The sequence below is a fragment of the Corticium candelabrum genome, chromosome 2 (genome assembly GCF_963422355.1).
Source record: "Corticium candelabrum chromosome 2, ooCorCand1.1, whole genome shotgun sequence".
Lineage (NCBI taxonomy): Eukaryota > Metazoa > Porifera > Homoscleromorpha > Homosclerophorida > Plakinidae > Corticium > Corticium candelabrum.
In genome coordinates, this window is record NC_085086.1 from 6,160,436 (window position 1) to 6,230,640 (window position 70,205).

Consider the following 70,205-nt stretch of genomic DNA (forward strand, 5'->3'; position numbering starts at 1 on the left):
TGGAGGCGTTTAATGAAAAAGAACGACATGCAAATTAGGCATGTCCAGCATGTTATAGCTGCCTGCTGTGTCCTCCATAATGTGTGTGAAATACATGGGGATTCATTTGATGATGACTGGATGGAAGAGACTGATTTGCAACTTCAACATGCTGAAACGCACACTGTCAGAGATACTGTCAATGATCGTACAGCAGCAATTCGAGAGACTCTAGTTTCACACTTGGCAAATAGTTAATTAATTAATTAGTGAAGTAGGTGTGATGTGGTCTTCCAATCTATTTTCTCGAATTTAACTTCACTGAACACTGTAACTTGATTGAACTGTCTGTCTGTCTGTTTCTCTCGCTGTCCGTCTGTCTGTATTTGAGGTCAAGAATCTCAGTAATATCATTAATTAACAAAGAACAACTGAAAAGTCAGATCTATTCTTGTTGGGAAGGCCTGTAAGGACCACTGTCTTCCAGCAAATTGGAAAAGCCCCAGGGTTGAGTGAACTGGCCTGAGTGTTGGGTGAATTGACCTGATGGTTGGTTTCCAAACCCTACCATCATCTGCATCATTTGCAGCTGAAACTCCCTTTCTTCCCTTCTTCTTCTCTCTTCGTACTGTCTTTCCTCCCTTCTTTTTCTCTCGGCATACTCTCTTTCTTCTCTCAATCTTGCATCCTCAAGCTTCAGTCGTTTCTCTTCTAAATCGATTAGAAGTACTGAGTCTGCCTCTCTAATTTCTTTCATGCCAGCCATTATTGTCTGCATCATGTCTTTCATTCTATCTCTAGTCTTGCCTTGCCCCTCCCGTGCTCTCTTCGTTCCGTTTCTCTTTTGCTTTGCAGCTGTGGGTGTATTGGCAACAGGAGAAGACGGACAGGACATACTGAGCTTGTTGGGGTAGATCTACTTGTAGTCCCTGTTGAGGAACAATTACTGAGGGCAAGTTCTCCCACACAGCTTTCATCACCGTAGTCATCGAGCTCAATACCTTGACTGCCACTTGCATCGCTGTCTACAGCTGTAACGTCGGTATGCGCAGGATTATTCGTACTCTCAAGCACAATAGGCGGGCAAGTCGCTGGCTTATGACCTAAAATGGCGTCCATTGCCTCAAAAATCCTACTTGAGCGGCGTGCTCTCCCACTCTCATTGTTGTTGTCCTTTACTTTTCTATAGTCGGTCTTCAATTTTTTGATCTTCTCTCGACACTGCGTGCCTGACCGGTTGTATCCTTCTTCCTGCATACGCGCTGCAAGCTTTGCGTACACTGCTTTATTGCGCGCACAACCTTCAATTTGAACTTGTACACTCTCTTCCCCCCAAAGATCAATCAAAAGAAGGGTTTCTTGTTCTGTCCACGCCATAGTGATGTATAATAGCTAGATTGACACTTTACGCTCATCCTAAAAGAATGCAATTGATATGCATGCTTACCGTCTGCCGCCTGCTGTAGCGTCCAGCCCAGCCCCGTTACCGTTCACACTACATAAACAAGCGGAGCCGAGCGGAGCCGAGCGGAGCCGAGCCGAGCTGGCCCGGCAAGTTGGGGTGGGCCAGCTCAGCCCGGCTCGGCTCGGCACGGCACGGCTCGGCCCACGTTCACACTACACCTTTCAACCGAGCTGGCCCGGGTCAGCCCGGGCTGGCCCGCTTAAAAACGCTAGTGTGAACGGGCTATTAATGTTCTAGTGATTTATAGTTGCACTTGATTTTGGGTAGACGATTTACGGTCGGATTTAGCTACTTAATCAGTGGGTTAGGTTTAGTATTCAATATTCGGTTTAGGTTGTTGAGTTAGAAGTCGAGTATTGTTAGACTGTACAAGACCGCACGTCGATAACTTTGCTTGATGTCATCCGTCATCATGTTGTTATGGCCACAAAGGTGATGAACGTATACTTGTTTTTGAAGCACCTGGACTCGTTTACTGCTTTATTGCTGAATGGCAGGTATGCAAAGAGCACTAGAGGGCAAATCAAGTCCCAGTCTAACAGGTGATGGGTATCTTGCATGAGTTGCTAAAGGTGTGACAGAATGGTCTAACTTACAACAACCGTAATTTCTTAGTGTTTTCACTCATAAATTGAACTAAAATGTCAATGTCAATAATTACAAGGAAAGTATTGTTAAATCAAATAAGACTGAATGCTCAAACTTTAAAATGTCAGTCAACCTGTTGCCTGACCAACATTTTTGCCTTATATTTCACTCGTTGACTGATTTACTTACATGACAGAGTGTCAAGTATTTCTCAATTAATGTTTTGAGGTATGCATCTTTAGAGATGTTGGTATGGCTGTCTGCTGTTGAAGACCCGGTGTTTCTAAAAGGAGCACACAGAATTGGTGGTATATAGCCGAGCTTGGTATTAGTATCAAGTACCAATTCAATACACACCCTCAACCTCCAACTGCCCATCCACATGGATGATGGCGAAACGTAAAAAGCGTAAGTAAAAGGAAGTCACTATCTGGTAAATACGTCACAAATCTAAATACTTTGATGACATTTATGTCTTTTCTTGTCACTCTTTCCTATGAATAAATGACCGCATCTTTCGCACTTGATTCCGGCCTTTGCTCGTTCCCGGGAATCTAGGCGCTTTTGTCCTTTGTTGCAATCGTGTCTTTTTTTTCCGGTTTGTGACTTAAACAGTCCCTTGCAAGTAGTGCACAGCAGAGGCTGTTGGTCTTGACATCTGCTGGAATCAGCTCTGTCACGAGCCTTCTCATTGATTCAATTTTGACGACTGAGCGATTGACTTAACTTTGCTAGCACAGACGTTCTTCCACTTCTGCCTGTCCAGCGTAAGCTGGGACAAGGTGCCTGTTAGACCAACCATTTTGAGGTCTTTTACAGTCCTGTCTTTCCATCTTAGTCTGACCCCATGCGCTGCACGAGTTGATGGTAGCCAAGCATAAAGCAGCTGCTTGGGCAGACGATGATCTTCTATACGTTCTAGATGACCAAGCCATCTAAGACGCTGGCCATCAAAGAGTCTTCTGCAGTTTCAAGATTGCCAAACTCGTGCCTGATGTCATTTGATGTGATTCGTTCCAATTGTTGTTTGAACTTGTCTATACCGATCATGAAACGTTGACATTAATTTGTAAATGTGACAAGCCTTGTGACATCTCTTCTAGTCACGGCCCAAGACTTTCCCTGACTTTGCAATTCCTAATGAAAGTTCAGATTCAATAATGTTCAACACGTATTTGATATAGATTCTTACCTTAAAAATCAGTCCACCACCGTGCTCCAATCCTTTTTCAATTGCCCCACCATGCCTCTATCCTCTAATATTAATAGCATTATTCAATGTCATAAGCAGACATACGACGTGAACACAAATCGGGTAGTGCGAGCATGCGCAGTCCGCGAGTTTGTCGTTGCCATGCAGCCTTTCAACGCCATGTTTCGCGACCGTGTGTTCACCGCTACAATACCATTGATATGTACACTCAAACTCCCCTTATCCGGACGCCCCATATCCGGGCACGTCCGTCTACCGGGAACCCCAATATTGCACAATTGCATCACGTGTATTGCGCGTGGTCCACGTGCACGAGGTCGAGATAAAGGTCGTGTAATCAAAAGTCCAGTACTAGTCCAGTTACTTGTCGACAGATAGCCATACTTAGGTGCTAGTTTCTTATTTACAGCTTGTAAGACTTACCTGAAGATGTCTGAGACTAGACCAACGCAGACGCCTGCCCCGCAGAAGCGAAAGAGGTCTGTGATGACGCTCGAGACAAAGATGGAGATTGTGCGCGAGCTTCAGGGGGGAAAGTCGCAAAGGATCGTGGCTGAAAAGTTTGGAGTCGCTAAGTCCACTGTCGGAGATATTTGGAAGGACCGCCAGAAAATCGAGGACTGTGTTTTGTCTAGTGAGTCGCTGGTATTTGCGAAAAAACCCTGCATTGTTCGTGACCCAAAGTTTGAACTGGTGGATGCGGCTTGCTGGAAATGGTTTTGTCAGCAGCGCTCAAAAGGAGCGCCTGTGTCTGGTGTCTTGCTTCATGAAAAAGCACGAGTATTTTTTGCGAAGCTCTACCCTGATGCTGACCCAGAGAGTTTCAAGGGCAGCACAGGATTGCTCCGGAAGTTCAACCTGCGTCATGGCATAAAGAACACGGCATTGCGTGGTGAGATTTTGTCAGCGGATATGTCAGCTGTTGGTCCATTTCGTGAGGAACTTCAGAAGCTGGTGGAGAGCGAGGGATATTCCCGGGATCAAATCTTCAATGCGGATGAGACAGGATTATGGTGGCGACTAACTCCTTCTTCATCTTTGAACTCTACAGGCAAAACACGGGCTGCTAACTTCAAGAAGGCCAAAGACCGTGTCACTCTTCTTGCTTGTGCTAATGCCTCTGGAACACACCGTCTTCCATTATTGCTCATTAATAAAAGTCAGAAACCAAGGTGCTTCAAGCAAATGGATATGAACAACCTTCCTGTCCATTATTATGCTCAGAATAAGTCATGGATGGACTGCAGGCTGTTTACTGAGTGGTTCCATGAACAAAAGTCAGAAACCAAGGTGCTTCAAGCAAATGGATATGAACAACCTTCCTGTCCATTATTATGCTCAGAATAAGTCATGGATGGACTGCAGGCTGTTTACTGAGTGGTTCCATGAACGGTTTGTACCATCTGTCAGGAAGTTCTGCCGTGACAAAGGGATTGAGGAGAAGGCACTTCTGTTGGTGGACAATGCACCATCTCATCCATCTTCAGCAACACTTCATCTGAGGATGGCAGGGTGAAAACACTATTTTTGCCAACCAATACAACGTCTGTGATTCAACCAATGGATCAAGGTGTTCTAGAACCATGTAAGAAACGGTACAAACGTAAGTTGCTATCACACATCATCATGGAAAATGAGTCCCCTCATTTGTCTGTGCCTGAGATCCTCCAGAAAGTCACCTTAAAGGATGTTGTCTACTGGATCTCGGCTGCTTGGAATGAAGCATCAAATGACAGTTTGCGCAAGGCATGGAAGCATTTGCTGCCTGAGTCTGACACACCTGAAACATCTGAAGATTCTACTCCAAGCAATGAGGTATGCAGTGACATGGTGGTCATGGCTGCCCCTTTGGGACCTGATGTTCAAGAAGCTTTTGCCGAATGGTTTGATTCAGATTCGAGTGATGCAGGCCACCAGATCATGGAAGACGATGAGATTGTGGCAGATGCACTAGCACAGGGCAACAGTGACGATGAGAGTGAAGAGGAGGAGGCCATGGAAGACTGTCGTTCAGTCACACCTCATGAAGCTTTCAATGCCCTGGAGACCTCACTGCTGTGGCTTGAATCTCAAAACACTGATCCAGCTCATCTCCTTCTTGTGAAGAAATGGCGTGACACGGCGGCTCGGATGAGACAGGAATCACTGAGGCAAACATCCATTACTTCTTTTGTGTACAGAACTGAATGAGCATGTTCTCTTATTGTTTTCAATCAGTGTACAGTGTACATGTACATCTATTATGTACGTATGTGCATTCACTTACATGTAGGGATGCAAAATTGAATGTTAATCATACAGGTGTACATATGTGGGGGTGTTCCCAGATGTGGCCGTTTCTGAGTTATGGGCAGTGTCCGGTCCCAAGCTGCCCGGATAAGGGGAGTTTGAGTGTACTACCAACGCGCCGCATACGGGATTTTCTAACGGCATGGTTTTGAGCACAGAAGTCAACCTGCTGGATATTGAGGCGACGTAAAAATTTTTTTTGCTGTTTATTGACGTGATCGAATAGCTCAATGATGAAATATACTGCTGACGTTGTTTTCTCCGTTCTGGGGATAAATAATGCTGAGTAAGACGGTGGGGAAACGTGGAGTCAGCGTGTTACATAATACCGGATGTATGCAAAATTTCCCTCCCGCAATGACACCATGTATCAGGCTTTTGCACAGGTCAGCAAGTACAGCAGACGTCGACTATACAAGAAGAAGCCTTTGCAGGTACGTTGACTTTGTCGTTCTGTTGTTTTCGAGTGTTGCTTTACTTCCGGTCAATGGCATACCCTCGACGTTTCTTCGTGAGAGCCGGCGATGCAAATATGTTGCATTTGAATGAAGTGGAAAGCGACAGCGATCAAGAGGCTTTCGGAGGGTCTGACGATGAGCCGGAATACGATGGAGGGCAAACAATTATTGAAATTGCAGTGTTGGATGGCGTTTTTTCAGACGATCCTCCTCCTCGTGTAATGAGAGGTACAGTAATGTCAAAATACGCCAAATTTTAGTAGATTTATTCTATCAAGTAGCAAAGTGTTATTTATTGTAAATATGATAGAAAAAGAAGCCGTGGCAGAACTAATGGAGTCACGTGACGATGGTAAATATAAATTTCTTACTTTCCATGGTTTGAATGAACAGTACTGCTGCAATAAGTTCTCAAATGAATGGATTTTTACAGAAGAAGGAATACCATCCTTAGACGTCACCACCTTCACAGATGACACTTCGGATGGTAATTTCAAGTAACATTTGTTTTATGATCAGTTGAACTTGCATATGCTAATGTTATAGACAATGTAAGACAAGGCGAATTTACAACAGGTACATTGTTGCTGTTGTTTCATTCGTTAGTAGTAACGTAAATGTTTATATATAATTTAGACATTGATGGAACAAGACAAGGTGATGGGCAAAAATTTTATTGCACTGAAATAACAAAATCATTAGGAACTGCTGTATAGAAGGTCCCGTTTTACCAGACCTGCAAGACATGCCAGGCAGCAAGTTGTTACTCAACCACCAGCAGCAGCTCCAGCTCCAGCTCAAGCGCCAGCTCCCGCTCAATTGTCCACAACGGACCCTGTTGACAGTTACGAGCTGGAATGGGAAAAAGCTGACAGCTTGCTGCCTATTCCTGGGTATGGTGGTCCCCAACTTGGAACAACATTCCAAGAGCCCGACTGCACAGAGCTGTTCAATTTTAATAAGATCTTCGACAACGAAGTCTGCCAGATGATGGTAGACTACACAAACCTGTATGCAGATGTTTTCCGTACCGCTGAGCCAGACAAACATAAAGACAAATGGACACCACTGTCAGTTGGGGAGCTACAATGCTACTTTGGAATGGTCATCGCAATGGGGATCACTAAATGTCCGAGAATTGACTATTACTGGCAACAAAAGTACCCGACCACCTGCCAGATAGGAATGCAAGTAGTCATGTCCAGAAATCGATTTCAGGCCATATAGGTATCTTTAGCAATATTTATTTACCAAATTTTATTATCGCAAGTCACTATGTCATTCTACAGGTACTTACATATCTCGGACAGAACCCAGGAACCGGCACGTGGAACAGAAAAATATGACAAGCTCTACAAACTGAGAGAGTTCCACAAGCTACTTGCAACAAAACATCAGCCCCTATACAACATCGGCCCTCAAATTACCATCGACGAAGCCATGATTCCTGTAAAATAATTTACTTGAATTTTTGGGTACTTCTCAATTTATGAATAAATATTTGTGTTTAGTTCAAAGGGAGGATTGGCTTTCGTCAATATATGAAATACAACCTACACGAAACGCGTTGTTTTCTATGTGCTTTGACGCCTGCAGTCGTAGAACTATTGACACGTTGCAAATGTTTGCTAATTAATGTCGGTGTCTAGGGCGCTGTGTTTCGTGTTGTATTCGTCGACGCATGCAACCTTAATTAGTATAGTGGCATGTTGGCATTTAAATTGTTTGCTGATGTCTCTACATGCTCAGCGCTGGTTTTCGCTCGGTTTGGCAGTCATTTATTGAAGATGTTTAGACGCTAGGCTTTAGGCGCTGGTTTTCGTGTTGTCTTCCCCGACGCTTGCAACCATATGCTACTGGACGCTAAATTGTTTGTTGATGTCGCTAAAAGCTAGGCCCTGGTTAGTGTGGTCTTTGCCGACAGATGCAGTCATGCTATTGGCACGTTAAACTGTTATTGATGTCGCTACATGCTAGGCGCTTGTTTTCGTGTTGTCTTCCTCGACACTTGCAACCATATGCTAGTGGCAAGTTAAATTGTTGGTTAATGAGGCAAAACAGAAGGTGCTCGTTAAGTGTGGTCATTGCCGACGGATGCGGTCATGCAATTGGCACGTTAAACTGTTTGCTGACGGCCCTATTAAGCAAACTACCCTAGGAATAATGGATCAAATGACGCCATAACTATATAAGTCTGAAATGCACGTCTCTGATTATTTAGTGTGCGTGCACCTGTAGCAAGTATGTCTGATTTTGACAGAACGAAGAACCTACTGATCGGGGCCGTAGATGCCGTTTTATCGCTTGCCGATCAAGCGAAACAAGAGTCTTTGCGAGAGCCGTACAGTTCCTCGGCGATCACACGTCAAAGCATTGCTAACTTCGGATCGAGAAGAAGGGCTGAAACACCTACACGTAAAGAAGCAATTAGTCAAGGTGCAAGCGCTAGCATGGAAGAGCACCGACGCCTTTTGGGCTACCGTCCGGCAAAGGATAAAGGCAAGAGGAGCAAGAACATTCGTGGTGCCGGACGTAGAAGCAGCATCAGCACGTGGAAGAAGGATTGCATTTGCCTTTACGATAAAGAGCAGTGACTGAAACCTTCATCCGACGAGAAGATTGAGCTAGCAAAGATGGGATTGGGTTTGGGAGAAGTGCTATGGGATGGAGATGGTGATGCGGAGCACATCCACCGTGTCTTACTGGAAACGTTCCCAGTGCTTGATGCTTGTGGGGGTATACGCTTTTGCATCTTGCTGAAAACTCCCACCATATCGTTGAAATAGAAGGGCCTGATAGTGGGATGAAGGTGCATTTTTTAAGGACGTTGTGAACCAAGCAAAGTTGTATATACGGCCCCTGCAAAGGGACATTACAAAGGAGGATGTGAAAAAGTACTCTATACGGACAGTAAGACTATCTGCATGCATCAAGCATAAATAGGTATAGGTTCGGTTAATGATTGATCAAATTGTTAGAGTGTCAGTGAGTCGTCTGAAGTTTGCCAAAACTGTAAGTCACTCTCCTTCCTCAATTGAGAAAAACAAATAACAATTTGCAAGAGGAAAGGTTTTTCATCACTTTCAGTCCGTCCTTGATGGTCAAATGAAACGACTCACAGCAGAAGGCTATGATCGACCACCAAATCAAGCCGGAGGTCTAAACTTGGCTGACGAAGACAAGCTCTGGCAGATGAATCTATTTGGGAAGAGCTCAGCATCAGTCCTTCAAACAAACATCTACTATTATACCGGTAACTTTTTGGTTTTCGGTCAAGTGAGCAGCGCGAATTGAAATCCGGTATGTTTACTTTTTTGGCTGACCAAGTTGGTGAGTACGTGCAGTTCAATGGGCGTTCTGTTAAAAATTATCAAGGTGGGCTCAAGCAGACAAACGTTATTTCGAAAGAACAACGTCACTATGCTCGTCCCGGTGATCCTCGATGCTACGTACAACTATTAAAATACTACATTTAAGTACGATTCGGTATGGGAGGCAATTTGTTGGACGAAAGACCCTTGCTCAGATCGTGCCAAATGTTTGCAAAGCAGCAGGGTTACATAGTCACTACACTGGACACTCCCCGAAGGTCAGCCTAGCTACTCAGATGCATGCAGCTGGTTTTGATGAGCAGCTGATACAAGAACGTACAGGTCACCGTAGTCTCGCTGTAAGAAGATACAAGAGGACTTCAGCGGAACAGCAAAGGGTGTGTCGGAATTCCTACTGTCTAGTTCGAAAGTCCATCGACCTGGATCTACTACAACTTTGGACGCCATTCACGGTTCAAGTTTGTCATTGTCGTCACCAGAAGAGAGTTATCAAAATTCCACTCTTCCAGTGTCATCTGGTTTGACAGTCGTTTCCGTCAATGTCTGATACTGACTCGAGCTCACAGCCGTCTGATGATGAAAAAAGGTCCATGCCTCAAAGACTCGGCTCTGCCTCGTTACCAACTGTTCCATAACTTTCAGTTTTCACAAGTAGGTTGTTGTGATGTTGTGGTTACTGTAGATTTAGTGTAAGGTTTCAGTATCAAGGACAGTCCCATGGCAAGCATGCTATAATTGTATAATTGTGAGAGCTGGCAATAACTACGGTATGTGTGCAATAACTAAACAACGCAGGCACTTGGCCGAATACAGATATTATTGCACGGTCTACGAGAGCGCTCACTGGGTAGGGGCCACCAGCCGGTAACTAAGTTTAGCAACTACGTATGCAGCCGCCTACACCTCTTACTCATACTCGTGTGGTCATGGTCACTTCATTTTATCGATAATTTCTACACTAATTTCAGTCGAATCTTCTCCAACAACGTTTCAAGCCTGTGCATATCTTGCTCACTAAGACAAAAACTGGCTCTGAGAATAAAGAATATCAAAACAATTAAAAGAGACCAGAAAATAGTTTGCTTCCGAGAGACGTTGATCCAATACTACAAATCTCTGCTCTTCTGTACACATGAAAGCAAAAACTCGTTTCCTGAATGCACATTGGCCAAATTTGTAAGCAGAGCTCACACCTTACAGTAGGTAATTGTAAAAAGTTTATATGAGATGAACAAGTTCCTAAAAAATCCAATAATTCCTTTGAATATCTCTACAATGTAAAGGACCTCAAAGGGGGCACAGAAAAGAATAACCGTTTTGACAAACAAACAATTAAATTGAAGTATCTACATCAGCAAGATCCTAAGTATCTCCTCTCGTCCACTTCAACTCATCTGTATAATCCGGATTTGTTGAATTCTTCGCATAAATTGGTTGGATTACCTATAAGAAATGAAGCTCAAGACTCAAACAGGCAATGAGAATATAGAATACAGTAGAGCCTCGCTAATCCGAACCTCGTTAATCCGAACCCTCGCTAATCCGAATGTCCCTAACTGCTTGACCTCGAGTTTCCAGAGAGCATTTAGAATTCCGAGGCCTTGTGCAAACGTCCTTTGATATCCGGGAAATAACAAACATCTGATCATATCCGGGTACACGTTCTCATGTCGTCAGACAAAGATATAACAAAGAAGACAAAACGGGCTCACAAGACTCTAACAATAGAGCAGAAGGTAGCAATACTGGATGAACTGGGAAGTGCCTCCTATTCTGTGCTGTGTGAACGATATGGAATCGGTCGAAGCACCATTAGCGATATCAAGAGGAAAGAGTCTGAACTGAGGCAATACGAAAGGAAGCTAACCGAAATGGGAACGAGTCGACTTGCCAAAACAATGAAGCTTTCTACTTACGAGGAGCTGGAGAGGGCTGTTTTCATGTGGTTTCGGCAGACGCGCGAGAAAGGCATTCCTGTATCAGGCCCACTACTACAAGCAAAGGCCTTGCAGCTTCACGAGAAATTAAAGGAGTCTTCTCAAGAAGAGGATTTCGGCAACTTTGTTGCCTCGTCTGGTTGGCTTTGGAGATTTTGTAAGCGTCATTGCATTAGACAGCTGGCCTTACAAGGAGAAAAGCTGTCTGCCGATAAACCAGCTGCTGATCAGTTTGTGTTACGTTTCCAAGCTTTTGTCAAGGATAGTGATTACAGCACTGAACAAATATTCAACTGTGACGAGTCAGGTTTGTACCATAAGCTGCTGCCTCAGAAAACGCTTGCTGGTCACTTTGAGAGGTCTGCTGATGGGCGCAAGACTCAAAAGGACCGTGTTACCATCAGTGCCTGCTCAAACGCGTCTGGTAGCATAAAACTACCCTTGGTCTTGATAGGTAAATCCAAGAATCCTCGTTGTTTCAAAAACGTCAATCGTGATCACTTGCCAGTGAGTTACTACAACCAGTCTAATGCTTGGGTGAACACAGGAATATTTTCTGACTGGTTCCATCATAAGTTTGTTCCTGTAGTGCAGGAAACGTTAAGGGAAAAGGGTTTGGATGATAAAGCTGTCCTTCTGCTTGACAACTGTTCTGCTCATCCGAATGAAGAAGACCTGATATCAGCAGATGGCAAAGTGATCGCAAAGTTCCTTCCACCGAATGTCACTTCGTTAATTCAACCCATGGATCAAGGTGTGCTAGTATCCATTAAACGCCGATACAGGAAAAAGATGCTTCAAGATCTTATTCTTCAAAATGATAGAGGTGTGTCAATCATTGACTTTGTTTGTGGAATCAACATGATGAAAATTTCTGATAAAGTTTCCGCTAGTTGGGATGAAATTACACCTAGAACAATTCGATTGTCTTGGAGAAAGATTCTACCCATTTATCCTGACGAAGGCAGTCAGGAACCTGCTGGCATCACAGAATCAGGAGAGTCATTTGAAGAGCCTTCTTCTAATTTGACCCCTCTCTTCTCTGCTTTGGGTTATGAAATGACTTCAACAGAAATTGAGGAGTGGTTAATGGTAGACAATTTGGATCCTGGTTACACTCATTTGGATGATGATGAAATTGTCACTGAAGTCTTGGCTCACGGTCGTGATGAAGAGACTGCTGCAGATGAAGATGAAATGCAAAGTTCTGATCATGATTCAAGCACAAACCAGTCTGGCATCTCTCATGGCAGTGCATTTCAAATGCTCTCTGATTGTTTGACATGGTTTCGGGAACAGACAGAAGCAACTCAATACAGCTTGAGTGTTCTTCGGAGCCTACGTGACCTTGCAGCTAAAAAGAGACTAAGCACTCTTGAACAGGCGCGGGTGACGGACTACTTTGAGAAATGAGTTGCTTTTGCTTGTTGTTGGGTTACCTACTTAGTTAGTTGCGTTGCAAGAATTCTTGTCCCTGCGTAGGCATGTAATTGTTGACATATGTATGCGCAAACGGTCTGGATTGTCAAGGCTATGTCTGGGTCTCCAAGGCTTCGTATTTTGATAATCCGAACAAATTCAGTAATCCGAACAGGTAAGAACGGAGTCTGGTACAGAGCTATTCGGATTAGCGAGGCTCTACTGTATCTAAAAATTATGAAAACCATAAAAAATATCGAAAAAATTAGAAAAGTAGAATGGAAAATGTTTTGATTGTTTGACAGCAGAAGTGTCTCGGAGACTCTGATCCAAGTCTGCCGAGCAATGCAGAAATATTTTTCTCTTCCTTGAATGTCAACCTAAAAATTAGCAACAGATTTTCTGACTGCTAAATGTGAAAAATTCGTGTGCCTAGCGACAAGCCTAATGTACGTATTGAGTAAAAAATTGTGGCAATTTGAAATAATATGGATAAACATCAAACTACAGCTAGACTTTACAAAAATATTTGTGGTTAGAGAAAAAATTGTTTCAGATTAATTTTGTCTTTGTCGTTTGCAGATTATTCTTGATAAACCAAATGTATGGCAAGAAATTGGAGTAGCTGCTAAAACAAGTTAAATAAAATTAGGAGCGCTATATAATACAGCAAAAAAATTACAACCAAATGATAAGACGAATATTTATGTGCAAGTTCTCTTCTAGCTAATGAAAGATGCTAGTCAAATACTTTCTGCTCCTGGCGTACGTGTGTATGAAGAGATAATGCTGTGGTTTCGATGCTCTTTTTAGTGTAGCAGTAGAACCTTAATAGCGAGATTGTCCATGCACGTAGGAACTATGCCGGCGAAAAGTTTCAAGACCCATGCACATACAGTGCAGAGATGATAAAACATGTAAAAGCAATAGAACAAGTTCGTCGTCTGCTACCTTAAAATGTAGGAACCTAACACAAATGACTAGGTCATTGCAAAATTCAGTATTTCCAGGTGGTCCTGCAAAGCAAGTTGGATGGACACCCAAGGTGCTGGGAGGTGGTGGCACACACGCAGTACTTCCCAATTAAGACCTGGACGAACTGCGCAGTTCAGGTTGTTTGTCTTATTTTGCAATTCGCAGTTTTATCGTCGTCGCCCATAAAATTTTGGCGCACCATCAGAAAGAGACTCTAAAAAGCAAGTAACGTATGCGCAATTACGTCTACAAGCGAGGGTAAAAACCCTTTACTGACTGCACATTAGCCAAATTCTTAGGCAGAGCTTCCGCCCTAGAGTAGGTAATTGTAACAAGTTTGTATGAGATGAACCAGTCCCTCAACAAATCCAGTAATTCGTTGAATATCTCTACAATGCAAAGGACCTCAAAAGGGGCACAGAAAACAATAACCGCTTTGACAAAAAAAAACAATTAAATTGAAGTATCTACATCAGCAAGATCATAAGTATGTCCTCTCGTCCACTTCAACATATCTGCATAATCTGGATTAGTTGAATTATCTGCATAAATTGGTTGGATTTAAATAAGAAATGAGGCTCAAGACTCAAACAGTTACTGAGAATATAGAATATCTAAAAATCATAAAAGCAATAAAAACAAAAATATTCAAACAATTAGAAAAGTAGAACAAAGAAAGTTTTTGATTGTCTGACAGCAGAAGTGTCTCGGCGACTCTAATCCAAGTCTACAAGACAATGAAGAAATTTCTCTTTCTCAGAATGTCAACATAAAATTAGCAACCGATAGTCTGACTGCGCATGTGAAAAATTCGTGTCCCTAGCGACATGCCTAATGTACGCGTTGAGTAGGAAATTGTGGCAATTTGAAATAACCTGGATGAACAACAAACTACAGCTAGACTTTACGAAATAATTTGTGGCTGAAGAAATTGTTTCAGATTTGTAGTTGTCGTTTGCAGATTACTCTTGAGGAACGAAATGAATGGCAAGAGCATGGAGTAGCTGCTGAAACAAGTTAAATAAAATTACGAGCGCTATATAATACAGCAAAAAATCAACCACGAATATCTATGTGGAAGTTCTCTTCTAGCTAAAAAAAGATGCTAGTCAAATAATTTTCTGTTCCTGGCGTACGTCTGTATGAAGAGATAATGCTGTCGTTCCAGTGCTCCTTTTAGCGTAGCAGTAGAGCCTATACAGCAAGATTGTCCATGCGCGCACGAACTATGCCGGCGAAGAGCTTCAAGAGCCATCCACTTCTTCGAGGTTACAGTGGAGAAATGTTAGAACACAGGAAAGAAATAGAACAAGTGCGTCCTCTGGTAGTCTAGAATGTAGGAGCAAAATAAAAAATTACTAGGTCATTGCAAAATTCAGTATGTCCAGGTCATGTAAAGCAAGTTGAATGGACACACGAGGTGCTAGGAGGTGGTGACTCACATGCAGCACTTGCCAATCAAGATCTGGACGAACTGCGCACTTCAGGTTGTTTGTCTGATTTTGCCTTTTGCAGTTTTATCGCCGCCGCCCATACAATTTTGGCGAAGCAACAGGAAAAAGACTCTAAAAAGCAAGTAAAGTATGCGTAAATGACCCACTCTGGAGAAAATGAGGCACAAACAATTGCACAACTAGATGTCGGGTATATGACAGCTATGAAACAAACAGATCCAGTTTCACATTCTAACTCTTGTTTGCAACTACGTATATTTTTCAAATGTAGGTTAATTTTTTCACAGCTCCTATACCAAGAACAAGAAGAAAAGAAACAGTCGATGCAAGTATTGCACAGCAAATTGGTACGCTATGACTGTGAATATGTAACCGGAAGTTGACCAGTACAACTGTTGTTATAATAAATGTATACACAGAATCAAGTGTAGGCAAAACTAGAAGTAAAAGAATTCAAGAGCTGCTACAAAAAGTTTTGTCATTGCAGCGTCTCAGAAAGAAACCCAAGAGTAAACGGATATCTGTGCCACCACTGATTCAAAAAAAGAATCAGAGTCAACACATCAGCCCAAGAATATATCTGCAGAGAGCAATGTACGTATAATTAAGTTTAGCTTGCAGATTTAGTTTCAGAGCAACCGGGCTTTTGGCGAGAGCATCACGTAGCTGCTGAGATTCGTTACCATCAATTGCCCGGTGAAGTACCAAACTAAAAAGTCACTTCAGGCTCAAATAGATAACAAGTCATTGTCATTCTTGAGAGACATTCACAGCATTAGAGATCACGCTAGACTCAACACGATCTCATCAACCCTTGCTCGTGTTTGGATTAAAGCCATTCCTAACGAAAAGATTGACCTAGTACCGCTGAAACACGGCATTATTACTTCCGTAAGAATCTGGCTGAGAATTTCTATATTGCCATCTCAAACAAACGCTAAGAGATGTGTTACAGGACAAATACTGGATACAACTGGTGACCACGCCATGAGTTGCGGCAGTAGCTGTACACGTACGAAACGGCATGATAGTCTTAGAGAAATTTATGTCTTGCCCTACTGATAAACAACAGCGTCGTTAAAAAGGAACAAAAAAAACTAGCGGGCAAGATGGGTTTTCGTGCAGAAGCATGCCAATTACCAGCGCTATACAAAACAAACAGAAATTATTCAGACTCAAATAGATAACAAGTCATCGTCATTCTTAAGAGACATTCACAGCATCGGATATCAGGCCCGACTCGACACCATCTCAACATTCCAGACTGGTGCCTGGATTAAAAACCTTTCTAACGAAAAGCTCGGACTAGCAAAACAAACACACGACATATTATCTGACCGTCTAAGCGCGCGTCTGACCGCGGTGCACAGCAAATGCGTCATATTTTCGCAAGTGTCTTCTTTGCGATGCGTTGGAGTAAGCGACAGCTGTTCAGAGACAGAGGAAGTGCTTTGGCGCGACTCCAGTATCCCCCTAACCCTAACATGCACGTAACGTTTCATGATATACAAAGCCGCGACTAGCTAGAAACATGACATGGTCAGTCAGGCGTTTATTAAAGAAGTATGACACGTTTCTCAGTCATTTCTTAGAATGATTCATAGTGACTTAGTACGCAAATTAGATATGCTTGACTGTTGCGTCGAGTTTTGCCAAGAGCACAGCCTTGACAAGTTGTCGCTACCCGACGTGTGTGCGACGCTTGCGGCAATGAAATAAAGATGTGCTCTCGTAAAGGAGGCAAAAAATCCTCAGACGGTTTTTCGTGGAATTGTGGCAAGAAGACATGCGCCAAGGGGCGGAGCATTAATACAGGAACCTGGTTTGCGTCCTCCAGACTGACGATCAGTCAGATTTTGGAGTTTACCTACTTTTGGACTCGCAAGGCATTGCTGTGGTCTTGTGTATTTGCTAAAATGCATGTTATCTAAGTGTATGCTACTTTATAGGTTCCACAAGCTACCGCTCGCCTTGAATGCCGTGTTTGTTCAAAAACCACGTCTCTCGACAGATCGTCTTTTTGTCGAGAGGTGTGTGCTTTCGTGCTGTCGAGGCATATAGCGGACGAAAAGTTAGGTGGTGAAAAAGAAGTAGTCGAGATCGACGAATACAAGTTTGGTCGGCGTAAGTACAAACGTGGGCGCGCTTTTCGATGGGCAGAGGCTTTTCGGAGGAATTGAGCGTGACAGAAACGGTGCTTCCTCCAGGTACATGCTAGAATTCTATGTGTAACTTATTATTCTAAAGTGCGTTCACGAATTAGAGCGACTGGTGGAATGTAGGGTACACCCTAAGGCGTGGCGTAGTGCTTGCGTAAACGGATGTTATGTTGTCACAGAAGGCAATTAGCATCTATGTTTCAGAGCGTTTGGTGTCAATGACAAACTAGGTAACTATATTGTTATGTGAAGGTGTACGTATGAACGTGTTGCCTCTGGCTGCCTCGCTGGCATGAAACGCGGTTTGCTTCATGATGCAATAATATACCAAAAATTGCACTTTTGCTATAACCCATGACAACAGACCTGGATGTTTCCATGCGCTCACTGGTTGTATGTGTCAGTTGCCTCTTCTAGGAACAGCTTTAAGTACCAGATAAATACAATGATTCACTTCTGGCTCAGAGAAGCGTCTGGAAACCACGAGAACTTGACTAATTTGACCATACAAGAACCAAACTGACCAGCCATTTAGTGCATTCTTGAGCGTTGATGACATCCATTTGAGGACTTTGACCTACACTTATGCTGCACAGCACAACACAGGGATTGGTGGGTTTACGATGGAAAACATCAAGCGTCTGTGTAGAGAAGGTCTAGCAAACGTTACTGTGGAAAAGTGAGCAAACTGCGTGAGGCACGTACGTGAGAAGGTGGAGAAGCATTACAGGACAATACACGGTGTGTTAGACGACGTTGTAGAGCAGATGGTCATTGAATTCGAAGTTGGTCCTGAATCAGAAGATTCGTCGTCGTCTGAAACTGAAAGTTCCAAGGATGAAGAGTAGAAACGGACCCTAGACGCACTCTTTCCTAGCTAGCTGACACCCCAACTGGGAAGTTTACTCTGTTGGGTTACTGTTAACAGCCTGCTAGCTATAACAATTATGTGCTTAGCTTTATGCAATTAACCCTAATCCCGCCTTAGTCCCGCCTTTCTCCGCCCCTAACTCATTAAAATACAGGAAATTGGCTCTATTAACTTCAGCTACGTCTCTGTAGCCCAACAGTGAGTGTAATTAGATCCGGCAAGTGAAGAGCTTTCGATTGGTATCAATATCCGCCCGGAGGGCAACATCTTTGTCGCGCAAATGGCCACATTCCACCAGTCTCTCTAATGCGTGAACGCACTTTAGTGATTTTCTTATTGAAAATTACCTTGTTGACAGAGACCATTATTGAATGTTTCCTCAAGTTCAAGAAAAACGTGTTCGCCTCTGCATAGAGGTTTGCATTAGCAATTAACATATTTGTAAGAACACCTCCAGCTTCTTGTTCCGTGCGATATTTGACGAGTTGCAGCGATGCCTCGAGGCATAAGTCGAGTCTGAAAACGCGAGGGAAAATTGAAGCCCTTCACTTCACTCAGTTGACCACTCTGTACGTCAGATTGCAGCTTTTGTACGCCGCTCTAGGAACTACGTTCATCAGTGCCTGCAACGGCTTTCCCATGGCAGCAGGGCATATAAAAAACCACGTGGACGTGGGAAGGCAACGACAATCTGGGCAGATCATCGACTAAAGAGAATGGCACTGCAGATCCACAGAGCACCATCACGACTGCTTTCGTATCAGCTGGCTGAACAAACCAGCAAAGTGTAACGTAGAACAGTCGGTGGTCGTCTCAGTTTAATTCCAAACGAAATGACTGGATATTCTGCATTCGGATGTGTGTATATCTATCTATCTATCTATCTATCTATCTATCTATATATCTATCTATCTATCTATCTATCTATATATATTATGATCCAGTCTCAGGAAGGAGTACATCAGGGAGACCCCTTGGGACCAGCCCTTTTCTCATGTTCTATTCACCAAACGCTCGTGGAAATTCAAGACCGTCATTCAATGGTGGTCATTTTGGCCTACCTAGACGATGTCTTCCTTTGTGGCCCTTCTGATCTGTGTCAGCGAGCTTTTAAAGACCTACAATGTTCATTCACTCAACTTGGCTTGTCTGTCTGTCCAAGCAAATGCCAGGCTTATTCCAGAGTCATTCCAGCTAGCTGGCCAGATGACATTCCTTTCACTTCCTCAGGCATTACTGTACTTGGCAGTCCTATTGGAGACTGTGATTACGTGCAGAATTATTGTTTATCTACTGCACTTTCTGGAGCTGAACTGTGCAACAAACTGCAAAGTTTGAATGATCCTCAGAGTGCTATGTTGATCTTGAGGCAATGTCATTCCACCCGTTTAAACCACTTGGGCAGGACAGTTCAACATACTTGGTTGACGGAAGGAGCAAGGGCACATGATGATTTGACACAACGCACTTTTTGTTCTATCCTAGGCATAATGGCTGATCCATCTCTTTATTGGAAACAGTGCTGTCTATCAATAAAAAGTGGAGGATTCGGTTTAACGATGTTGGAAGACATCTCACCTGCAGCATTCCTTGCAGCATGGTCTAACACCTTTCAACAGCTTCCCAAACGGTTTCTCACTTTTTCGAGTTATTCTCCATCTTTTCTAGGGAAGGTTCTTACGAACCTCCCTCTAGGTCATCAACTCACTGACTCTCATAAGAAACTGCTATCCATCTTGGAAAGCGGCTGTGATTACGCTCACTTATCTCTAGAGGACTTGCTGACAGAACCTGACAAGCTACAGCACAGACTTACTTCAGCTATTAATCAAGGCAGAGAGGCAACTTTGCTAGCCTTGTCTATCGATGACCAGTGTTCTGCTCGTTTGAGATCTGTTGCAGGAAAGGAAGCTGGAGCTTGGCTTCACGCAATCCCATCCGACGATGAGCTCGCTATTGAAACTCGCGAATATCGCTTAGCGGCTTATTTACGCTTGGGCTTGCCTATATTTGGTCAATGGGCAGTCACCTGTGATTGTGGAGCTACAGTAGACGAAGGTGCATACCACCTCTTGACATGCAAGCGTCACGGTGGCCCAATTTGGCAGCACGACTTCATTGTCTCGGCCTGGTGCAGGTGTCTAAATTCAGCTGATGTTCTCCACAAGAAGGAAGTGCGCAACCTCTATGTCGACAGCCTTGGTCGCCCGGATATTGTGACCTTTGACTCAGGTAGCTTGACCAATGCTGAGATAGATGTCTCGCTAGCTCATCCCTACAACAAGGAGGTGGTTAGCTCTAGTGCTAAAGTGACTGGCCATGCCTCCCTTGTTCGAGAACAACACAAGAAAGAGAAGTACAAGCAATTTCACCATCCAGGAGGACAACGTCCAGATGTCATCCCCTTGGTACATGAACATTTTGGGAGATGGGGCAAGGAAGCCATTAACTTCCTCAAGTCCCTAGGGGATCGCTCCAAGGATGAATATGGTCAATACAACAAAAAGGATTTTATGTCAGTGTCTAGACGCCGGATTAGCGTTGCACTTCAGAAAGGCAATGCTAAAGTTATTCTAAGGAAGCTGGACAGACTAAATTATGCTTTTTCTTCGCTTGACCTTGCTTTCACAGACGTTCAGTCTTACGTTCATTAGAATAGACAGCAGTTTTCATTAGTCTTTTGTGCTAGAGAAAGAAATTATTCAATAAAATCTATATATCTATCTATCTATCTATCTATATATACGTATATATATACAAGCTCCAATGCCCGGCTTCGCCCGGGGGACAACCCATGCCAGGTGCTTCTCCTTTGCACTTCAAGACGTTGTTGCCGTTGCGAGGAACAGGTGTATCGAATCTGGCATCTATTGGACACGAATTCCGTTCGGAAATCTATCAGAGCAGAACTGGAAGTCATATAATTGCTGTATAGTGTTGGTTATTATCCCTGTGCAAAAAATGTTCCAATCACAGCACAAACCAATTACACTAACTTATGCCCTTGTCAGCGCAACCCAAGCCAGACCACGTGGAGGTCAGGGCATATACTGGCTCAAAAAATTGGTTGAGACATGCTCAACCTGGAGCCCTCGCTCCGGTGGTATTTGAACGTTATGTACCTGCTTGATGTCTTCAGCATAGGTCTCTTTGAGAAATTGATGCATCACTAGCTGCTGCAGCCACCAAAACGGTCTACTTTGTCCAGTTTGTTGCTGTGTGATACATATTATCTACCTACCTTTTAGTGCATTATTGTAGTGTTTTGTCTGCTTAGTCGTTAGTCATTAATGTTTATGTAATTGACCATGTGTGCATGATCAAAAGCGGTGTCTTGAATGTTCAGTTGGGCTGAACTTACAGCCATGCAAAGCCACAGTCTGAGATGTCATGGAGTGCTTGCACACTCCTATTAACAATCAACCTCTTCTAAGCTAACCTTGGTTCAGTCGCTGTTGGCCATGAATGCCTGCAGTGAATATAAAGATGATCATCTTGTCGACCGCACTTCCTGGTACACTACGTTTTTCGTTTTTCCTTCTTTTGACAAGAAAGTTAGTCCATGTTTGGAGGCAACTCTAGAAATGCCAACATAAAGCTGTCCATGGCTAAAGGATGGCTCATGTAGATCTAGCCCTGCCACACCTAAGGTCTGCCCTTGTGCCTTGTAAATAGTCATAGTAAAGCAGACGGCGGCCAATCGTTCTTGTCTGGCTAGCTCATCTTCCGCTGCAGGCGCTGGAAGCAGTTCTGTTGCGGTCGGCGGCCAATCGTTCTTGTCTGGCTACAGTGTGTACATCTACGCGAGTTCTAGCAGTGGTATTACGATTAATCTGAAGTCGTCGCTGTCTGTCTAACTCGTTTTCGTTCGCGCGAGCCGTAGCGCTTCTGTGTCTGTCGCTGTCTAGTCGCCATTGTCTAGCTGCCTCACCTTGCTCAGCACGCGCTCTCGCCACTCTATCTCTACCGCAGTCCAAACGTTGCCGTCTCACTACTTCGTCTTCTTCTAAACGTCTCCGTTTTTGACTGGCTGCAGCTGCCGATGAAAAAATTGTCTTTCGTCTCTTCGGAGGCATTGTAAAAACGACGAAAAATGTCGCGTATACACTTGCAAATCCTATATTGCGCGGCTAGCAGACTGTAATGTTTTGGCAACAGTAGAGTGTAATGTTTTGTCAGTAACCGTTTACTGTCACTAATTAGCCGTGGTGTTAGTTCACTAAAGGCATATCAAGTGCGTTGACATCTGTGACGTTTGCTATTAATTAAGATAACGTAAGATTATCGGCAGTGCGAAAGATCCTGTACAGACATCGGCACTTCTCTCCGCTGCAGGGAGTGCATACTGTCCGATGTCAAGAACGGGCCGGTAAATTCGGTGTAGATACGTAGTGATTAGTTGAAATCACGTGCAATACTTACCCGGATAATCCGTTCCCCGTATACAACGAATGCCGACTCGCGTCATTTCGACGGTCCCGCTGAACGTCGTCTGTTCGAAGACGTTGCTGGCGTTTCGGGGAACAGGTGCATCAAACACGGCAGCTCTTCGACGGTCGCAGACTGGCAAACGACTGTGTGCGTATTTTTTCGAGACCCGGATATCAGCAAGAATATCTCCCTTTTCCCGACGTCGCCGGCAATAGACGACACGCTCGGCGCGTACCGTCCGACGTCGGGAACGGGCAGTCTAAATTCGGTGGAGACACGATGCGCCGTTCCGGAGATATTCGCGCGCGAGCGGAAGCGAACGCGATCGGCGGGAAACGGCGTCGTCGTGGGAGAAGTCAAGAAGACGACCGCGGTCTGACTTTCGACCTGAATGAATTCGGCGTGCGCGAGCGAAATTCGGCCGAGATCGGACTCGCCGTCTTCGAGAGACGCTCGTACGTACGGACACACAGACAGACAGAAAGACAGACACACAGACAGACAGACACACACACACAGACACCTCTCCTTTATATATATATATATATATATATATATATATATATATATATATATATATATATATATATATATATATATATATATATATATATATATATATATATATATATATATATATATATATGATATTGTTATATATATATTTACATATATAACTATATTTTTCAAATGTACGTAAATTTTTCACAGCAACTATACAAGAAAAACAAGAAATGAAGCAGTCGATGAAAGGATTGCAAAGCACATTGGTACGCTATGACTGTGAATATGTAACCGGATCAAGTGTCGGCAAAACTAGAAAGAAGCAAACACCAAGAGTGCAAGAGCTGCCACAAAAAGAAGTCTTGTCATCAGAGCCTCTCAGAAAGGAACCCAAGATTACACCTATATCTGTGATTCAATTAGAATCAGAGTCAGCACATCAGCCCAAGAATATGTCTGCAGAGAGTAATGTATGTATAGTTAAGTTTCGCAGGGCTTTCGGCGAGAGCAATATGTAGCTGATGATATAAGTTACCGTCAATTGCCGGTGCTATACCAAACAATAGAATCCACTTCAGGCTCAAATAGATAAGAAATCATTGTCATTCTTGAGAGGCATTTATAGCATTAGAGATCACGCTAGACTCATCACAATCTCATCAACCCTTGCTGGTGATTGGATTAAAGCCATTTATAACGAAAAGATTGACCTCGTAACGCAGAAACATTACATTATTACCTTCGTAAGAATCTGGTTGAGAATTTCGATAGTACTGTCTTACACATGCGCTAAGAGATGTGTTTGCGGACAAATACTGAATGAATACACTTGGTGACGACGCCTTGAGTTGCGGCAGTCGTTGTACACGTAAGACACGGCATGATAGTCTTAGAGGCATGTTATGCCATGCTCTCCTGACACACAACAGCGTTGTTAAAGAACAAATTAGCGGGCAAGATGGGTTTTCGTGCAAAAGCTCCTGGTCGAAGTCCACAATGAGTAACAATTCGAGTAGAGTTCAAATTGTGAGTCCAATGAATCCAAGAAAGATATGTTTGCGACTGCATCGAGGTGGCATTTTCAATTAACATATTTCTCATCCGACAATGTCGAACGACGCCGTGCACGTGGAACAACAACGGAGATCGGGACGTCAGCTCCCGCAGTGCTCTCACTCGCACGGCAGCAACAAGACCAAGCCACATAAGGGCATACAAGCACAGCTCAGACTGAAAAAGTCAACGACGGTACGGAATATGGGGCGAGGGCCGCCCGGAAGGAGTGCCAGTCGTCCTGACCGGCGTTGGCGGCGGTGCACGGAGTGGATAGCGTCGGCGGCGAACCATGCATCATCTTCGATGAAGACGAGCCTAGACAAGGAGGACGAGGACGGCGCGATACACGTGGCGACCAGGTCGTCACTTCCGCTTCCACTCGATCATCAGCCGCTTCTGTCCCTTCCCCAACTCCCCGAACCACCCCCACAGACGCAGGAGCGAATGGAAACAGACGAGAACGGAGAGGAACGAAGAACCGCCGATGGCGACCGAGGCACAGAAACCCTCCGAGAAATTGACACCGACTACGATCCGGACGCATTGATCGAACTACTACTGTCACGTCGATACGTGGAAGCCAACTCTGAGGCGATGGCGTCGGTGAACGAAATACTCGCCAAAAGGTGCCACATAATGTATACCTTCGAAAACTTGACTCACAATCGAAATTTCTTACAGAAAGCAAATAAACGAAAACGTGACGCGCGAATGGCTTGAAGTACGCCTTCGGGTCAAATTTTTTCAAAAGTCTAGTAAGTACATTGAACACATTATAGATACTGAAGGTATTCGCCAGTCTGACAGTAAAATTCAAGTGATTCGACACATGCCAAGTTCACAAGACGTTTCAGAAGAGCGTAAATATTTCAGTGGCAATGTTGACACCTCTTTCAAGAGTGTAATCAAGTGAGCTCCATATAACGTTCCTATAACCAAGAGTGACTGCATCGGCCATATTCAAAAAAGGATGGAAAGTGGGTTGCGAGTGATAGTGGACAAGAACAAAGCGGTTGAGTGTGTGTTCAACAATGGCAAGATAGCGAAAGGGATTTCCGGGCATGGGCGACTCACTCTGAATATAATTAACAAGATCCACAATTATTATGGACAAGTTACTCGTAACGAAACAGAAAGGGGCGCTGGAAGGATATCATTTTCAAACGAAACTGACAGGTTGCTAAATCAGATGTGCAACATGTGGCGAAGAGATCCAGGCCAGAGATGAGACATAGATGGCATGATGAAGACATCAAGACGATCTTGGGCACTACTCCGACCAGCATGATGTGTCAAGCTGATGTGAATTCTTGGTGCAAGTACCACACAAACAAAGACAAAAATGTAATCAAATTAAACGACAAATGAATGTCTGGTTCATAGTGTCATTCTAGATATAAGCCCAAACACATTCCGGAAATTGTCCTAGAGTTGATGGCCCGGTATTTGACCAATTATGTGCTGTGCCTCATTTGGACAGGTGCCAGAGAGGCGACACACAGAATTCGAACGAAGCCTTGCACCATCTGGAAGAGGGCTCCGAAACCACGTTTGCCTCCCCGGATATAATTGAGCTGACTGTTGCTATAGCTGTGTTGCAGCGAAATTGTGGAACTGGTGGACTGCAGAAGATACCCTACCGGATTGGAGTGGATCCAACTATGTCGACTTCTCTGTTTGAGAACATAGATGCAAGGAGGGGGCCACCATCTCATCATCTCGTAACCGTGCTAAGAAGACCAGACGCAAGGTCCTGCATGGGCTCAAGAAGAGAAAGACTGATCAACTAAAAGAGGAGACGCCATCATATGAGGCTGGCGCATTTGATGCCAATCCAGATGCTCCGGGTATGTAAGTTTACTTTCTTTGTATGTATGTACATGTATGTACGTATGTATGTTTGTACATATGTCAGGTCCTAGCAGTGGCAGAGGTTCAGGACGTGGTCGACGACGAGGAAAAGAAATCACTTCAGGGTCAAGATATAGATAATAAGTCATTGTTATTCTTTAGAGGCATTTACAGCATTAGAGATCACGTTAGACTCAACACGATCTCATCAACCCTTGCTGATGCCTGGATTAAATCCATTCCTAACGAAAAGCATGACCTGGCAACGCAGAAACATGATATCATTGCTTCCGTAATAATCAGGCTGAGAATTTCTATATTCCCACCTCACACAAACGCTAAGAGATGTGGTTGCGGACAAATACTGTATACACTTGGTGACAACGCCATGAGTTGGGGCAATGGTTGCACACGTACGAAACTGCATAATAGTCTTAAACACATGTTATGGCATCTTTTCCTGACAGACAACAGCGTTGTTAATTAAAAAGGAACAAGCAACTAGCGGGCAAGACTCACCCATAGACCAAGCGACCTTTACCATCACGACTTTATAAAAGAGAAACCAGCCTTCTTTGATGTAACAGTAAGGAATTCTTTACAACTCCGATATGTTGTAACATCTTTAAAAAGTGCTGAAAATGCAGCAGTAACTGGTGAAGTGGTGAAGGACGATTAGCGCCATGAAGAACAAATTGTTTCTTCTGGAGGTTTACTCTTTCACGTAGTAGTGGAGACATTAGGCTACTGGACTCTCTCTAGTTTGAAGACACTGAAGTCTATAGTCTATAACATCTTCGACCACCTCATGCAACACAACATCACTTTCGCTAACTCTAAATAACCTAATGCAACAACTATCTGTCCAACTTTAGACAGATAACACTAGATTAGTACATGGCTGTTTGCAATTGCCTTTTGGCAATGACTCTTTCGGGATTTACATATGTAGGAACGACGGTTGGGGCGAAAATGGTTTCGGGTATTTGGGGTATACGTAAAGTCTGTCTCAGAATTAAAGTCATAACGGGTTTGGGGGAGTAACTTGGGAGTGGCTGAGGAAACCCTGCACCTTGTAAGGACCATATGCAATGTTGTTGCAACAATCAATTATAGATCCAGTTAGCCTCAGTTTACTATCCCCTCCAGGTAAACTAACACAGGTACTAGATAAGTAAGTGTTCCCTGTACGTACCCACAACATCCAAATCTTTTAGCTACAGTAGCTTGGCTACAAGAAGTTCTTCAGTAGATCTATGTGGTGTGCAACTTGGGAGGGCCTGCCTAATTAGCGGACATCTGTCCTTTGCAGCTGTGTAAAAACAATTGCAACGCATTTTCTTTTACGCGGCTGGTTGGAACTCAATAAGCCCCATAACTGTTACAGTCCAAGTTCTAACTTAGTAGTCTGCAGTCAATCAGAACTCAGATGCATTTTCAGAAGCAAAATGATAACAGTATCCAAACCGGAAACAGACTGTGTAGTGCAGGTGACGTAACAAGTTTATAGCAGTCACCAGAGATTCCATTTGGAGGTCCCACGCATTGCCTATAAAAAACCCAGCAATTTCTATCTATTTTCCAATGGCAACACAATCAGGAAGACATATAAGAAGTATAGAAAAGTCAATTGTGCTTTCCGTGAGAGATTTCTTTGTGAAAGAAAAGGAGGATGGCCCCATCCTTCTGGACAAACCGATCCAGAGAGTAGCAGAAGCAACAGGGATGCACCAGAGAACAATCTACAGAATCTGCAGAGAACATAGAGATAAGGAACATATTGAAAGTCCAAGGAAGAGAGGGAGAAAAGAACACAGTGGACCAGTTAGAGAGTACACAGACAATTTTCAAGAGGCTGTAATCAGGAAAAGAATTCATAAATTCTACACTGACAAAGTCTTCCCCACATTAACACTACTCCATGCTGCTCTAGTAGAAGAAGAGGAGTTTCCATATTCAAGGGCAAGTTTGCATAGGATCATTAGCAGAATGGGCTTTCGACATAAAACTATGAACAGAAAAAAATGTTTATACGAACAGCACCGCATTGTGGCCTCACGAGCCCAATACCTGAAAGAAATCAAACGATTTCGATCAGAAGGTAGGCCTATTATCTACCTTGATGAAACATGGCTAAATCAGCACCATACAGTGACAAAATGCTGGACAGACTATGACGGGAAAGGTGGCCTCAAGATTCCTAGTGGTAAAGGAAAACGACTCATAATCCTTCATGCAGGTTGTGAGCAAGGGTGGATTGATGGAGCTGAACTGATTTTTGTTGGCAAAAGAGACTCAGGCGATTATCACAACGAAATGAATATTTTACATTTCATGGAGTGGTTTAGAGAGAAGCTGTTACCAAACTGTCCACCTCGATCTGTGATTGTGTTGGATAATGCCAAGTACCACAACGCAGTTGTTGAAAAAATACCAACCAAGTCAAGCAGAAAACAGGATATGTTAGACTGGCTTGCAAAGCATAAAATTCGTCATGAAAAGAAGATGTTAAAAGCTGAACTATATTTCTTAATTTGGGCAACCAATCCTGTTTCTGTATACCAAACAGACGTCTTTGCACAAGAAAAGGGACACTGCTGTTTGCGTCTCCCTGTTGGTCACTGTGAACTAAATCCTATAGAGCTCGCATGGGCACAAGTCAAAGGTTATGCAGCTAGAAAGAATACAGGGATCAGTGGTTTTACTATGGAGAACATCTTGCAACTTGCCAGAGAAGGAATGCTGGAAGTCACACCAGATCGATGGGCTGGCTGTGTGGAACATGTACGAGAAAAGGTGGAGAAACACTATTGGGAAGTAGACGGACTGAGGGACGACCTAGTTGAGCGAATGGTAATAGAAGTAGGCCATGGCGACACCTCGAGCTCTGAGTCTGAAGTAACTGTTAGCGATACAGAAAGTGACTAACTGTTGACCTTTGGTATTGTACAGGGTGTAGCAACAGCAGGTAGCTAATTTATATGTCCATTAGAGTATCAACTTCAGTCTCAATTACAGTCTTTATCTTAAAGAGTTGAAACTAATTTGGCAAGCTATGCATTTAGAGAACGTTGATTGACATAACTCCACCCTCTATCTCATTATATTTCTAAAGTGTGCTGTATCTCCTCTCTAATACACCCTATCAACAACACGTTGCCATAATTGAATAAAGGGAATCAAGAGCTATGCAATGATGCCCGTATCAATCCCGTATCTTCCAAAGTGGCCCCTCAGCTGCCCATTTTCGGTTGTGACTTTAATGCTGGGACAGACTTTAGTTCATATAAATATAAATATCCATTTATAATCCTAACCCTAAACCTAAAAACGAGCCACGAAATTGACGATCTAAGCAATGAAAACCCACTGACACCGCGCCGGACAAAAAAAAACGTTCTGTCAACTATCGCCAAATAATTTAGAAAACGTAAAGCCGATGTGCAGATAGGAGATTGTGGGCGTTTGCAAGTAAAGTACGTTGGTAAACAAACTTACTCAATTTCAATTAACTTCCGATATTTCACGTCTGCATAGCTGGAAATGTATTGCTAATTGTGTTTAACTTCCTCAACTGTGCATTTGGGTAAACCAATGAATCGAACAGCATGCTTCTACCAGCATTTACACCTTTGCCGAAAACCATTACAGGACTGTCTTTTCATGGATGAATGAAGTCTTTCTTCTTCTTACAAACATCATGAGGCCTTATCTAGCAAGACATTCAGCTGAAATGACAATGCATTTAATTAACGGCTACGCCGATCAACGATTCAGAACAGTTTTGGAATACTAGTTGGACCTTAAAGAATATTTCGTAAACTGATAATTGCAAGACAAGAGAATGCAGTCACTTTCAAGAAAGCAGCTATTGCACTGCACAACTTTGTTCGAGTTGATTAAGTATGTAGAAGTTTCTAACATAAAAATTGGGAATTAACTAAATTTGTTTTTGTTGTTATTAGACAATACATAAAGAACAAACCCGTCAAGTGGGGAGTGAAGTTGTATTGTGTATGCGATTCTATCTCCGGCTACACATACAACTTCGAGATATACACGGGCAAAGAGCGACAAACATCGGATGCGGCGACAACAGCAGCAACAACATCAGCTGCAACAACAACTGCAGTAACAACATCAGCTGCAACAACAACTGCAGCAACAACATCAGTTGCAACTACAACATCAGCTGCAACAACATCACGATCGGCTGGCTCGGCTCGGAACGACGGAAGACGACACGTCAACCAGCGGATGACACAAGTGTGATCCATCGTACAGTCATGCGTATGATGGATCCTCTCCTTGATCAGGGGTACACTGTATACACAGATCAATTCTACACATCTGGACCTCTGTTCAAAGAGCTTTACAGTCGGGGTACAATGGCTTGTGGTACCGTCCAGAAAAACAGGAAGGGTGTTCCTCAACATTTCAAAAACACACGTGTCTTTGGGAAGTCACCACGAGGTAGCCATAGCAAATAAGTTTATTAGCAAATACAATTATAGTTTTCTTTTAGGTTCATTCCGCTATGATCGTGATAACGAATTGTTGATCATTCAGTGGGTGGACCGGAACGTGGTGACGGTAATGAGCACCCTTCATTCTGGACACCTCTATACTCCCTGCGAACGATTTACCAAAGATCGTGCAAAGTATGAGGGGCACCACAAGATAACCATTTCCAGACCTGAGGCTATTGGCGATTACAACATACACATGGGCGGAGTTGATAAGTCCGACCAAATGATTAAATACTATGAAGTCCTTCACAAGAGCCTCAAGTACTGGAAGAAGATCTTTCTGCACATGATTGACTTAGCCGTATTCAACAGCTACATCATGTTTACTGCCCTTCAACAAGAACATCCTCAAGATCCACTTCTCAAGAGGAAAGGGCAGTATACGCAGAAAGACTTCAGGTGTGAGCTTATGCGAGGGTTGGCTGGAATCGATGTCGACGAACCTGTACCACGGTATTGTGCATCAACCCAAAGAGTGGTACAGGTTCGGCCACACTTAGATTACCAGCATCAGCAACACATACAAACACTACAACAACAAATGCATCAACAACAAATACAACATCAGCAAGCCATACAAACAATGCAACAACAACTACAGTAGGACCTCAAAGATACGAACACCAGACAACCGAACTGACCGGTCAACCGAACAGCATGCTCTAGCGCGAGCGCGCGCTCTTGCAAAAATTTGATCACGTAATGTAGCCACGCGCACGCGCACTTTTGAGGCGTGGCCTAGCGCTAGCCACGTGGTAGCTGATCCAAGATGGAGGCAAAGGACAAGCCTAAGAGAAAGCGAGTCAATTTATCTATTGAACAAAAGATCGAGATTCTTGAGAAGCTGGACAGAGGTATTTCTAATACAGCTATTGCTTCTGAATATAGCATTGGAAAATCCACAGTAACTGATATACAGAAATCTAGGAGCAAAATTACTCAGTTTGCCGTTGAAGCTAAAGACAGCAGTAGTTTTAAGAAGCGTTGCATTGTTAGGAGAGCTGATGATGACCAATTTGACAAGGCCATGCACCTTTGGTTCACACAAGAACGGCACAAAGGCACTCCTCTGAGTGGGGTTGTTGTCATGGAGAAAGCCAGGCTGATGCACCAGCAAATGTATCCAGATCGGTCACCAGATGATTTCAAGGCTAGCACTGGTTGGCTTCATAGATTCAAGCAGAGGCATGGTATTCGTCAACTAAGCATGCAGGGAGAGTCTCTTTCAGCTAATCCTCAGTCTGCTGAAGCATTCAAGCTGTCTTTGCATAAATATATTGAAGATCATAAGCTTTCCATCCATCAGATCTTTAATTGTGATGAGACAGGTCTGTGTTGGCGCCTGCTGCCGAACAAAACCCTGGCAGATGGTTCTGAAAAGGCTGCAAAGAATTGCAAATCCCCTAAAGATCGGGTAACATTGATGGCAACTGCCAATGTCAGTGGAGATATGCGTAGCCCTCTGGTCTTTATTCACAAGAGCGCTAAGCCTCGCTGTTTTTCAGGGGTCAACATGTCATCTCTACCAGTCCATTATTATAGCCAAAAAAGTGCCTGGATGGATCAATCAATTTTCTTGGACTGGTTTTTCAAGCACTTTGTACCAGAGGTGAAGCGTTACTTGAAATCAAAGTCATTGCCACTTCAAGCTCTTCTCATTATGGATAATGCACCATCCCACCCTTCAGTAGAGGCTTTGAGTTCTGAAGGAATGAGTTGCATGTTTCTGCCCCCCAATGTCACAAGTCTGGTTCAACCTATGGATCAGGGAGTGCTGGAGAACCTGAAGCGCAGGTACAAACGAGAGCTCATGAGAAAACTGCTGCTTCAATCTGAATCGAGTGAAGACTCCTTCATTTCCTTCAGCAAAAAGCTGACCATAAAAGATGCGGTGTACCTGAGTGCTAAATCTTGGAACGAAATTCCTGAAGTTTCTCTCTGTCGTGCTTGGAATAAGCTAGGGTTTGGTGGTCGTAGTATGGGTGATGCTTCTCGGATCGATGCCAGTGAATCCGAAGAAGAAATTACCTTTGAAGTATGTTCCCAGTTGGGCATCAATGAGGAAGAAATGGAGCAATGGCTTCTTGCTGACAAGGATGAAACTGGGTCTCAATCGCTGACTGATGAAGAAATTATCGACTCTGTTCAGGTCCAGGATCCATCGGACAGTGAAGATGAAGCTGAGCACACTGATGTAGCTAAGATTAGCCACACAAAGGCTGTTGATTGCTTTAGTGTCTGCTTGGAATGGTTAGAGCAGCAGCCTGAAGCCACCCCCATGAATCTCATGCTTTTGAGAGAGCTCCTGGACCTTGCAGGACAAAAAAGGGGTTCTGCCTTGAAGCAAAAGACAATGGATTGTTATTTTAGTAACCCTTGAATTCGTTCTTACACTCTCACAGTTACTGTAGTTCACGTACTTATCCTTTTTGTTAGCCATACAGTGTACTCCTGTTTTCACAAGTTATGTAATCATCGATATTACAAACTTCAGACTTATGAACATTTCACAATTACGAACACCCAATTTCCCGAGGTGTTCGTATCTTTGAGGTCCTACTGTACATCAACAACAAATACAACATCAACAACACATACAACAACAACAACAAATGCACCAACAACAACTGCAACAACTACAACAACAACACCTCTTGGAACGACAACAAATAGAACAACGAATACAACTCATACAACAGCAACAACAACTCTTACAGCAACAACAACAACAACAACAACAACAACAGCCAAACCCTCGGCATAGCTCACACATCCCGATTGTAGCAGAGCGGTCAGTACGTTGCATTGTTTGCTCCAGCGCAGGAAGAAAAAACACCAAAACCCGCTATAGGTGTCAAGAATGCAACGAACCCCTCTGCGTGTCATCCGCTGACAGACATTGTTTTATGACATACCATTCTTGATTGCTTTTGACATATCATTCATAATTGCTGATATATTATATGTATTTGTATACATATTTGTGTACATATTTGTATAAATATTTGTATATATATTTGCATATATATATTTGTATATATGCATTATGTTTGCTGTATATATTTTCACTGGCAAGTAGAGTTAGTTTTTATATAATGTCAATATAAACAGTGTGTACAGCCTAAATTTTTTTACGTATAAAATATAGATGTGTTCAGTTGAAAGTTTTGCTGTCAAGTAATTAGAGTAGCATCAACAAGTCAAAATAAAATATTAAAACTGTTGCTAATAGTTACAAAAACTGTATCATTTGAAAGCACAATTAATATGCTTTCTAAAGATGTATGAAATTGTTTTTTACTTCTAAAATATGGCTGCAGTAGCAAATATACGTAAGCGAGTGCTTCTTTGCGCGCGCGCGCTAGATAGTTGGCGCGCGCGCTAGAAAGTTATAGGCGTGACATTAGTGCAAAGGTCACACCTGGGCGTGATAAATTAGGCGGAAGCGAAAGGGTTAACCCTTCATCGACCGTCCTTCATCACGTGCGCGTACTTTTGGTGGGCGTGGGATCACGTGCTCACCTTATCTCCGCCTCCGGTTAAGTACCCGGTTTAAATCGGGCCGTTTCCCCGGAACCGATCCTTTCTTTTTATTTTCAAATTATAGCTTAAACGAATCGCTAATAAATTCTCTTTCGAATAAGATTACTTTCAACCGTCTACGTTCTATCAATCGCCAGATATCGCAAGTTGTGTTGACGTCACACCATGGGTAACTTCCGGCCACGTGACTTCTCCATTGAATATCCGTCTTGCTCAGCTTTGTTAGCCAATCAAAAATATTTTTAGCCGTTAGACACACCTCTGGGCGTGTCCAAACATACGGGTAAAATTTTAGCGGCGCATGCGGCTTAGTAGGAAAATTTGCCAACCACGATGTCTGGGCGCTGCAGTGGCTTCGCAGGTTCTTAGTTCGCTCCTGAATTGGCAGGGCGATTTCAATCCTAAACGACAGCCGACGAGGTTTCGGACGAGGCCGACATTTTCTCCGCGTTGGACAAGGACGAGACGGAGTACGAGGAAGATCTTCCCGTGAGCGAACACAGCGATGACGCTACTCTGTAAGTCTAACTGTTAGAGGTCAAATTTTCCCGTCTCTTTGTGATATGGTGTTCAGTAAACGTTCTGGGAAGTGTTTTGAAAGTTTGGGCGTTGACCGTTGGGAAGAATGTAAGTTATGCGCATAGTAACGGTGTTTGTCGCCGTTGCTATGGCTACGATCCCGGATGTTTTTGTTGCAAACGCAATATATAGCAATCTGCAAACATTTTTCTAATATTATATGTATTTCTTAGTTTACCAGACGAAGCTGCTACGCTCAACGAGGAAGATCTTCCCGTTCACGTTGACAGCGATGACGACACTCTGTAAGTAAAACAGTTATGTATGTAATTCTTTCGTTTTGTCGCGATGCGCTGTTTATTAGACCGTTTTATGTAAATTGTTTGCAAGTTAGCTGTTGCTGTTGTGAAGATTTTGAGTTATGCGCATAGCAACACACGTATGTCGTGGTTGCTATGGGTAGGTACCCGGATGTTTTTTTGCTGACCTAATAAATTGCTGTCATGCAAACATTTTGTAATATCTTTATACATTTCTTAGCCCTCCTTCACCTCAACAACATTCTTTGCCACCTCCTCCATCTCCTTCTCACTCTACTACACCAACTCCAGTTCTACCACCTTCTAGTCCATCTTGTCTTCCGTCGTCATCATTGTCAACTTCACGTTCTCGTCGTCGTCCTCGTCAGCCACGTCAGCCTCGTCAGCCACGTCAACGACTGAGGATAGCCACTCGTCGGCCTCAACAACAGTCGCAACAACAGCAGTCGTCTGATTCCGAGCCTGAGCCAGCCGAACACCTTGATCGCCGCTCCGAACTACTGAACGTCCAGAAGTTGTCTGAATATCCAGCTATTGATACATATCAATTAAACCTACCACCATTTCAACCATTCAGGCAACCTGGATTCTACCCTCCTCCAACATATCCAACTGACGCCCTTGAAGTCTTCAAACTGTTCTTCACCAATGAAATGCTGGAGACAATCAGAATGTATGAGTTTGATGTCTTTTGTGTGTGTTTGTTATATAATACATTATAATATTTTTTAGAAACAGCAACATCAACGGTGACGACAGTTGCAAAAAGACATACCGTGGAAAATCAGAAGGGCGCCGAGGGGAGGGGAGTTTTCGTTCAGTGACGGTTGCGGAGATGAACTCATTCATAAGGCTCATAATATACATGGGAATTGTAAAGGTATGTACTATAGCAAAATTCCTTAGTAGTTTTTCCTTAATGATTGTAATTTGGCAAACATATTTATTTGCTTTTGTTTAAATTTTCATGGAAATAAATAATCGTAAGTAATCTGTTATCATCATGCTTCCAAGTTGGATGGACAGCTTTGATGGTTGCAGTATAGAGCGGAAATGAAGAATTGTCAGACAGTCAAGATGAAAAGTTATATAGCACTTCTCTCTCCTCATCTTAAATCACATTTAACCAGCATTAATCATATGTAAATTTGTCTATATATTATGTATTATTAGTGATAAAGTTAAAAGATTCGAAACAGAAGCAGATGCGTGTGTTGAGATTAGTCGGTTAGTTTTTGAAGACGTCAAATGCCCTTTCAAGAATTTCCCATTCTTCAAGAAAGGATTCTAACGTGACGGGTAGTGCAGAGTCAGCTGTGGATGTAGACGCAAGTTTTCGCAATGTATACTGACGGCGTTCTAGAATAAAGTAATGAACAAGAAGTTAGGCGGAAAGTTGGAAAGAGTTACAGTCCGTAGATCCTAGTACAACAGGAGACGAATATGTCGCTATCGGACAAATCCTGGCTTCAGGACTAAGGCAGGTTGGGTTCTTTCCAATAGATATTTGAAGGGAAGAAGAGTGGACAGATGACTGCATGCACAATTCGTTTCGAACTACTTGTCAGACTTTGAGAATACTAAATCTTCATTGCTTTTACAGAACCTCCCCGACCACCTGCTAATGTTACAGAATGTATTTCCTTGTTGCATACAAGAGCTGACCCGACGTCTCTCCAAAGGATAGAAGACTGGAGTGATCTGCCACGAACCAACATTGATGTCAGACGTTACCGTGTACTCGTGAACGTGTTGAGAGAAATGAGAAAGTCTCGCTTTGAACCTGCAAACTTGCTGAAAGTACGCGAGGACATAATAAGCTAAAGTAACTATGACCGTAACACGCCACCTCTGCAGGTATAAGATAGCATACTAGTGTTTTCCGATAATTTGGAAACTATTGGTTTTCTTTTAGCGCGGAGAGTTTAAGATTATTGGTACGCTTACTGTTATGTCTTCAGTGGAGGAAGGACTTACCGAAAACCCAATATGACGATAAGTCTGAACGACATTGATGAGCTGTTGCTTATGCTTCGTCGGTATCATACTATGGTCAGTGGACCAGTCCAGCTAAAATTGTTTATTGAGAGACACGGGTATTCGGTTTTGTTGACATGGTTAGACAATATCCAAATCTCTTCCGTCAGTTGCTAGTAAAACAAGAAGCGCCTCTTACCAAAAGAATGTATTTATTGCAATGTCAAAATCTCTTCTCATTAGTGCTAATAAATAACTTCCTTTGACTTACAGTGTATTTTAAATCTTTGTAAATTACAGCACTAACTAGACGCAAAAACAGGAAAGAGAATTGCGCACATTCATTTACTTTATGGACTTTATGGACGAGAGCGAAGATAAAGTTGATGCAAATATAGTGGTTACAAGCGCGGGTACATTAGAGTCAGAAACAAAATTTCAAACAAACGTCTAGTAAAATTTCCAAAATGCAAAAGCAGGTACGATTATCGCTTCAAGACTTCAAACAAGCTTATGGAGCTAGAGTAAGAAAAGGAGTACAATATACTGACTATGGAACCCCAGTGAAGCTAGTGACAATAAATCATGACTGCGTGTAAGTGGAGACTATTCAGCCAACGTGAATCCACAGCTGGAAACACCTCCAAAAGTTCAATTCGGATTTCTTTCCTCAGAACTTTCGTGTCGTCGAAACCGCGAAGAGAGCGGACGTTGGTCGTCTGACTACTTAGCGTTGCAAAGTGGGCACAGTCTGCATTGAGAAGCGCAACGTTCGCAGGTGAGCCATTCACAGCAGCAAATACACTGTAACAGGACTTCTGTTGACCAGGTGAAAAATCTTGCACCCCATCTTTCTTTGCCGCTATTGTCGCTGCTTTCTATTTAGTGCGTCGTTTCGATGGCACCCGATCGTGAGTCACTTGCTCAGTATTGTCTTCGATGCTCTCGAGAAGCTCGTGTACTCGTTCGAAGCTAGACTCAAGGCGGCCGAGATGAGATGAGATAGAGCGTCTTCTACTTCGCCGTAGATTTTGAAAAGGATATACATATCACGAGATGAGGCATGAGTGCAAAAGCTCAAAAATTGCAGCTGGCCGTAACCAAACGCTATTGAAGAGGCGGTGGCCGATAAAGCTCGTTCTATTGATAGGTGCCGTCTCTAGGATAGAATCGAGGTAGCACTTCAGTGAGTCATAATCAGACTGGAGTACCGTATACATTCTTCGAGACGGTGCCTTCCTAAGTCTACGTCTGCAAGCATCCAGAGCAACTAGGTAAATAAAAGCGTAACTCTATTTATATATAGATATACCAGCTCGAACGCATTCATGCCTGCTAGTGCGCTCTTGAAAGAGTCCACTTTGTCCGATGCCTCGTCGTTTTCGTACATTCGTGGCTTACAGCTGCAACCAGTTGTAGTGTAACTAGTGAAGCAAGTCGCCGTACTGCTTTGACCGCAACAGCTCCAGAATCCCAAACTTTATTGACGCTGGCGCCGTCTCTCTTGGTCTGAGTGTATTCTTTATCGCTAAGCAGCAAGAAAGCGAGGTCGCATGCTGCAGTCAGAGAAATTAAAGAAGCTGCAGCTAGCAGAAGCACGTTCGCAGGCGTTCGTTCGCAATGAAAAAAGTGACATATTCTTATTACATATTACTGACTTAGCTCAGAGTCACAGCGAAGCTCAAAGTGTTGTTCCGTTTGACGACCGAATTATTCTAGGAGACAGCCGCGTCGTACCGTTTGCAGATGACGAATGAACAAGAGGCGGGATACACGTTACCTCTGTGCATGTACGGTGTGCATGACGAAGTGTATATATATTCTGCAGCATGCAGCGGTCTTCTTTGTCTGTGTATGAACAAGTCAATCACCTCAAAAAAGTGCATCCTCAAATGCATACAAATTAACATGCCTTGAAACTCAAGATAGTCGCAAACTGTTCACGTCCGACAATTTCATTTGCAGCTATTGCGTTTCATGCCGTTTGGTCCGCTTAACCGTCGTTGCCTTCCCATCTTCTCCACGAGTACACCGAAATGATATTACTATCTATTGACGACTACCGATCGACATGACCAGCAATATTCAAGCCGAGGCGGTGTGACCACGCACATCGAACGCTTCAAAACACTAGTAAAAACAGTATCGTGAGATGCATGTCGAGATAAATTACTGCGTAGACGATGCATAAACTGTTAGTGGAGGTTGCGAAAGTTTACCCAAGAAAGTCTTGCGGTGTGAATGAGTAGTCAACTAGTCCAACTACTACTGAGAGGTGATTCGAACCTTCTAGAGCGGCAATGCGATTGTTTTGACGTTTTGTCTTTCCAGGTATCAACCAAATAATACGTTAATTACATCGTGTGGTTGCACACATCATGCAGCAAAACTGAGCGAAAGCCTTTTCCATTAAATAGTCATCTTGTTGATTTGCAGGTGCTTTAAGGGCAATGAGAAACAATCTATAGGTCATGACACGTTCATGTCTCTGAAATCACTTGACTACATCATCTTGGGATATACCACAAATCTGAGGCAGTCCAATTATTGACAATGCCAACAAACAACAATTCTCACAGTTCGAAAAAACAGTGGCTTCACAGAACCCATATCTGTCTCAGAGGCGTCGCTCAATAGGGGCCTGGGTGGGCCATGGCCCCCCAATATTAGTAGGCGTGGCCGTCTGGACAATTGACAATAGACAATAATCCTAGCGCTGGCCCACCCAATTTTGGACGTCCAGCGACGCCTCTGTCTGTCTCTTACATTACGATTAATCTCTTGAATGGCTAAAACAAAAAGAAAGACTAAAAGTTATTTTTCCAACTATCAACAGTTTTCTTCCATATCCGCAAGTCATTCCATATCCGCAAGTCATACAGGTATCTCATTACAACATCCTAAGATATTGACTATAAATAACATCAGCAGTGAGACGATGCAGATGAACGTTTCCTCGAAAGTCGTCTGAATGATACCGTGGCACCAGCTCCTCCAGAACGTTTTGACAAAAAGCAATTGAAGCCTCTACATTGTTCACTAAAAGAATACAAAGAATAGAGCCCACTGCTGCAGCTCCTTCGCAAAGATTGCAAGATGTATCCATATTAGTAGGAATTCTACTGAGCAACCTCGTAATTCTTCAGGCTTTATTCAAGAAGCTTTCATTCATCTCCTTTACTTAATCTGTCTAATCCAGATTAATTGCCTTCTTCTGCTGGATTAGTTGGATCCGCAAAAAAGAAACGAGGAGTACGACTCAAACTTGTTCCAAGAATAGAGAATATCGAAACAGTGTGTTGAGTAGGAAACTGTAGCAATTTCGCATAATATGGATGAACGTCAACCTACAGACAGGCCTAATGAAATAATTTGTGGGTGAAGATGAATTTGTTTCAGTATTATCGTTGTCGTTTGCATATTATTCTTGAGAACAAACTGTACGGTAAGAGCTCGGCGTAACTGCAGAAAAAAGGTACTGAAAATTGCTAGCGCTATAGAAAACCACATAACAGCAAGTTAAGATAAGACGTATACCGATGTGTATGTTCTCTTCTAGCTAATAACAAGATGCTAGTCCAATACTTTCTCGTACTGGCGAGCATGTGTACGAAGAGTTAACGCTGTCGTTTCCAATGTTCTTCTTAGCATAACAGTATAAGCTATACAGTGAAATTCTCCATGAGCGCATGCATAATGACGGCGAAGAGTTTCAAGACACATCCACTTCTTCGTAGGTCACAGTGCAGAAATGTCAGAACACAAACAAGCAATAAAAACCAGTGCGTCCTCTGCCTCTGCTAGGGTAACATGTTAGAACTTATCAAAAATAACAATTTTATTGCAAAATCCATTACCTCCAGGTGGTCCTGTAAAGCAAGTTGAATGGACAGCTGAGGTAGTGACACACGCTGAACTTGCAAATTGAGACCTGATCGAACTGCGTACTTATGGTTGTTTGTCTGACTTTGGCATTCGCAGGTTTATCGTCGTCGCACAAGCAATTTTCGCGGCGCAACCGGAAAAGACTCAAGAAAGCACATAACGCATACGAAAATACCTCTACACGTACGTTTATAGAACGAATAAGTCGTGTGGCGCGAAAAAGAAATACATCGAGGTAGGCAATTTCCAATGATTCTGTGCATCACATGCTCATTTCGTTATGGGACTCTTCACCGGTACGAAAATGAAGGCGGATTTCACTTGATTAACGTTGGCGCGTCAACTCAGTCTTAGCCTTCGCGGCGTTGGGAGACAGGCTCAAATTTGTTGCCCTCCAAATGGCTGAACAGTCTTCATCCAGTTTGTCCGACTCTAGTGCGAGCAGTCAAGTGTCGATTCCTTCAGGAATTAAAGACTCTGATGGCGGAGATACCGCGGAAGGCGGATAAAACGGAAATCGTCACTCTAAACAGAAAGGCTACAGCATCAGGTATTAAGTAGTCCAAGAGTTGGTGAGCGCAGGAAGTGGTTGGTTGGTAGCGTACATTGTTACATGTTTGTTGTGTGTATGGTCATTGTAGTTGGTACATATGTTTGTACGTGACACAAGACTATCACAAATGCCATGTCTGCTGCATCAAATTATTCGTTTGACAACGTTAAAGTCATCTCTAGAACTACTCTCTAATCGCACAAGCAGCAAACACTGCACAAGAACAGTCAGAAAGCAATGTGAGAAGTCATCACAAACAATCACGTTCATCTTGATATACCTGGGAGGAAAAGATACACAGTCACGATCGATCCAATAAGAAGAGAGTAAGAATTTAAGTATGTTGGCTGGTTGACTTTTTAAACCGAACTGATCCTGTGAACGGGGAATCTCTGTATGGCTAACCGTATGGGCAAATGATTAAACAAAAAGGAAAAGTGTTTAAAACCCACGCTCATATCTAGTAGACCAACCTTGGAGATCAATCAGAAGAAACAGAAGTCAGGTAATTGTCAGCAGTCCTCCCAAGAAGAGAGATATCGGTAGTTATGAGAGGAAGGGGACGATAAGGAGTCTAAAGACCTATAGGAAAAGCCTAAAACTAGAAGGAAGCAAAAAAGTTCAAGAGCTGCCACAAAAAGGAGTCTTATCATTGGAGCCTCTCAGAAAGAAACCCAAGATTACATCTACATCTGTGCCGACTGATTCAATTAGAATCACAGTCAACACATCAGCCAAAAATTATGTCTGCACAGAGAAATGTATGTATAGTTAAGTTTCGCTTGCAAATTTAGTTTTGAAAGCGACCGGGCTTTTGGCGAGTGCATCATGTAGCTGCTGAAATAAGTTACCGTCAATTGCCGGTGCTCTACCAAACAACAGATATCTCTTCTGGCTCAAATAGATAACAAGTAATTTTTATTTTTGAGAGACATTTACAGCATTAGAGGTCACGCTAGACTCAACACGATCCGAGTCTTAAGAAGAGCTGAAGAAGCAAAACCCTAGACGACTCTATACGACACGCGTTACGAACGATTCAACACGACACTCCGAAGATGTCCGGCTACAGAAGATCATACAAGGCGGTCCACACTCCGAAACCGCACCACTCGACGACACAGAGAACATTCAGAGCGTCGCTAACGTTACAGAAACGTCACCATGCGACGTGGAGCCGAGTCGCTCATCACAACAGCCATCATAGACGTCGTCGTCATCGTCATCAACCAAGACGACGTGCGTACTGGTGTCTTGACTTACTCCTCCGCGAAGACAGGGTCTCGTTTAGAACCTTTTGAGATAAACCGAAGGGTAGTTTTGGCTGCCCGAGAAATAGGTTGTGGTCACGCTTCGATAGAGGTACTTGATAGTACTCTAACGCTTGTCTCCAGTAGACTATCACAATAGAATCGCGTTTCTTGCCTTGTCTAGACATTCTCTGCTGTTGTCGGTCTAGTGTTCTGTTTGAGTGATAACCGGTATACGAGTCATCTAAAAGTACGTTTCCTTCCATTATTGCGGGAGCGTTAGCCATGCAGATGTAAATAGTAAAACATGTGCGTACAGGCTGTAAAGAATGGAGCAGTTAATGCGGCACAGAAGATGTCCAACGCAGCAAACCAGTTCCGTCAACACAGAGCCTGCAGTTGTTCCTAATCTTGATAAAGTTTGCGTGACGTTTCAATAGAAACAGAAGGTGCTAATATCTTTGGAATTTGAGCAGACAGTACTGACAGTGACGACACATCTGATGGTAACGGTTTCGCGGGCTTTGAAACAGTAGAGGGTCTGGTGGAAATTGCCGTGTCTTGTTATGGGTTATGGCAGCGACGTGGACACCAGTCACTCTACATTTTCGAGTCATTCATTGCTGCTGATACAAGGAAGGTAATAGACTACGCCATTTAGACTACACCATTCAGTCTAAGTCTTGTTCCTCCTGCCAGTCCCACAACACCTGGAATCCGACGTCTGAATTGTACAAGAGGTGGAAGGCAGACCATGCTCCAACTGTACCATTAACTTTACAGGTACTGTTGAATGTATCTACAATGACAGTATCACGTGACGATGGTAAATATAAGTTTCTTACTTAGAATGGTTTAAATGAACAGTCCTGCTTCAATGTTCTCAAATGTATGATTTTTTACAGAAGAAATACCATCCTTAGACGTCACTAACATTACAGACACTTTGAATGGTAATTTCAAGTGATGTTTGTTTTATTATCATCAGAACTTCCATATGCTAATGTATAGACAATGCAAGGCAAAGCGAATTTACTAATCTAACAAGTACATTGCTGCTGTTATTTCATTTGGTAGTAATAACGTAAATGTATATTATTTAGACATTGATGGAACAAGACATGGTGATGAGCACAAATTCTACTACACTGAAATAACGAATCATTAAGAACTGCTGTACAGGAGGTCCGAGAGAGGTAACAACGCCTAAGAGACCAAGAAGAAATGACGACATATTACAGCTCCCTGGTAAACTGATGGCTAGTGGTAGACGCAGACGTCGAGGTCCTACAAATGTTGGAAAAGCGACTGCTCAGAAAGCATACACAAGCAAACTCGCCACAACTGGAAAACAAACGGGAGGGGACGTATAGGTACGATTTAGCCCGGCCTGGTAATTTGATCAACATTGTATTAAGTCTGATGGTGGGCTTGCATGTTGTCTAGCAGTTGTGGACATGCAATTACGAGTGTACGTACGTACTGTGCATGTAGCTACTACCCGGGGTTTTCCGAAACAGCGCCCAGCCGAAAAACCGCCCAGTGGGCGATCTTTTGGAAACGGTTCTCATTTACAGCCCATGGGCCGCTATTGAGAATCAAGATTGTGTTATGTGAAGTCGGAAGTTACTACGTATTCCGAGGCCGCGGTACTAACGTGCGTTACTTACCGTCGGGCAATACTAATACGGTACCACCGTAGGGTAACCCTAGTACCACCGTATGGCTCGAGTTTGGACCAAAAGAATATACATCCAAAGGTTACAGAAAGCGCCCTAGCTATGAAGCTACGCTTGAAATGGTAGCTGGAGGATTGTCAGACATCCAGGAGGAGACAAGGACTCGTTCGTTTGAAGCTTGTGGCATTGCAGAGATGGGTGCAAAAGTGCCTGATGAGCAGCTGAATGAAAGACTGGCAAGAGTGGTCAGCACAGACGAAAATGACCAGAATCCTGACAGTGATGATGCCGGTGGCTCAGATGAAGATCATACCAGTACCGATGTCAGTAGCGAGGAAGAAGAGGACTGAACGTTGTCAGATTTAACTAATCCAAGTTTAATTGTGTAGTCGAGTAAGTTGTTCAGTAATACTAATACCTTAGTATGGAAGATTAGTCCTTAAGAGATGTCAGTTTTACCTAGGTAATCCAAGTATAGTTGAGCTACCGGTAGTTATTCGTTATGTCTGAAAAAAAAGAGTGTGTAGGACGTACGAAGATGGGACTTGACTTGCCTACTCTATGGTACTCCAGTCCATTGTGCAGATGTTCATAGTTTCCTATTAAGCGCCCGGGCGGCTATTGAGAGCGGACATTTGCCCAAGAAATTCTCATTTTCCGTGTTACGGTCCTGGGCGCTGTTTCGGAAAACCCCGGTACCTGTACCTTTGTGTGCATGTGCAAGACGCTGTGTTTAGTAGAGTAAAATTGACTCACAGTGTAATCGTACACGACATGATAGTGGTATCAAGAAGTCCATAGGAAGTTCCGAATCCGAATGCCCAACTTTGAGGTCTCACAAGAACAACTACGAAATCGATACAAAACCTTGAGAAGAGGCAATGGAGCTCAATAAACAGTTTATGTTAGTACTTGCTGCTGAGTAATTGCTTGCTTTGTGTTGATAATTGTTGCCACAGCTTCAGCGTTATGTTGTATTGCAGTAATGTTACAGTTTGATGGTAAACGGATAGACAAACAATAAAATAGAACATGTTGGAATAAACGGAAAATAGACCGGAAATAGACGGGAAGTTACACCAGATAGGTTTCTAATCTATTGAGAAAACAAATGCACTTAACTTCCGGTTTACTTCCGGCACCAGTGACCAAGTCTACCAAAATTGCAATATTCATCATTGCTACCTGTCCCGTGACAGATCTTCCCCTTTCCCCAACACTGGATGTTTCTCTGTTTCCTCTGTTTGCTTTGTCTCCATCCCCTATTAGAAATAATGATACATTATAGTTACCGGGTAATTTCAACGAAAATTCAATATTTTATCATTGCTAAATAATTATTTTGTGATAGATTCTCCCCTTTCTATACACAGTCTCCTGTCGTACATGTTCGTGCTTCTCTGGCTCCTGCCGTCCAAACTCGTTTTTCTCGGTCTGCTGTAGTACATGCTAGTGCCAGTGTTCTAGGGTCACAGCATGATGTCAAAACAACTATGATTTTTGTTCACAGTGTTGTATACTATAGACTCTGTTCCCGACACTGTTCCCAAGGTCCGCTCCAAGACGTACAGCACCCTCGACAGTGACAATTCCTGTTCGTATGCTGTCTAAAACAATTAAACCTTTGTTGACGGACTTGTATGTTACAGATGCTGTTACGTGACCGAGACCTCCCAGTGACTACGGTGCTTGACATGACTGCTCTGTCAGCTCTCAGCACAGTGCAGTCAACATCTACGTCAACAGCTTTTACAGCTATGGCTGCTGCTTCTTGCCACGGTCAGTCTGCTGCTGCTGCTTCTTGCCACGGTCAGTCTGCTGCTGCTGCTTCTACGGTTACTTTGCTGCCTAAATATATTTCAGAGTTATGTATACCGTGTTGTATGCTATAGATGTCATTACAAACTCCAACAACTACAGGGTCAATGTCATTGCTCGGGACCGACCGAAGCCATCTCTCAATTCGGAGACTATCTCCCTAAACAAATGCCGATTGATTATATGCATTGTGTACCTCAAGGAGTGAGCAAACGTCTAACAAGTCTGTCGTTTAACAGTCGAAATCATACTAATCCTGGTAAAAATTTATCCGACATCTTCTTTGATACCTTTCAGCTGAACGAGACGAACATCATGTCATCTACGCCTCTTCTTGTTCGTTCGCCAAGCGCAACCATTGCAAGATCATAGAAGAGCAGAAACAGGAGAAATACCATAAGAACACAGAAGAATTCACACAAAAGAATTCACAGAAGAACACAGAATCAGCACTCTAGACGTTCACTGACTTGCTTGATATCTGTAATTACTTGATAGTTGTGTGTCATGTAAGTCTCCTGAGTTCTAGTTTATAGTTCCTAAAAATTGTAATAGTAATTTACTGCACATTGTTTGCAGCCATGTCATTTTTGTAGAATAGCATCTTTCAATTAGTAAATAAGGCTTGTGCTTCCTGTGTTGGCACACATTGCTATAAGGCTTACAAGTCGATACTAAAATAGGCAAATTGCTAATCAAAGTTAGACAACTGCTAGAGAATGTACATCTTGACTGCTAATCCAGATAAAGAAAGAAAAATTGAATTATAATATGATTCTCCAATAATTGTCCAAAAGACAATTTGTTGTGACATTTGTTGTGTATACATTTGTGACGTTTATAATTTAGCACATCCTTCTGTACTAAACACACGCACGAACGAATGCACGCACACACGCACGGATCGTTTCCCTTCTTCGAAGAAGAAATTGCAGCTTTGCACAAGCCTCTCCATAGCCGGTACAGAAAATACGTATGCAAGGGTTGGCAGACATGAGTGACGGAGCTGCTAATAAGCGCTCGCTTCGGGTGACTAGTCTGCTGACGAGGTTAGAGTGATTTAGATGTACATCGCGTTGCTAAGAGAGACCCACCCAAATAGTAAACGTGATCTACTCGCGTACTTTAATAAACTTCATCTTTGAAAAAGCATAACGGCACAGACGACATGGCTGGCGTGCGTAAGACGTTATGTTTCGCAACTATGCCCTAGCCCACCCCACTCACAATAACATGCGTGGTCGTGGTAGCTTCATTACATTGAGTTGGCAGCAAATCATGCTTTTGCGAAATCCTATATGGATGATGTTTCTACAATGCTGATAAACTTAAATTATGTCTATCAAAACAGCCCAAAGCGCCTTCGTGAGTTGAAGGAAATCGGCGATATCTTGGAAGAGTCAGTTACGAAACCTGGAAAGGCCCATGGTACCAGGTGGCTACAGCAAAAATATAGAGCACTAAAAAGTCTAATCTTGGAATAGCCTGTAATCTGTGCACATCTGGAGTCTCTTGCTGTTAACTCTGCTGCAAAAGCAGCGGACAAGGCAGGCTTCAAAGGCTAATTAAATAAGTTGCAAAGATTCAAATTTGTGCTGCATATGTTGGTTGTTCTTTCAAGACTTACTCAATCCATTTGCAAGGCTCTCATGCTGTTTGCAAGAATTTTTTCAGATGATTTGCCATTTGCCATTTACAGTCTATCCATGCACAGCTTGGCAGCTAACCGTGTCAGCAATCGCAAGACATCTTCAAAGCTTGAAATGTCTATTGAAACTGTGTGCAGAAAGGAACACAAGATAAGATTCTGAAAGCATTTAAGGCATCTTGATCTTTGCACAGAGGCCATTTGCAACAGTGTTCCAGGTAGGTTTGATTATCTGCAATAGGACTTAGTCGATCTTCTTGAAAAAAAATTGTGGTCAAGGGACAAGAAAGCTCTTGCAACTTTTGGTGTGAACGATATTCGTTTTGCAGTTGAACACTTTCGTCTGCTGCTCTTCATAAACAATCTTTTGATAGATGAAGACGTAACTGAATGGAACTCCTTCAAGTTGTCCTGGGCACAGTTATGGGGGCTGCTTCTCTCCCACTTACATAAGAAATTTGCAAATAGTTCCTAGTTTCTAATTTAGTGAATTTCCTAAAAACTGCAAAATCCAGTACCAACACCGATAAGGTTGCTATTTGGGAATTCATAGGGCCTACAACTGTGGTAATTTCTATAGCAGACCTCAAACAGTCCTAATTGCAAACATGAAGACTAGGCAAGACTCCTGTTAGAAACGAGTCAATTTGCTGAGTACCACACTCACTCGTGATGTTGTTGCACTTTGTTATAGTGAGTATTTGAGAATTGATACATTCCATTACTGTATTATAGACTAGATTCCAATGCACTCAGTACGGCAATCAGCAGGTTAGGGGTGTCAATTCATATATGCCATCATCCCTAGGTACCTCAACACACAAGATTTCAAGCTATTTACTAAATAACACATCAGCAGATTGGCCGACTAACAAGTGTATTCAAGAATCATGTGTGATACCGCAGCACCGTTGCTCGACAAATCCACTAATTCATTGAAAATCAGCTTTTCCTGACTGAGCATGTGCAGTGCATGTGAGTCGCGCTCCCTCTCTAGCTTACGTGTTGATTCGGTAATGGTAACAAGTTTGTATAATATAGATCAATCTACAGCTGACCCTAATAACACTGTGACTCAAGATACATTTGCTTCAGTTTTGTTCCTTTACGCAGATTTAGTTTAGAAAGCGAACAAACTGTATGGTAACATCACGGTGTAACTGCTGAAATTCATTGCTTCAAGAAATATAACTTTCACAACTGACTATCCCTCTTGACTGAAGCAAAGTGAGCATCCAAGTTACTAAAATTACTGTCGCTACATAAAACACCAAAACTTAAAGCGAAAGATAAAACGCGTGCTCTTTCGGATAATATATAGGCACTACAAAAATTTCTGGTCTTGGTGTACGTGTCCATGTATGCAGGAATACTGCAGTCATTGCTTCTACTCTTTGCAGCGAAGCAGCCGAAAAGGCGTCTACAGAGGGAGATTATCCATCCGCATAAAGTGTGGCGGCGATGACTTTCAAGACGCACTTCAGCCACTTCTTCGACGATCACAGCACAGATATCAGAACTCTTACAAGCAATACAACAAATTCGTCTTTTGATAGCGTACAACATACGAGCATATATCACAAAGTACCTAAGTCATTGCAAGATTCAGTATTTCCAGATGCTCCAATAAAGTCTAAGTTGAATGCACAGCTCAGGCACTGGAAAGTGGCGGCAAACGCGATATTTGCCAATTAAGAGCTGGGCGATCTGCGCACTTCAGGCTGTTCGTCTCTGCTGGAAAGACCGTCTTCGATAACCACATGCTCTAACCTCTTTCACAGATCGTCTTAATTAAGGTGCGCACAGGTAAGAAGCTGGTGTAAAGATTCAGGACTGTCTACTGTTGCATAGTACTTACTTGTAGGATCTGCTTGACCTCTAGCTGCTTAGTGGTAAGTCGCGAAAAATACGAAGGGAAAGTAGGACAAAACACGCTGAGATAGTCGTCGCAAATATCGCCGCGAGTGATTACCTGCAAATCAGGATGCCGAGTAACTTCGAATTGAATTCGAAGTATACCAAAATTCGCAGAAAAGCACAAATTTTTCTCGGCGAATTGCTTCAAGCCGCTGACGTCGAGTCAACGCAGATCCGACACAACTTTTCGTCATGTGAATTAATTGATGTAATGTAGGAATCTCCTGTACCGGTGGAAAGTTCATTAAGTCCAATCACTCAATGAGTTTTTGAAATGTAGAGGGAAAGATGTAAAAAGAACTGATGATGCTGAATATGTTGATAATGCATGAAAAATGAACAAAGAATGACATTAACTTAAATTTACATGACGACATTTGCTACAGTACTGTCAAACAACAAACACAACTGTTGCCGTAATAGAGTGACATTAGTCTAATGATAGCTGTACGTGGAGGAAAGACAAACTAGTTGATAATATTTTAGGACCAAAGATCGAAGTTAAACAAAAGAATACAGGCACTAGAACCAGCTAGTGCTTTAGGTATAACAGAAATGACAACGTGACGAGGAGCTTTGCCTACTTGCTGCCTACAGGTTCAGTCCATCAACAGAATAAACGTTTGAAAGTGATGCACGTAACGTGAGAGAAGAAACTCTAGCGCTCACAAACAGCAGCTAAGGAAACAGCAAGCGACGACTTATATTCCATAGTGAAACTGAGTCAACAGCAGAGAAACAGCTGCGAGCAGCAATCATCGACGATGTCAATAAACAACTATAGGCCAAACGAAATTATCCTACCTCGAAGTCACGTGTCGGTAGCTAAGGATCAGAGACGGTCTTTCTAGTACCTGCAATAACAGCATATGAAAGCAAAACTCCAAACTGCAGCGAAGATCAATCTGAGGAAACACCGGATCAGGAACTCCTTAGTTATTTCAGTCGTCATAGTTGTAGCTGATACAGGGAGGAAAGGATCTGTTGTGATCTTGGCATCGACAGATCAAACAGTGCCTTTTAAACCATTGAGCAAACATATGCAATTCATGCAAGTTCAGAGTTGGCGAAAACAGCACGCTGAACTCGAGAAACTCGCCACTGGGAGAGATACCACAGGAAGGAAGCGTCGGCGTCTTCTGCGAACACCTAAAGACGGGTCTTCGGCGACGTTTCCGGAAATGGAAGTGCGGCTGCTTGAGTGGATTCGCTCATGTAGGGAAGACGATCACGTACTTCTTGACGGCGCATCGGTGAAAAAACAATCATGAATCAGACGATGAATCTGACGATCAATCAGACGATCAATCAGACGATGAATCAGAACGTCCAGACGAAAGCACCAGGTCCCGTTGAGATGTGGTCGATCTCTACGAAGATTGAACTTTGGAACCCAAACAAATAGCTTAGTTTTTGGTTTGCTTAGTGTTTGTCTTGCCTGTTACCTATATTGCCTCAAGTCGTTTACTCAAAATGGTTGTTCACATATAAGCGCATGCGCCTATATCGGAATGAACGCGTTAATTTTTGGTGAAAGCCGGTTTTCACGTATAAGCACATGCGCTTTTATGTGCGGTAATACGGTATCTACTATAAACTCCTCGTTCACGTATGTTGTTGTGTTAGATGTACTTTCCAAAGCACGTGAACTTCGGTACGCCAGGGTGACTGCACATGCAGGAGGGGCCGCTTCATCAGTAACTTTGAGATGTGTCGCTCTTGAGAACGACGAGTTCCTGCCACCAGAAGACGGATGGGGGTATATATTCCAAGTTGGTAGTTGCTCAACTACCACTGCCGTCCACTCGGCAGAGCTAACGGCTGGCCCAACAACTACTTAAAACCAGAACACGTAGTCAAGCATGAGGACACACAGACGAGACAACCATATCCGTTCTGGAGTGCGGCAAGAAACCTAACCACTATCTCAGCCACCTAAACCACCATACGGAAACTACAACTACAACTGTTACTCAAACCCGCTAGAAAGGACCATTTCCACTGAGTAGACATCGTCCAATGGGCTGCGCCATCTTGCTCTTCGTAGCAATAGCCCGTATACTTTATGTACCCGGATAACACGCAAACGTACAGTCCAATATGTGTTTAGTACACATGTACGACTATAGAACTTTCACTAAATCGTAAAAAATGAATAAAGTTACAAAGCATTTAGCAAACAAATAGTTAACAGTAGCGTAGCTAGGCATGAGGCAGTGAGGCAGTTGCCTCGGTAGGAAAAATGGGCGTGGCATTTGTCACGTGGTCACTTTCAGGTCACACTTCTATCACGTGTCTGTGCTTTATTATGGCAGAGCCGCCAAAGAAGAAGAGAAAGCAGCTGTCTATTCAGTTGGCCTTGGGGTAAGCATAGGATACTAGACTGTGTTTTACGTTGGGCGAGGCCCCGTTGTAGTTTGAGTTTGTAGGATCACGTGTCATAGTCTCCCCCATGCAAGTGCTCCCCAGTCACTGCCATCTAGCTCACTGGTGGGAGTGCGTCCCTATACTCAGGCCTATGCATGAATTATCAGTCCCAGTAACTTTTATAGACCTATAGCTAGGCACCGGTAGGTCCAACAGGCGCACAGGATTCCTCCACAGATTACTTCATCCCTTTCTTCTATTCGTCCCCATATACGGCCGACGCTCTCCATGAACTACAGAAAGCTGGGAGTAGTGAATGCTGGTTACGTAATATTGTAATGTTGGAACAGTCATTGAAGAAGAGTGTTCGACAACACCCTATACACGTATATCCACGTTCTGAATGTGTATTCGTCTGTCTGTGAATACAGTGCCAATCTGCAATACATATTATAGACGGGAACCAGATGCTCTCCCTACACTGCGTCCAAGATCCACTTTCTCTCATTTGCTCTAGCTGTCATGGTACATTTCAGGACAAATCCGTAGTTAATTAATTGAAGTCTACATTGAACTCGTTCATGTTCCAGACTGCTATGTACGAGGTATCAATTAAACTTTTCACGTTGATACACATTACGAACGTTCTTTAAATCATTAATGAGGGGAAAGCTTGCAATGGTCAATTAAGATGAGTCAAAATTCTCAAACCATGCATCAAGGTGCTGCTGCATGCACCTGAGTAGCTAGGAGTCGTTCACTCCGGAAGTGAGTAATCCGCGCCGTTAGTATGAGTCGAATGCTGAGGAGTACCTCAGTCACGCCTAGGAGGTTCTGGCGCCAAAGACCGGGGAGTCACCTATGCCGGGGGGATCGGTGGCGCCGCAGACACTGAACTTGCGACGGCTGCATAATTATGTACTTACCCAAGCATGTGTTCCTTTTTACAGAAAGAAGCTCGAGTCATCGGATGGATCTGAGGCCACGTCGTATGCTAGATCTCCTTTCAATGAAGCAAACGGCGATGCAAAGGAGAATCTTCACCAAGATCAAGGTAGTTGGAACTAAGTAACCTTTCCGTAGTGTTACTTGACTGCGGTTGTTGCAGAAGTACACCCAACTGATACAGAAATGGCACAGTCATCCTTCAAAGATCCCACATACTATATCCACAGGAGGATCAGTGATGATGAGAGACTTTATCTACTAAAGAATAAATGGATACCACCTCTTTTGTTCAAATTTCCCACTAGAAATGGCAGGAAATACAACTGTCGATGGGAAGAAGATTATAGTTGGCTTCGATACTCTTCTAGTAAAGATGCTGCTTTCTGTTCTTTTTGTGTACTGTTTGCTGAGCAATCAACTGCCACTCAAACCACTGCACGTTGTGGATTCAATGCAGGTTCCTTCCATTCATCAGGTTTTCATGATTGGAAGAACGCTACTGGGCTGAAACGTAGCGCAATACGTTCACATGAGTGCAGTGAAATGCACAAGAACTCAGCAGCAAAGGCTCGATCTTTGTTGAATGTTGCTGAAGGCAAGTCCAAGGACATCCAGTCATCCATTTCTACATCACACGAAGTTGCAATTCAGAAAAATCGAGCAATCATTTTATCTGTTATTGATTTAGTCATTGCCCTTGGTCAACGCAATGTACCATTTCGGGGTCATAATTGGGACAAACAGCAAAGACGAGAAGACGGAAATTTCGATTTTTTCCTAAATTGGAAGTCAACATTTGACCCTGTACTTCAGGAGCATCTGTTGCATGGAAAGAAAAACGCTGTGTACAGGAGCCCAGATGTACAGAATGAAATTATACAGCTGGCTGGTTTGGAAGTGAGAAAGAAAATTGTAAATGATGCCAAAGTCAGTAAATGGTTTTCAGTGATGGCTGACGAATGCACTGATGCGGCACAATTAGAACAAATGGCAATATGCATTAGATTTGTAGACGAGACCAGCTACAAAAAGTTTGAAGTAAGAGAGGAGTTTATAGGGTTTGTCGAGCTTGCTGTTGCCAATGCTGAATGTATTAGTGCAGCTATTACAGACTATCTGAAGGAGTGTGACTTAGATATTGGATTGCTCCGTGGCCAGGGCTATGATGGAGCCTCCGTAATGTCTGGAAGGGCCTCAGGTGTGTCTACCAGAATTCTTCAGCAACAGCCAAGAGCATTCTACCAACATTGTCGGTCGCATAAATTGAACTTAGTCATAGCGTCTTCGTGCAAACAAGTACCACAAATTAGAGATATGTTTGATTCTGTAGGAGCTTTGACCTGGTTTCTTGGAGGAAGTCCAAAGCGGAAGAGCATTCTTAGTCGATACTTGAAAATTGACGATATATCTGAGTATCTTACAGCAGAATTTGATGAAGAGAATGTAACCACTGCTGAGCCACAACTCAGCGATGTCCTTGTTCAGAAGTCAGCAAAGAAGCAACTGCCTGTACTATGTCAAACCAGATGGTCTGCTAGACTAGCAACACTATCAAGCATGCTTGCTAAATACAAAGCAATATGTCATGCTCTGGAAGACATTGCTATCGAGAGTTCGAGTTCTGATTCAAGGACTCAGGCTACATCTTACAGCAGACTTCTACATTCTTCCCAGTTTATTGTTTCACTTGTGGTGGCTCAGTTTATACTCAGTTTCTGTGACCCGCTGACGATGGTTTTGCAAAAGCCCAACTGTGATGTACTAAAGGCATTTAGAAAGGCAAAGCTCTTGAGGTCAACAATTGCAGCACAACGAAATGAACAGCAGTTTGGGCAAGTGTGGAGGAAGGCCAAAGCAATCGCTGAAGAGCTCCAAACTGAGATTAGGATGCCTAGGATGACTGCCAGAAGTAAACACAGGAGTAATGCTGGAGTGGGTACATTAGAAAGTGAGTGCCCTGCAGCTTACTTTAGAAGAAATGTGTTCTACACTTTTATAGACCACACGGTAACGCAACTTGAAGAACGCTTTCCAAATTCTTCAGAGGGGATGTTTCTTGGGTTTAGTCTTCTTCCTAATTTTGTGCTTGACTTAGCAACTGACGACAAAGAAGCTATCACAAGATTTTTCAGTCCAGACTTGCCGAAACCAGAAACTTTCGATACTGAGATACTCATTTGGAAGAGCGAATGCTCAGAAGTTCCAAGAGCGGAACGGCTAAATGCCACATTACTTGACACGCTGCAATTAGCGGATAAAGACTTTTACCCGAACGTGCATGCGATACTCAAGCTATTGTTGACTCTACCAGTAGGGTCAGTATCTTGCGAGAGGTCGTTTTCGAAGATGAGAAGGCTTAAACATTGGTCAAGAACCACTATGGGAGAGAATAGGCTAAATGGGTTAGCTCTCATGTTTGTCCACAAGGATATGAAAATTAGCAGAGAAAATGTTCTGCAAAGATTTGATTCCACGAGACATAGAAGGATTGGACAGCTTCATCTGCCAACTGCTAACTAATCCAAGTGTAGTTTACTGTTTTTACCCTGTCAAATCAATTAAGCATATCAATATGACAGGAATAGCCTTAGGTAGTGCATATCAATAAGGAATTAATATTAATAAAAAAATTAATATTAATATCAATTTGCCTCGGTAAGAAAAAAATCCTGGCTACGCCACTGGTTAATTATAAGCATTAGCGTTCAGTTGCCGACGACCATGCACTCCAGAACCATTGCAGGCACAGACTTAGCTGATCACTATCATTCGCCTGCTAGGTACTTTTTATTGAGTTAATAATAAATATTAACAAGTAGCTATAGAAAGGGCTAGCCGAATGTCAAAACAAGATAACAAAAAACACCTCTGTATTTTATCCACTTCTTGTTTATTTCATTTATTTTGTTCATTTTATTATCCTGCCACCAGAAGACGGATGGGGAAATAGAGTATATATGATAGAAGAGGTGTCTCAAGCAAGGGAGAGGGGTATCAAGAGTCATTCACACACTGCTGGCAGCCAAATGGGGCGATATCACGTGACCATGCACGCCAATAATACGCGTTATATAACATACCTTGCAGGCCTTCCCTGCCCTGTAGTCATTGCCAAATTAGCCTGCATTGCAATCGAACTGAAATACTACAACTGAGAATCTGTTTCGCTCCCACAACGGTTACGCATCTGTAGATATCTAAAAACTGTTCCAAGCTGGTAGCCGCTCAACTACCACTGCCGTCCACTCGGCAGAGCTAACGGCTGGACGAACAACTACTTAAAACCAGATAACGTAGTCAAGCATGAGGACCCACGGAATTGAGACAACAAAATACGTTCTGGGGAGCGGCGAGAAACCCAAACACTATCTAGGCCATCTAAACCACCTTACGGAAAACTACAAGTACAACCGTTACGCAAAACCGCTAGAAAGGACCATTTCCACTGAGCAGACATCGTACACTGGGCTGCGCCATCTTGCACTTCGTGCCAATAGCCCGTATAGTTTATGTACCCGGATAAATAGCAGAAAGTGAACAGTGTACTAAAGTTCGTTCACGCATTAGATGGACTGAGGAATTCAGCGCGTAGCAAAGACTATAGTTTGGGTTTCCGAGGTCTACTTGATATCGATGGAAAGCTCTTGAAGAGCTTAATTCAATAACAATATTTATTTATTTCTTGCTATGAACAAAAGACCAGCATAAGCAACTTCCGGAATTGTAATGAGATAGCGGGTGGAGACAAGCTTAATCAGATCAATCTAGAGACAACCCCAGTAACATAAATTTTTATCAAATTAGGGGGTGTAACAAAATACTAATGACGCAAACAATTAGAAACTTGTGTACAAGCAAGCATTTATTGATTTCCTGCATGGGTCTCAACAGAATGGAATTCTATGTTAGACCGAAAAGCAGTAGGTTTGACCGTTGCACCTCTCTTCCTGCTCTCAGAGTTGTTTTGATACAGTATTTATTGGTTTGCGTTTCCTGTGACAACACACGCCAAGAATACAATCAGTCTTAGCTTCTTGTACAAACATAACATCCGGCTTTCTTGGTAATCTGTTTAGCTTTAGGTGCATAGTACACATGTACGGACTATAGAACTTTCACTAAACTGTAATAAACGAATAAAGTTACAAAGCATTTAGTAAACAAATTCTTAACTCTAGGCACTGACGTTCAATTGCCGACGACCATGCACTCCAGGACCATTGCAGCCAGAGACATAAATTACAAGTTTGCATGTAGTAACCTCGTTATGAAAGCAGCAAATATTTTCTAAAATGACTTTGAGCTTCATCTTCTCCAGGAAATGAGGCATTAGATGTTATTGTGATTGTAAAGTATGCGTAACAAATGTCTGCACATAGCTAAAGTAGCAAAAATGAAATTGTTGGGTAGAATTGCAACTGGAAATGAAAGTTGCTGGTGCAATTGTTTTACTTGTCTGAAACCAAGATCTCCCAAACGCATCGGTAAAATTGCCTATTGCCATAGATGACTAGGTAAAGAAGCATGTATCGATGTTTCCATAGAATGACGAAGGCCTGCATCAAATGCAGTAAAACGAGAGCTGGCAATGTAATTAATCCTGCACAGGCAAAGACGATCGAAGAAGATGTAACTCGATTTGTAAATTGCTGAGATCAGGTAAACGACTTTGCATTTGAAGAACACTGTTCACACGTTTGCTAATACACTCATTAGAAAGTGATCAGACCCAATTATTGGAGAACCAAGAAGTTCTGCTCCACTTTCGATCAAACAGATTCGACGTATAGCAGTTGGAAATTCTGAAAACATTTGGTCACTTGTTGTCCAAAATATTTCAAATTTGTCTAAATTGAGCTTGAGACCAAAGAAGGAACTTTTTCCGACATCGAGTTCAATAAATAGCAAGCCGTATGACGAGAGCCAACAATAGCTCCGTCATCAAGGTTCCATAGATGCAATTAAATACCTGAGAGAGGACCAATATCATCCAAGAATTTCAGTATGACCAAAGAAAACAGAGGCGGACACACTGGGTCACGTTTTTGAATCCCTGCTGTAGACAATATGTGACCAAGTCTCAGTTCCCCTGCATTAGTCCAGCATCATTGTACCCACGGTACTAGATCAAGCATTTCTTTTTGCAGACGGTTGAGAAATGAAACGCGGTCACATATATTAATACATTTGCCATGTCAACTTTCACAAAACATGTGATATTGCAGTTGCACAACAAATACGACTTGCCAAACGCCGTAAAATTTCCCCACCGCAATTGGCTTGTAACCTCCATTCTTCTTGTCTAAGGCAGTAAGGGGTACTCCGATTAGGCATGGAGTAATAAGAGAATTCAAGCTTCGGGAAAGTGTCACACACATAAATTTTGTAAATTGATCCAGGCAAGTCTGCGAGGCTGTAGCTACAGATTCGGCTACTGCATCCAACACGTTCTGTACTCTAAGTTGTAAACCCGTTGAGCTCGTACCTGTGGAAAAAGATTTCAAAGCATTGAGAACTGAAGTCGAATCACATGCTAAACTCGGAGTCATGTCATGACAATGTTTACGTTCATCAAGCGCATCTTTGTCATGATGAAGGAGTAGAACCTGTGCAAGTGACAGCACGTTTAGCATCACCATAACGACCTTCCTGTGCTAGATTGATAGAACGAGTGATGTTTCTTTCTTTGTAGAATCGTTTTGAAAAATATGGGGAACTGCATCATTTCTGGCTTCCCTCCATAAATCGACCACTTGACCTTCTTGCCAGCGATTTAAACGAAAACACAACAAAATGAAAGAACCTGTATCATTATTCTTCCACCCTTAGAGAGTGTTCTAAGAATACACTTTGAAAAGATATCAATCTCACAAAACCTTAAAGTTTATCTGAAAATCCATGCTTGAGTTCAATAGCCAGTACTTGGGCAAGTAACAGTCTTAATTGCCGAGGAAAATGAGCAATTGAATACATTGGCAGAGTAACAGCTTCACTCATGACAGCTTCAAAATTCTATGTTCATCATCATCTGGGCAGACAAGTGAAGTAGCTGCACGAATTCCAGTCAATACTAAATCATCTGACAAAGTTGATTCCAATTTGGGATTTGAGAAAGTATGGATTTGACATGACGACAAATCAGTTTCTGATATTTCAGAAACTCCAAGAAATTGTCCGGGTTACCTAATTCTGTACATTAGCAATATCATTATCCCTTAATTGAGTCAAGTGAGCTGAAGTAACAAGAAGTAATAGCAGTCTTGTCTGCCTCAGTGAATTCACAAGACGAAGCAGACATGCTAGGAAACCACTTGGATTCACTTAGTTCGACAATCAGACCCCTGCGTTTCGGTATTCCTGCTCCTAGCGTACGACGACAGTATTTACAATGGCGAGAATTTTCGAAGCAGCGCATAAAGAAGACATTTCGTTTGTGACCGCCAAGAAAGCTGGCATTTCGTTTGTGAGCGTCAAGAAAGCTGGCATCTGGAAAAGACTGTCTTGTAGTATGTTCCACATTGATATGTTGCCAAACAGAAGAATCATTGCTGACTACTTTGTCACAAATAGGACACTTACATGTACCGGATCTGGATCTGGAAGGATACGTAGAGCCGAAGTCGTCATCATCGTCGTCGTCACCCCTGCACTTGCAGTCGCCATCAGCGGTTGTCGACTGAGACAAACTAACAGCCATCACAGTTACTGGAACGAAACGATCGATAACCACACACTTGTACTCAACGATTCGACGTAACGGCCGTAGAGATTCAAAAATATTACGTCTTACTTTTGTTCTGCTTTAAACTGTCAAGGACAGTGTTAGATCAAAGAACTAAAGGCAGAGGAAGCGAATATAGTACTAATACAAATAGCACAGTGTAAGTTACGATGCTACATCAGACTGCTGTAGTTGCCATCATACAGACAGTAGTAACAATGAATGGACTAATCTAAGACAGTATTTTGGTGTTCAAACCCCTAATACCATAGATTATAACTAACTATTATCCGATCTCTGTTCTTTAGTTAATTAACATAGGCTGTCTTTGATATTGCTGTAGCCGTAGTGGATTTAAATGGGGCCATTGGGGCACGTTCTCCCCTCTTCAGGTATGCCATTTTTGGAGGCGCGTTTTTTGCTATCTCGATCGATGTCGCGCATCAAAAAGTCAAAGATTACACTCTACGTGTTTTCTTAAAATTAATGTATATTGTTCAAATTTGTATCGAATGAAGCACCGTAAACACGATACTAAGAAGAGCGACCAGAGAAAGTGCAGCAGACATCGAGCATAATGAGGAAGATTTGCAATCAGATCAAGAGGAGATACCGATAGCTATGCTGGCGGATAAAACTAGTCCGCGGGTCTCTACTTCCTCAGAAACTGCTCTGTCGTCTGACGCTGCATCATCATCCGCTAGCCATCCTAGACAACGGAGGACGTCGCTGATTGTATCCAGAAGGCGATGAACGAGAAGCTCATACCCGAGACAAAATACAGGCTGATTTGTGATCATGTGCCACATCCAAACGCGGTGCTGCCGTATAGGAATACAAAGGTAAGAAACGAAAAAAAGGCGTTTGAGTCAGACACTGCAAACGTGAACGGTTCGAGCTGTTTGACTTTACTGCTTATTGTGAGTCCTGCTTCCAGTCGACACAGCACATGGTGGCGCTAAGAAAATGGCCAATCGTCTGGCTAGGCTTCTGTTAAACTGAATAGATACAAAAGCAGACGCGAAGTCGCACTCCAAACTTCTGTATCACGTTGATTCTGCAGTAAAAATGATTGCCTTTGTGACGGAATGAAAAATCCACCAGATGAGATTGAATGTAGAATATCATCACACCCAGTCATTCAACAACGTGTCGAGCGCAATCAAAGTATGCTTTGCTCTATCATCAAGTGTCTGGAGCTGTGTGAACAGCAAAGCATTGCACTGCTAGGTGACCGTGATGATGGCACATATGATCTAGAACAGCGAGGGAAGATGAAGGCTGACATATATTTCGGTATCAATTCTGATGATGAATTTCTCCGAGACTACTTGCAATTATGTAGAAAAAATGCAATGTATATTTCAAATACATACCAAAATTATTTTCTTGAATGCATGGGTGAGCCATTAGAAAATCAATTTTGGATGAGGTTAGAGACCGCTTGTACTGTGGCAGTCTTAGCAAATGAGGTGATCGAAGTGTCTGGGTGGGATCAGCTCGGGCATTCTCAAAAGTGAAAGATGGCATGCCAGTACAGAAACTGATCATGTTTGTAGTCTGTCAAAGTATAAAATTAGAGGTGAATATCTGTGCAAGTCATTACTGGAGACGAGACATTGCAGATCCTAGAGTTGGATCTTCAGTGTTGCAGAGCCAAGGGATACGTTAGTGCCAACAATATAGGAGAGCATTAATGGTTGCCGGCACCTTTCCGAGAAGCAACACCCTTATCTAGATACTTCCACTGTAGAAGTCATTAGCTAAAATATTTGTTATCCAAGTCAGCATCTCTACCCGTTGTGCAGGATATGATCAGTAACCTGTAATTCCTTGGATTGTTTATCAAGTTCTTACCAAACGCAAGAGAGTCAGCCATCCAGAATGTTAATGCTGAGAGGCGCCAGTAAATGGAGGTACAAGTAGAGCAAAAGAAGTTCAAACTCATGTGACACCAAGTGGATAAAGAGACGCACTACATTTGAAGATTTTATGGATTAATACCACGTCTTCTATCTTGTTTGGGATCAGTGTGACTTTGGCCATTCGAAATTTTAAAATTTACAATTTTTCTAAATTATACTATTCAAAATTCTATTATTTTTAATTTAGGGTTCTAAGTTTTTCATATTTGCATTAAATTTTCAACTGTAATTTTTTGAAAATTGAAATCTTAAATTTTAATATTTTCCATTTAATTTTTTTTAAGTGCAATATATTAGAAATTGCTTTGCAGACGAGGAGCGGACGTAACAGAAATTGAGCGCGCATCTGTTCTCTCAAATAATTTGAGTGCATCAGTAAAAGAAAATTGAAAGAACAAGTAGCAGCGTACGCGGTAGGGAATCCATTTAACGGGATATGGGGAATTCCAACGTGCGCTGATTCATTGACTCAATTAATTAATTAATCTAGGTACAGTCTTTGCTAATTAAAGCAGCACGTTTCAACTTTCTTCTGTACAATACCGACTTTCCGCACCAGTACGCCGCGTCATGAAGATCTACATGCATGAACTCTACTTGTAGTTAAGCGTAGAATAAGACTAACCACAAAATAATTACCGTACTATGCGGGAATGGAGGAAACTAAAAGTCTCTTTGCGCAAATATTATTTGTTTTTTTAAATATCAAGCTGAAAGTAAATATTGCCTTATATAGGCACGTACCTATTGTTAATTAAAACAATACGTGGATAGCTATAAATTAGAGTAGATAGAGCTAACTGTTGGTTAAAAAAGTTTCATTTTCACCGAAACAAACAATCACTAACCGGAGAGTGCAAGCCGTTCAAACGAGACATAGACATTCCTTTTGACAACATCATTCAGGCAGTCATCGGAAGTTCCTATCACTGCTGGATTAACAGAAAAAGCCTGTAGTTCCAGTGTTTGTCTTGTTTAACTGTTATTTTTGTTGTTTGAAATGTAATTTCTTCCCATTTTGGTTTCCTATAGTCTTAGCCGGATCATCGGTGTTACAGGAGATGCCAATCCTGGAGAGACTCCGCCTGCATTATAAGACGCTTATTGTTGTATTCTATAGCGGATACGTAACAATAAAGGAAGCTCATGAGTAAGATTGGCTAAATTGCAAGTAGCACTTTGTGTATATTTGTATATAGCACATAGAACACATGCGGTCTGACAGCGCAGACAGAACTAGAAGGCCCTCTACAGCGTATAGCTTTATAGAAGAAGATATAACATTCAATTCAATCCTTAGAAAACTTTGGGTTGAACAACTTATATCATCAGCAGAAATACAATTTGAAGTAGAACTATTTTATTATGAGCGTTGAATGCCTTGTTATTCACTAGCGCTTTGTAGCCAACTCAATTAAGTGACATATAACTATTATTAATATCATCTATTCAAACTATTTCAAAATATTATCACGACTAGTACAAGTTTGTATGTCCAGTTCTTACCTGAAAAACTGCACATTTGCAGAAGTAGTGATTAGATTGACCATACTCATGGGCCGATTTCAAATAATCGGAGTTCTGGTATTATATAAAGATACCATTCAATTCTTTTAAATAAACCTAATATTCGTATTAAACAACTCGGATCAGGAACGAAAATACAGTTTGACTACGAATTCCTTTGATTAAAAGCCATTGAGAATTACTGCAATATTGAACTTTTGAAACACAAGCAAACCTCAATGCAGTTGCTTCCAACTAACTGAACATCGTGCGAATTATCTTTCTTTATGACAGAGAGCTGCAACTTAGCAGTTAAGAGAGTTGCGTACTAATTTGCTTGCCGCTAGTACTGTAGAATCGAGCTTAGAGTTACTGCATGTCTCTAGTTGATTAGTTAGTTTGGACAGCTAAAGTCCGTTCTACAATTTATGTCAGTTGTGCTGTTACAACCGAAAGGGATCTGCTGCAGCTGACACGTAACCATAGAACGGACTGAGATTATACGAGCATCATTGGAATGCTCTTAGTCTGCTTTATTCAATTACCAAGGTGTCTCATTTGTAGGATGCATTACACCGGAGATACTATAGAGTGTACCTAAAAATATCTTATAATTAGATATGCTATCACTTGCATCCGGTATCGTAAAGTATATAGCAGAGCACCTATAGTAATAAGGTGTCTTTCGTTCGTTCTACATTCCTGCGTCAAACGCCTCTCACCAAATCTTGTGGAGAACCGTTAGTTTGGCTTTGAAACTTTGGTGCTTTCACAGGCACGGTAATTTCGTTCGACTAGCCCAGAAGACCCTGTCCACTCACACCGTCTGGATTCTGCACCTCGCCATTTGCTGGTTCAAGTTCAAAAGGACAAGTTTTGGTGTGACGACTACGAAAATTTGGACAGTTGGCTTTTCTAGGTTACTTCAGTGGCACAATTTCAACGTTGGTCGCCCCAACATCAACTTCGACATGCTGCTGTAGCTTTGGCTGGTCGCGCTCGTGAAGATTATCGCTCGTTTGTTGCAGTAACTCAAGAAACAGACCTGTCGTGGGACTCAAATGAATCGTTACTGCACCTTCAGTTTCGGCTAAAGAATCCGGTGCCTTTCTACAGTCAAAAATTGATGTTTATTCGTCAGCGCGGACATAAAACCGTTTCGGGGTACAGCTCTCGTTTTGGCCGTACTTTACTACAGTTGCTCGCGGTTCAGTTCTCCGCTCTACCCAACCTCACGGTTGACACTTGATATCAGGAGGGTCTTTGCCTAGAATTTCAAATCGAATTGGAATTAGATCAGCCGAGTACTTTAGCAGACGCCGTTCGAAGTGTGGAGAAAGCTAAAGGGATTTGAAAATGTGAAAGTAGCCCACAGATTAACGGTACAGATGAGAGTTGTGCGGTCAGACGCTCTCAATCAGGGGCGTAGGAAGTAAATGAAAACCGGTCCGGCCTAGCGCGCGCTAGTGGGCTGAACAATGTAGCGCACGCTAGTAGATGGGCGGGACAACTTTAATTAACGAGAACTATAATGACAGCCATGTCTAATTCTAAAACTGATACTTATTGCTGCTCATAACCTTAATCGAACTTTCCAAAAATGCGAAGTCTGTGCTCACTACCAGCCACAAACTCATTTAAGCACGAACTGATCGACAAAGTGTCTGTTTTAGACAGACAACTACTTCGACAACTTGCTAGACTCCTAATCTCACAGGTCTGCTCCTGATAGATGCGGCGGCTCTGAGATGAACGGGTCTTTTTAGCGGCCTCGGACCTCCGTGCATTACCTGCACACATCTTAGCCTCGCATCGGCTGGGTCTCCGAGCCTGTACAGTACCTTCAACTGACGTCTGGAGAACGCAAGGCCGACGCACAAAGTACTGCATGAGCAGAAATATATTACTTATTTAATCGGCTATACCCTTAAAACGGAAGTTGATGCCATTGAGCGTCTGGCGAAAGTGCATATTTCAAAAACCGGTCCGGCCATGGCCGGACCGGTCGGACTGGACGCTACGCCCCTGTCAATGGAAGTCCAATGGTTCGTCTGGTAGTCAGTCGCAACAGCCACCTACTACGGTACCACTCCACTGTTTTGTTTCAACAGCTCGTTACTCAGCAATCACAATTATTGGCACAACAAGGTCACGTCATCAAGCTCCTTCAGTCACAAGAGTCGACTGCGACACCTCCCGCATCCTCTTTCGTGGTTTTGTCCAGTCTAGTTCTACAGTTTCCAGGTTCCGTGGTGAATGCCTCTACTGTCATAAGTATGGACATCACATCGCCGAGTGCCGCAATTGTCAGGCACGAGAAGCCGATTCTTGTATCTTGTCTCAACCTCAGCCTAGTCAAACATCTGTTGCTCCTACAGCAGTTAGAACACCTGTCGCCACTATTGCTCGCTTCGGAGATTCACAACGCGATAATGCTTCTTCATCCGGTTCAAGTTCTTTCATTCAACCACCACAACGTCCCCATAATCCTGTCTACGTAATTGACCGTGAGGAGTCTAGTTCAGAGATTCTCAATTCTTCATTTCCAGCTGTTCCCACTCCTCACCTCGCCGTTGACGAAAATAAAATTGCTTCTTGTGTCATTGGCTCTGAAGTTGCTGCCTCGCTTGCTTGTCAAATGTTGGTCGAAAGTTTCGGTCGTGACGTCACCTACGTCGACGTCAGCTGTTCCAAGCACTCTTATTGCGGAGGATGGTAATCAACTTCATTTGGTTGGTCAAACACAACTCAAGTTGTCTGTTGGCGATAATCAGATTACTTATTCATTCGCGGTTTTCCAAGACTTTGCATTTCCTTTTCTCTTGGGTTCCGACTTTTAGCGACTTGTCCGAGCCGTCATTAGCTACGAGAATGGCACTGTCACATTTGCCGGACTTGATCCAATTCACAAAGCCACTCTTTCTATTTTCGGCGATTTATCGTTTAGGATGGCACTGCTGCTTCCGTCAACCTTACTGGTTCTGTTGGCCGTATTCGCGTTCTTACTGTCTTGCAGCTTATTCATTCATTATTGGATTCGACCGTGATTTCTACCATTCCGATTTCTAGTCATCGTTCTGACTCAAATTCTCCCTCGGACGTACTCGATCATCCAAACAGTTCCTTACCCCTTAGGCAATCAAGTGCTTCCACTTTTGTCAACGAACACAGTTGTTCGGCAAATACGCTAAGTTACGTACTCTCATTGAGTCATACGCTAAAGATTTTTTGCGCAAACTATTAATGACCTTGGCCGTTCTATTGTCACTCCACATCGTATCGATATCGACGACCATCTGCCTGCTAACATGAAACTGTACCGGCTGCCTCCGGCCAGCAGAGAAGAGGTCCATAAACAAATCCAGTGTCTGATGCGCAACGGTATTGTTCGCGAATTCCGTTCTCTATGGCCAGTCCAGTCGTTCTTGCCGATAAAACTGACGGAACGAAGCGGTTTATGTTGACTACCGACGATTCAACGCCTGCACAAAAAGGGACCGTTATTGTCTCCCTCGCGTCGACGTTAGTCTCGATATCCTATCGGAAAAGAAATACTTTATGTCTTGATCTCATGTCCTGCTACTGGGAAATTTTCTGTAGCACCGGAGGATGTTAAAAAGAGAGCATTTATTACTCCTGTTGGATTGTTTGAGTTCACCACCATGCCATTCGGCCTCAGTAACGCCCCTAGTTTTTTCCATCGAACAACGGATTCAATACTTTTCGGTCTCAAGTGGCTTACTTGTATTTTTACCTAAACGACGTTTTCGTATTCTCTGACGACTTTACCTCACACCTCCTCGCTTTAGAAACAGTTTTCTAACGTCTCTGTGACCACAAACTCAATTTGAAACCTAGCAAATGCAATTTTACACAACAAGAACGTTGTTACCTTGAATGTCTGATCAGCAATGACTGTATACGCCTCGATACCGTTAAATTAACAGCTGTTACTTTACTCAAAGTGCCTCAAACCAAATCTCAGTTCAAGTCATTCTTGGGTTTGACGTCATACTATCACCATATTGTTCCATCCTACGCCGCTGTTGCTGAACCATTGAAGCCAATACTTAGAGAAAACACTCTGTTTCAGTAGACTGTCCCTCAGCAAAAAGCTTTTGATAGTCTGAAACAACATTTTACGTTAGGGCCGCTTCTTGTTCATCCTGACTGGAGTAAGCCATTTAAGTAAAAGCGGTTGCTTCTGATCTTGCTATAGCCGCTATCTTGGCTCAGGTCGACGACCACGACAAGGAACATGTCATTTCTTATGCTAGTCGCAAGCTATATGCAGCCGAACGTCGATACGATACCTGCAAGAAAGAGTTTCGGACGTTCTGTACGGAGGAGTGTTTTCGGAATTGTCTTCTTGGTGTTCACTTCACGTTGGAGACAGATCACGCTAATCTCCGATGGCTAATGACTGCTAATCATCAAGCAGTTCGTTTAGCTCAATGGGTTCTGAGACTTCAAGAACTTGATTGCACGATCCGTCACAACCTGGGCAAAGCAAATACTAACGCTGACGCTCTGTCTCGCTTACAGAGCGACACATTTGTGAAGCAGACTTCTAATGTCCCTGTCCTCACTGTTGATTAAAACAGTATTGCTCTTTCGACTCGTGATAAAATCCAGCAACAACAAAAAACTGACCGCTTTTTCATGTTATCCTCGACTTTCTGAAACACCCTCAAACAAGGGAAGCTTCTCCAGAAGTTAAGCAGGCTCTTCACGATTCCGGCACTATTTCGATTGACTCCAGTACTGGTCTACTTATGTAACTGCTATTGTCAACGGACGTCGTTGGCATCTATCTATATTACCACCAGCCGCCGCTCTACTAGCTATGAAAGCTTTACGGTCTGCCGATCGCCGGTCACCTTGGGTACAAAAAGACCTATTACCATACTCGTTTACAGTTCTACTGGAAAGATATGGCGCAAGACATCAAGGCATTCGTTCGCTCGTGTCTTCCTTGCCAGTCACGTAAGCTTCCTTTACCTCGTCACTTGGGTTATCTACAACTGCTCAGTGCATCTCGTCATTTTAAAACTGTTTGTGTTAACATTTTCGGTCCACTGCTACGCATCAATTAAGAAAACCGTTACGTGGTCGTGATGGCTAACAGGCTTCCAGATGGACCGAGTTTGCCCCAGTTCCAGACATTACTACGGCTAATGTTGCTGATGCTTTTGTCAACTCCATCGTCCATCGTCATTGCCGAACCACGTCATCTCTGACCGTGGAACCCAATTCACTTCCAATCTATTTCGACGCTTGGCAACTCGTCTTGGTATCGATAAGCTCTTTACCGGTGCCTATCACCCACGGAGCAATGGTCAAGTTGAACGAATAAATCGATACTTTGATGCAGCTCTGACCGCATACGTCAATGAGCATCAAGACGACTGGGATAGTTATCTAGAAACCCTCGCTTTTGCATACCGCACTATCTTCCTTTATGCCATTAGCAACACTCCTTTCTACCTGGTGCATGGCCCAATCCTCGGCTACAAGCTGATGTTTCGTCCGGTACCCCTCTCTATCTTGACGTCGATGTCCACCAGTACGGTTAGTCGCTCACCCAATACTTCAACGACACTTACACAGCTGCTCGTCTTGCCCAAGACAAATCGAATTATTTATGTATATATATATATATATATATATATATATATATATATATATATATGTATATATATTATGTAATCTAATCTGCCTGTGCGAAGAACGGGCTATTCAAATAATATAGCGGTATATATGGATATATTCAGCTAGTATGTAGGTATGTATGTCTTGGGATGAATAACCGATGTAGGTATATATAGGTATAAGTTACGGTAGGTAGGTAGTTAAGTAGGTGTAATCATTTCTACATATATGTAGAAAGTGAAATCTCCAAGGTAGGCTATATAAATTATGTCCGTATATGTTTATGACAACAGCCAAAAGATGGTTTATAGCACTTCATCCCCATCCCCTCCAGGTGAGTCAACTCGCTCTCAGATGATATTGGTATTATAGATAGGCAAGACAACCAGAGACAACATTTCTTTCCTGACATACATTTCCTAACACTAATCAGAAGAAACACACAAAGCAAACTAACAATAATACGGTAAAGTAATTATGATTGAAGCTGTTCATATGTAAACCGTTCAATCGAGTCCTGTAATAATGTAAATTTTATGATAGTATTGAACTATGTATCAAGGATAGAAAGACACTTTCTTACAGCCATATGAAGACACGTCAACAGGTGTAGTCAAATTGTGTGATATATCTCTTATGAATTGTTCCTCCAAGTTGAAAAGATGATGTGTACTTATAGTGTGAAGATCTCTGTAGTATGCATACAACTCTCCCTCTGCCGCACCAAATCCGTAAACATCAACCTCTTCGCACAATCTCAAAGCGAACAGAATGGCATACAATCCCGACGTTGGCATTCTTTTACTCTTAACACCATACAATTGTCTGTACGTTGTCAAAATAGATCGCGTAGTGTCCATAAGTTCCACCGATGTTGCATAGAGAGGACTATGTGTTGCGCATAATCGACCAGCAGAAGTAATCTTACCATGATGTTTACATCGAACCAATAGCGTTTTACGGTTTATGTTTCGTAGACATGTAAACTCACTTAGGGTTGCTACATTAAGTATTGCCACGTCAGGCATGCGTCTCCCGACATATTTCTCGTATGGATGAATCGGAGCGTTATTTAACCGTATGACAACTTCATGTCCGTCAATATCATCACCGTAACTACGACTCAATAACCTTCCTGATGACCCGACTAGAGCGCACGATCTCGATCGTTTCATGAGAAGACTGGTGGTTTGAAAGACAGCCTTGTCAGCAAGCACAATCGCTGGAGACAATTCTGGTCTTCTATGACAAAGAAGAAGAGGTGTCTTGCTTTGACAGCCAAATTCGTCCCACAGCGTCGTTGATTTATTGGTAAAACTTTGACTGCTGCTCAATTCTTGTTCGAGCAATTTCTTAAATTTAGGGGGTTTTGAGTTAAATGACAGGTTATAGATGTAACCGCCATTGCGATAACGGTAGAAAATTGAGACAAAAAGTACCAAAAATATGGTAGTTACTATAACGCAG

At 42.8% G+C, this 70,205-nt stretch overlaps 10 protein-coding genes and 1 long non-coding RNA gene across 13 annotated transcripts in view; 8 read left to right on the plus strand and 3 right to left on the minus strand.

Moving 5' to 3' along the window:
• Positions 1-237, plus strand: part of LOC134176387 (uncharacterized) — a 1,336-nt gene extending 1,099 nt beyond the window's left edge. Inside the window, exon 2 of the mRNA XM_062643057.1 lies at positions 1-237. This exon is cut by the window's left edge and continues 805 nt beyond it. Coding sequence (XP_062499041.1) covers positions 1-237 — 237 coding nt within the window.
• A 93-nt stretch (positions 238-330) lies between these two features.
• Positions 331-1,460, minus strand: LOC134198487 (myb/SANT-like DNA-binding domain-containing protein 7). Its single transcript, XM_062667895.1, has one exon. The coding sequence runs from the start codon at positions 1,354-1,356 to the stop codon at positions 766-768; it is 591 nt and encodes a 196-aa protein (XP_062523879.1). The 5' UTR covers positions 1,357-1,460; the 3' UTR covers positions 331-765.
• Positions 1,461-2,711: 1,251 nt separating this feature from the next.
• On the plus strand, positions 2,712-4,965 carry LOC134176388 (jerky protein homolog-like). Its single transcript, XM_062643058.1, has 2 exons — positions 2,712-4,550; positions 4,582-4,965. Exons 1-2 carry the CDS (start codon positions 3,675-3,677, stop codon positions 4,759-4,761), a joined length of 1,056 nt encoding a protein of 351 aa, XP_062499042.1. The 5' UTR covers positions 2,712-3,674; the 3' UTR covers positions 4,762-4,965.
• Positions 4,966-10,856: 5,891 nt separating this feature from the next.
• On the plus strand, positions 10,857-12,674 carry LOC134176389 (jerky protein homolog-like). The gene has a single exon (XM_062643059.1). The coding sequence runs from the start codon at positions 10,992-10,994 to the stop codon at positions 12,672-12,674; it is 1,683 nt and encodes a 560-aa protein (XP_062499043.1). The 5' UTR covers positions 10,857-10,991.
• Positions 12,675-19,163: 6,489 nt separating this feature from the next.
• On the plus strand, positions 19,164-20,793 carry LOC134176390 (uncharacterized). Its single transcript, XM_062643061.1, has one exon. The coding sequence runs from the start codon at positions 19,180-19,182 to the stop codon at positions 20,791-20,793; it is 1,614 nt and encodes a 537-aa protein (XP_062499045.1). The 5' UTR covers positions 19,164-19,179.
• Positions 20,794-27,889: 7,096 nt separating this feature from the next.
• Positions 27,890-29,257, plus strand: LOC134198575 (uncharacterized). The gene has a single exon (XM_062667991.1). It carries the CDS (start codon positions 27,971-27,973, stop codon positions 28,907-28,909), a length of 939 nt encoding a protein of 312 aa, XP_062523975.1. The 5' UTR covers positions 27,890-27,970; the 3' UTR covers positions 28,910-29,257.
• A 1,923-nt stretch (positions 29,258-31,180) lies between these two features.
• LOC134198438 (jerky protein homolog-like) lies at positions 31,181-33,064 on the plus strand. 3 transcript variants are annotated; one of them, XM_062667847.1, is made up of 2 exons: positions 31,182-31,364; positions 31,507-33,064. In XM_062667847.1, the coding sequence occupies exon 2, from the start codon at positions 31,538-31,540 to the stop codon at positions 32,888-32,890; it is 1,353 nt and encodes a 450-aa protein (XP_062523831.1). In that variant the 5' UTR covers positions 31,182-31,364; positions 31,507-31,537; the 3' UTR covers positions 32,891-33,064. The 3 variants fall into 3 exon arrangements, with proteins under 3 accessions (XP_062523829.1, XP_062523831.1, XP_062523830.1); XM_062667846.1 differs by having other exon boundaries at positions 31,183-31,364; positions 31,438-33,064; XM_062667845.1 differs by having other exon boundaries at positions 31,181-33,064.
• A 1,322-nt stretch (positions 33,065-34,386) lies between these two features.
• LOC134176391 (putative uncharacterized protein DDB_G0290521) lies at positions 34,387-36,907 on the plus strand. Its single transcript, XM_062643062.1, has 6 exons — positions 34,387-34,414; positions 34,466-34,571; positions 34,806-34,877; positions 35,113-35,565; positions 35,625-35,772; positions 36,854-36,907. The coding sequence occupies exons 1-6, from the start codon at positions 34,387-34,389 to the stop codon at positions 36,905-36,907; spliced, it is 861 nt and encodes a 286-aa protein (XP_062499046.1).
• A 6,916-nt stretch (positions 36,908-43,823) lies between these two features.
• On the minus strand, positions 43,824-46,239 carry LOC134176160 (uncharacterized). The gene is made up of 4 exons (XR_009969257.1): positions 45,422-46,239; positions 45,149-45,332; positions 44,993-45,083; positions 43,824-43,901 (listed from the first exon to the last, which is right to left on the minus strand). It is a non-coding gene; the product is annotated as an uncharacterized LOC134176160 (long non-coding RNA).
• A 4,647-nt stretch (positions 46,240-50,886) lies between these two features.
• LOC134176392 (52 kDa repressor of the inhibitor of the protein kinase-like) lies at positions 50,887-55,454 on the plus strand. Its single transcript, XM_062643063.1, has 4 exons — positions 50,887-50,965; positions 51,246-51,378; positions 52,937-53,040; positions 53,095-55,454. Exons 1-4 carry the CDS (start codon positions 50,887-50,889, stop codon positions 55,452-55,454), a joined length of 2,676 nt encoding a protein of 891 aa, XP_062499047.1.
• Positions 55,455-69,097: 13,643 nt separating this feature from the next.
• LOC134198505 (uncharacterized) overlaps positions 69,098-70,205 on the minus strand; it is a 5,772-nt gene continuing 4,664 nt past the window's right edge. Inside the window, exon 2 of the mRNA XM_062667916.1 lies at positions 69,098-70,205. This exon is cut by the window's right edge and continues 51 nt beyond it. Within this exon, the coding sequence (XP_062523900.1) occupies positions 69,296-70,205 (910 nt within the window). The 3' untranslated portion in view covers positions 69,098-69,295.

What these genes read in the sequence shown, in the direction of transcription:
- LOC134176391 (XM_062643062.1), top strand. Translation starts at nt 34,387, where the DNA reads ATGTCTGGGCGCTGCAGTGGCTTCGCAG. An exon ending in CACAGCGATGACGCTACTCT is followed by an intron (nt 34,572 to 34,805) that starts GTAAGTCTAACT and finishes TGTATTTCTTAG; the next exon opens with TTTACCAGACGAAGCTGCTA. An exon ending in TATACATGGGAATTGTAAAG is followed by an intron (nt 35,773 to 36,853) that starts GTATGTACTATA and finishes TTATGTCTTCAG; the next exon opens with TGGAGGAAGGACTTACCGAA.
- LOC134176388 (XM_062643058.1), top strand. Translation starts at nt 3,675, where the DNA reads ATGTCTGAGACTAGACCAACGCAGACGCCTGCCCCGCAGAAGCGAAAG. An exon ending in CCAAGGTGCTTCAAGCAAAT is followed by an intron (nt 4,551 to 4,581) that starts GGATATGAACAA and finishes GTCCATTATTAT; the next exon opens with GCTCAGAATAAGTCATGGAT.
- LOC134198438 (XM_062667845.1), top strand. Translation starts at nt 31,280, where the DNA reads ATGGAGGCAAAGGACAAGCCTAAGAGAAAGCGAGTCAATTTATCTATT.
- LOC134198487 (XM_062667895.1), bottom strand. Translation starts at nt 1,356, where the DNA reads ATGGCGTGGACAGAACAAGAAACCCTTCTTTTGATTGATCTTTGGGGG.
- LOC134176392 (XM_062643063.1), top strand. Translation starts at nt 50,887, where the DNA reads ATGAATCAGACGATGAATCTGACGATCAATCAGACGATCAATCAGACG. An exon ending in CCACCAGAAGACGGATGGGG is followed by an intron (nt 51,379 to 52,936) that starts GTATATATTCCA and finishes TCCTTTTTACAG; the next exon opens with AAAGAAGCTCGAGTCATCGG. An exon ending in GAATCTTCACCAAGATCAAG is followed by an intron (nt 53,041 to 53,094) that starts GTAGTTGGAACT and finishes CGGTTGTTGCAG; the next exon opens with AAGTACACCCAACTGATACA.
- LOC134176390 (XM_062643061.1), top strand. Translation starts at nt 19,180, where the DNA reads ATGGTGGTCATTTTGGCCTACCTAGACGATGTCTTCCTTTGTGGCCCT.
- LOC134198575 (XM_062667991.1), top strand. Translation starts at nt 27,971, where the DNA reads ATGGGCTTTCGACATAAAACTATGAACAGAAAAAAATGTTTATACGAA.
- LOC134176389 (XM_062643059.1), top strand. Translation starts at nt 10,992, where the DNA reads ATGTCGTCAGACAAAGATATAACAAAGAAGACAAAACGGGCTCACAAG.